Below are 72,089 nucleotides of genomic sequence, written 5' to 3' on the forward strand. Positions count from 1 at the left end.
ATTCCAAAAAGAGACCTTCAGTACTTTTAATGCAGAGCATAAAACCAAGAAAACCAGTTTTCCTTCTTGACGTATGCAATGGAATTTTACATGGGGTTTGAAGTTTACTTATGTATTGAAAACATTTGGAGAGAAATGGTTTCCATAAATGTTGGTAGGTGATTCGTAAAGCAGATTTGTATCCTTTTGCAATTGGGTTGCGAGAATTTAAAATATCGAAGAGTCGGTCAAACAACCTTAAAAATGTGACTGTGGCCTCAGACCCTGTAAACTGTTTAAGACCAAGTTCCATTCGGCAATACTCAATAGCATCAGCCACATTGGAACTTAGAGCTTGAGCCGCAAGATTTACTTTCATTTTTTGTTGTTTCCACTGCACATGTGCTAACTTAAGCTTGTTGCCAAGTCTTAAACCTTCTTTTTTCTGCAATTTCTCTAGTTCTACAATGTAACTCCAACTAATCTTTTTACCACTGGCATCATATAAAATTCCCCAATCACCAAGGGTGTTTCTGACCAGCTTTAGCATGTGACAAACATCAAGCATAACAAAAATATTTTCTCCTTCCAAAGATGGGTGTGGAAAATATGGTCTGATTGCTGTAGGGTCTAAACATACACCCAACTCAGTAAGCATTGTCAGATGACATGAAGGGCCATCACAAGTTAAAGACATTATTCTGGCACCAGTGTCTGCTACTCTCTGAATGCACAACTTCACAATATTTGCTCGCTCTGCTCCACTCAAGCCATCAATGAAAAAATATGCACATGGTACCTTCCATGACCCATTTACACAAACTGCCATTAAAACCAAGGCATCCTTGGCATATGGCAAAGAATCATCATCTGTAATATTATTTCCCAAGTCTACAAATCCACAAAATCTTTTTCCATTCCAAGCAACATGCTTTTTTATTGCCATTTCATCTAACATTAATGAGCATACAACCACATCTCCTTTATCTTCTGCTCTATTGACCATCTCCTTTATGGCTAAAAAGGAAGCTTCTGTAAAACCCGGTTCAGCTGGAACCTTACTATACCACCTTCTTGTCTGTGATTGATGTGGTAAAGCAAGTTTAAATGTTTTACGAACAAATTCATAGGCCTTGGCTGAATAAAACTGCAATGTCAGTGCAAAAGATTTTAATGCTGGAGAATATGCTAAACCTTTTCCAGAACGTTGACCAGCCAACTTTACTCGTTTCAATAAATCTAATGAAACTCCATTGTAACTACTTTTAAGTATCTCTTCACACTGGGAAGAAATCATGTTCCTTTTCTTTAAAAATGCTATAATTGCCTTCAAAGATGAAACTTTTTTTTGCATTCTTTTTTCTTTGCCAATTTTAATCTTTTTGACAAAATGTCAATTTTTTTGTTTTTAACACTTTTCGCTTTTTTAGGTGAAGCAGTTAAGCTGTAACAATGCTCTGTAATAACATTGGATTGGAATTATGTATTAATATCCCTGTCTTGCCTTCTGTCTTCTCCGCTTATCTTTGTTGGTGCATTTTGAACTTTAGTTTGCTAAAATACAAAACCACATTTTTACACTTTTGAATGCTGTATTTCGATCTGATGCTATTGTTGTTTCTTACAACTACTAACTGCACAAACAAACTTCATAAAACTTAAACTTTTTAAATATTGAGGAAATACTTCAAATCTTGTTGGAATTGCACCTCTTTTAAGCCTCACAAATTTTCCATTTCTGTTAATTTGTTCCTCAGAGAAATGGTCTGAACAAATTACAGATGTTTTTGTTGGTTTCCAGTTTTGTCGGGAAATATTTTTCAGCCAATTTTCTTTTTGTTGTTCATTTGTTGGAAACCTAAAAACAGGGATTTATTTAAATGATACAGATCATTATGGAACACTTGTGACTGGTGACTGCCATGCATATATAACTTGCATTATAAAATCCTAACCCACAAGTTAGAAAAAGTTTAGAGACTACATGATATATATAAACCGCAAGAAACGCAACTAGTCCATAGATAGTACTTATGAAATGTTCTTGGAAACTTTTTTTTCTGTTCTGTTTCTTCATCTCCACTACCATCACTATCACTTCTCTTTTGGGACGATTTTGCTGCACGTCTTTTTAGGCATCCATATGCACAACACTGGGTACCTCTTGTGTCACTCATCTTCTAAATTCTGTACTTTTTTATAACTTTTATTATGCAATATCATGCAAAATAAAATGCTGCAATATATACTAATGGTGTTAATTAAAAATCTATTTAGTACAACTAAATTTTACAGCTTTACAATTACACTCTCTTGTCAGAAGAAAAGAGTCATTCTTGTTGGGTATTTGAGTAAAATATGGAGAAACATTAGGAAACTATTCATATACGGCACAAAAAGCATTTATTACGTTAGTCTAACGCTAAAGTCAAAATTATTTTAGTACTGCACCTGTACCCTACTACACAATAGTAATTTTACAGAATCCACGCAAATCTGTTGGTTATTACTTATTGGAATACATGCCTCCTTTTAAACTACTGATCATATCAGTGTCGTGAAGCTTGAGGGTGTGAGAAGAGACTAAAACATTTCCAGTGGACTTTACCTAAGACATTTAATGTTGCTTATTGGAGAAACATACACCCTATTGTGTCTGAAATGTTTAGAAACAACTTCATGAGAATTGTAAAATTTTATAATAACACCAATTTTATAATAGATAATAAACACCCAAATCAAATGCACTCAATCAAGAAAAAAAGTCAAATACTGTTAAAAATATTTTGAGCAAAATAGTTAAAATATTGTATTATTATTTTGTGGTTTTAATTAAAACGTTCAAACCACTTGTTCCTCAGAATTTCCAGGAGTTTGATGACAGTCAAAAACAGCAATTTGGATAAGCAAGGTAATGTCACACAAAGTATCACATCACCTTGTGTGAAAAAATAGCCATCTTGTTGGAATCAAGTCTTAAATACTTAAAAAAGCATGGAAATTACTTATATTGCACAAAAACATTGATTACCACTCATTAAAGATTTAGTTCAACACTAACTTAAAAAAGTTTTATAATCAATCTACGCATATTTATTGGTTATTACACACTGGAAGACATGCGTCCTATTAATCTACAAATCATATCTGAAAAAATCGCTATAAAAATGCCTAAAACAAAATTTATCGACATTTTTCCACTCTCTCCCCATTGCCCGCAATGCATTTTTGGGGCTTCCTTTTCAGCCGCCATTACGCTTCAATTTGCTTCAAAAACCACCCAACCGTTCAACGGAGTAGCGCAATCCAGGGTTTATAGAGATCAGTGCAGATAATACGTTGCCTCGAAACCTTTGCAGCAAGTGCAAGGAGGAAAAAAGAAAACAGATTTTAAGTTTTAACATTTTTGTGTATTGTAAACAAACAACAAAATAACAAACGAAAAAATCTATGACACATAATCAGTTTTGTTGTCAAACATGTCCAAACACGTTTCGACGAATTTCCGAAACAGTAACAAACTCTTTAGTGATTTCTTCAACCGGTACTTGATCGAGTAAATCTGAATGCACGTGACAAACAGCTAGATGATTTAAGCGAACCTGGGTAGTCGTGCTTCTCAGCCAAGTGTTTAGACGCCGAAGTGTTGAAAAACTTCGCTCGCATTCACAAGAGCTGACAGGGCACACCAAAAGCAGTTTGAGCAAAATAAATACCTGCGTGAATAACCGGCGTAGCTCGGAACTCATAGCGCGATAAGCTAACTTCGCTTCATTTACAGAACTTGCCCCCGTGTGCTGCTTAAACATCGGCAACTGTACAGATAGTTGAGTTACATTCAATTCGGGATATTTTGAAATTAAATCTAAATTTGTTGCTGTGCCCTTCATTATCATATTTTCGATTTCCAAATATGTTTGGAAGCTTGAGTTGCGGACATCATACCGTTTCTGCAAACACCCAAGTAAACAGTTAATAAACTGAACGTACAACAATCTGTAATGGTCTTTGGCACATTTGGCGTGGAAGTGCGGTGAGGATCCAGCGAAACGCGGTGTCGGCTGCCGACGGCGTGGCACAGAAATTTCATCAAGCCCCAAATTCGCTGATATCTTTGTTGTTTCATCAAAAAGGTTCGTGTACATTATAGGGTCACGAAATACTTGTATCTGCTTCGCTGTTGTCGCTACAGCCTCTATTGAACCTGCATAACATACAAACCTAAGCATTCTGTGTCTAAAAATTGGTACAATTTACTACCTGATAAATTTGAAGAAGATGCCTGCATCGAGCTGTTTAGTTGTTCCAGCAGAGCTATTGGTTTTTAACAAGGTATAAAGCTAAAATGTTTCGGTTTTCTCGAAACGATTCAAAAGAGCATTGGCTTTGGTGGCAGAATCTGTACTCCCCTCCGACATGCTGCGAAGACTTTCAGTTACAGCAGAATAATTTTCCAATACCGATAAAATTGCCGACAATCGACAAAGCCAACGAGTTGGACAAAGTGGCCGAATCGATGCTTTTGTATTGATGAGCTCCGTACTACAAGCAACAACGCTTTCAAACACAACCTGCAAACATTAATCATGATTTAATAATCACACAAAAAAAACACATAAAATAGTTACGTCGCATTACCTTAAACTTTCCAATCTCTTAAATAACACGCCGAGTTCATGGACCCATTGGACGGCGTCCCTGAAAAACGGACAACTTGCAATTGATTCTTGCATAACCAAGTTTGAAGTGTGACTGGCAATGGAAATATGTAGCGAGTGGGTACTGACTGCTAATAACGGCTTGACACCCATTGTACTTCCCACTCATATTTGAGGCTCCGTCGTACGTTTGTGCACGTATTTGACCAGCAGATAGGGAAAATCGAGTCAGAACGTCTAAAATCATCCTTGCAATTGCATCTCCAGTTGTCTGCTGCATTTTGTGCAGACCCAGAAAATCTTCATGTACACACAGCTCCGAATCGACATGGCGGATGCAAACAGACTCCTGCTCACTTCCACAAATATCTTGTGTGCCGTCGACCATCACTGCGAACATACCATTGGCTTTAATTTTAGACGCTAAAATTCGTAAAATAAAGTGACTGAACATTTGTGTCATTTCTTGCTGACCACGAAATGAGGTGAAGTTGGTTTTTCGCTGGAGGAACTCTTTTAACTCGGCACTATCTTCAGCACGAAGTTTTAGGAGTTGGTGGTAATTTCCTTCTCCCTCGTCGTGGCCTCGGATAGCACGACCTTGTCGCAACAAATATCGCAAAGACGTGAACAATTTTATCAGCGATCGCCTGGCGGCAGCTTGTTGTTCGTTAAAGCCTGTGTTTATTTGAAGTGCAACAGACTTCCGCTTTATGGCATCTAGTTGCATGGTGGCAAAGGTATGTGTTTCTGTTAGTTGGTCCAAATCAAATGAACTCTTTCCCTTTTTCCAGTTTCGAAAACCGTCTGATATAAACGCAGGCTCTTTTTTTTTGAACTGCGTGCAACAAACCCAGTTTGTCTGCTTTTGAACAAATAAAACAGAGCACCCCATTAACACCTGGTACGCAATGGATCCACGGGAATAAAACATACCACTTGGTCTGAAATTTTAAAAATCTACCGCCGCAGTTCTTTGCTGGCAAATGGCTTACATCTTCTGGTTGGTTCGGGCAGGATTGTGACAAAAGATCCGCAGAATTTATTTCTGTTAAACAGGAGTTGCTTCCCCCATCTGTTGTTGTGGAACTGGTTTTACCTTTGAGTATTTTCATTTCCTTCTCTAGTAAAACACTTTCAGGCACTGTAGAATTGACCTTATCTACTTTCCTCAAGTTTGTTTTTCCACTCGCTGCGTTGGAAACGAAATACTGTTCTATCTTGCTAACTTTAAGCCGTTTAACGTTTTGAGACATTATTCTTGTAGTGCCGCAAATATTCCATCAACCAAATGCACTGTCAAGCTTTTTGCACAGACATCAAACAATTCGATTGAGTTCCATTGTTGACAACAATGTGGATTATGAAGTAGTATTATGTCGTTAGATTTGTGTGATATTGAACAATGGCCTTATATCTTATTTTTAGCTCAAGGGTATTAAAAATATTGGGGGGGGGGGGGGAGATGAATGGAAGTCCCCCCCCCCCAACCAAATTTTTTTCCCCGTCCCCCCCGGGATTTGCGCCCGTGCTTACTATCACTACGTTTCTGGCACAACGAAATGATAAAACTTACTTATCGACTTTACACTCATGTTAAAGTGCGGAAATTTCCGATAAGAACCATGATACTGCCAACCATATGTGGGTGACAGAATTGGGATGAAAACGATGCGTACCGTATTTGCCTCACTAACAGCAAAACGTGTTTACCATTCATTACGATAACGCTCGAGTCACGATTACGGGACTTTGACCACCACCAGGCACGGTGTTTCGAAACAAAAGTGGAGCGCCAGCCGGGCAATGTGCGAGGTGAAAACCAAAGTGAAATTAAATACATGTGCCCATAAAAAACAAAACAAATTGATGTGGTGACTTATCTGGCCAACACACACTACGAATTGTGTTGTGAAATTGTACTCTGGCAAATTTCTATGAACATCAAGCAATAGTTTATTGTAACTATAATGTATTGTAGTAGGCTGTAACATGTGAAAAGTTGTTGTGACCACTACGATGGCTAGTCGCAAAACGAGTATTTTTGGGTGACGATCGGTTGATGTTTGATAATGGTTCTGCTTTCAACATTTAAAAAAACTGATTTTAATTGATGATAGAACATTTAGCTATGTCCTATCAGTTTAATAAATATTAATTAAAAATATGCGTACTAATAACCTGGAAAGGAAGTTTGGTACTCTAAAACAATGTGTCAGAAGAAGGCACTTACTCGTAACTAAAAAGAAAAAAAGGCAGTCGTGTTCTCATCTATTGTTAAAAGTACCCGTTTCCTTATGTAGACAATTTGCGCCGTAGCCATTTGCTTGACAGATTAGTCCGTAGTTTATGCCACAGATCATCATCTGAGCAGCGTAGTACAATTTACTAAAAGTTGTTTTCGAGATCCATCTTGTGTAGTTAGGTTTTCAGGTTTAGTTCAACTATACCGATGTTACAGCCATGTAATTTGTGTGACATAAACGCGGCAAAAAGAAAAAAAAAAGCAATGCAACGATTGCTGCAGGTCTGTAAGATTTAGGCATAGGCACTTACTTGAACTATTGGACGCTTAAGAACTTGGTTTGTTTTTGTTTTAATAATTCGAATCTGAGCAACCCACAACAGCAGTAAAACATAACGCAACGGAGATTACAATGTGCAATACTACCATCGTGCTAACTATGTAAAATTCGTATGTATCGCTAATATAGGCATTCTCAGTCTCTGAAACTAACGAAGGTTAAATAGAGGAGACCAGTTTGTAAAAAAACAAAAGGAAAAAAAAACTTTTTCCATAACAATGGGAATGAATCCCAACACACCTCACTTTGGCTAGCTTGGTCACAGCGTACAAAAAACAAAAAAATTTTGCACAGTGGAGTTGCGCTGATTTTGCTCGGCTAAACTGACAATTTGATCAACAACAAACACAAAGTACTAACTTTGGTTAACTTATAGATGTGCACTTAAATTTCAAAGTTTTGTACCTAGCTTTCCGTAGCACCAGGAAAGCCGCTGGGAGTTTATAAATTGCGACAACTTGTGGGCACAAATGGCAGATAAACGCGCTGCAGAACAGTGTACGTTACTACTAGTTTCATGGGCGGAGCCTCGCATTGCGGGATAAGGTTGTGAAAAGTTAACAGGTAAGCGGGTATGTGCCTATTGCTATATAGCTCACATTACTAACGCAAAAATATACACAAGCAGGTCATTTTCACATATGCCAGGATGCGGAGCCTTTTGTATTTTATAAAAACAAAACAGTGACCAAGTAACACTGACCGCAGCTGTATTCTCTTCTAATGTCAGCATTCAGTTGTATACCCTAGTTTTGAAGCGGTAAACTCGGCATACACGCCTATTGATGTAGGCACCTTGTTTTGATTTACAGCATTTGTTAGACGTTGATAATAATATTTGATTACCCATCTTTAAGTGGTATGAAAACCCAGGGTTCGGACTCTGAGCAACCATCTTCGTCTGCATACTTCCAACAACAAACCCAAAAGAACAAACGTTGTTACAAATGTGACGTTTGTGAGAGAATTTTCGCATTTATGAATACTTTCAAAAGCCATGTTCGTATACACAGTCGGGAAAAAAGAACTAAGGGTGATGTTCGAAAACGGAGAGATTTCAAATATGGACATTCAAAACATCACAAGTCAACTCATATTAATGAGAAACCTCATCGATGTGATGTTTGTGAAAAAAAATTCAGCCGACGTGGACATTTGAGAAAACACATATTGACTCACACCAATGAAAAGTCCCATCGATGTGATGTTTGTGAAAAAAAAACAGTTTAGGCAAAGTAGCCATTTAAAAACACACATGTTGATACACACCAAGGAGAAACCGCATCGATGTGATGTTTGTGACAAAAGGTTTATCGAGGAGGAAGTTTGAAAACACACATGATGACACACACCATGGATTTATTAATGTAAAAAAAATCTTTCGTAGTTACTTAGTAAGTGGAAATGTCTACTAAACAGTGCTGCACATTATCAAACTAATGTATGTTGGAAATACCTAATTGGTAAATTAATTAAATTCTTAGTCTGGATGCAGCAAATTTACGTAACTTGCAGCACGTACGTACCATACACAAAGAACGCCTTAAACCAAAATTAAAACCATTGTACTAAACGGAGGGTTGGCAACTATTTCAACACAAGGTGCAAGTTGCGCGCGCACATACAGTACACTACGTACACATTGCTAGTCGCTAAGATCGACGAAAATTTTCCTAATTGTAAGCAATATGCTAATTTCTTTATGCGATTTGATTGACAATTACAACTTATTTAGTCATTAGTTTTATTGCCGTAATTGTCTCATCATTTTAGTCATGAGTTTTATGGTCAACCATCACCTAATTCTTACAACATTAAAACGTTGCAAATGTTTACATTTTTCATCAAGTAGTCAGTGGAAACTTTTTAATCTCCCCAATCAATAGCATCTGCTTCGTTAACGTAAACATTTGAATTGTGACGACAAACATTGTAGTTGTTACGTAATAATTTCGTGCCAAAATCACTATTGTTACGCAACAAAGAAGATGACTTTTACAAAATTATTGTTTTATTACACATTTATGCGTCGTGTCAAAATGTCAGAAGTGCTGTTTTATATCATTTAATTTGTTTATTTTATTTATAAGTTCTTGATTAGTGGTGGAGACTTTTGTGCGATCGACCAGTCAAAAGCAGACGATCGACATGTTAGCCACACCTGCTTCGTGGTGGTAGTGACCACAACAACTTTCAGTTCACGAAGCCCATTCTGCAACCAATCTTTTTTAAATCGACATACGCTAATACCTTCACACGTCCTGTGCGCATGTTGTAATTTAAAGAGCAGTTAAAGGGTAACAATGTTTTGTGGATACAACCTTTCATTTAGTTTATCAGACTTTATCGTGCATAGCAGATTTTCCTTTTGGGTAGGATGCTAACTCTCACTGCGTAGTCAATCAGTATTTGTTTTGCATTTGGTTTCAGAATAAAATTTATGCCAGCAATTTAACAGCCTTGTCGTTCAGGAAGGTTTTAGCGGTGGACGCGATCCGTGTTTGCCGAAAAGGATAAGTTGCTGCAAAATAACCGGTTATAACCAGGGCGTCGAACCGGAACTGAACGTAAATCCGCGAACCGGTTTGAGCGGTTAATTTCATTAAACCCGAACCGAACCCCAATCGTTAATTACAATTTCCTAAAAATCCGAACCGGAGTTGAACCCCATATTTTTTTGGCGGCGGACCCGAACCGGAACCAAACCAGTAAAAAATGCAGTCTGTTTTGTATTTAATGTTTTTTTTTTAACAGCGCGCGGAAGAATACGCAAGATAACACCTATAGGGCGTGTCGAAAATAACAGCGCACGGTTTAATTATTTTGGAGTTTAAAAAAGCCAGGAAGATGATGGGCAAAATTGAAACAAAATGAAAATTCGAACCGGTTCAGACCGGAAAATTTGCCTGAACCAGAACCCGAAAATATGCATTTTTAAAAACCTGAACCGAACCCGGACTCGTAAAAACAAAACGAAGTGAACCCGAACCGAACCTGAACCCATATGACAAGCGGTTCTACTCCCTGGTTATAAGAGCATTTTTTTTCGGTTTTGAAACTAAAATAAATATTCTAAAGTTTTGCAATTGTGTTTGGTATCATAGTGATAGATCGTGTTTTCACTGTTTAAACATTGTCTTGAAGCTGACCAACGCGTGATATACGTTTATCGCACGACATATGCACGTGCCAAATCATGGCGTGTGCGTATTGCATGATACAAACCAGGTCTGGGCGGTGTTGACCAGCTGGTGTAAATAATGCAGAAATGTTCTGTGCGCATTTTATAATCATAACAAATCATCACAAGGATGCAATGTGGTACTTTTAATTATGCAATGCGTTGGCCACCCCTGAGCTAAATGGTTTTGCCTAAATGCTTTAAATAATGCAAATGAACTTTACAAATTTTAACTAATAATGCAAATAGACTTTACAAATTTTAACTAATACTACAAATAGGCGTTACCCTTTTAACTAGCGAGAGCAGTGCAGCAACTATAAACCGTAGCACTTGTTTTTATGCATGCATTTAATGGAGAGAAAAATCGTATTTAACGTCAAAGTGAATTACCACGTGCAACCGGCAGCTGAAACTGCTCTCTATAATCATAACTCAGTTAAACGCGTCAAGCCCTGAGGAACAAATCTTTCACACGAAAACATTTGACTCACATTGTCCACAGGCCAGACTCTTTTTTTTTTCTTTCGGTCACGGCTCAGTACATCTGTGTTTGCCATGCGGCGGCGTGGCCTGGTTTAACAGACTTCGCGTGGAAAAGTGTTACAGCTTTGAACTGTCACACGAAAGTGGCAAGGCAGTTACCGCGTTTTTAGCAGTGGAAGGTAACACAAAAAGTGGTTGCAACTTGCAGCAACACATTTCTAACAAGGCGAAAACAGTTTACAAGGTGTTCTATTATCAACGGCGTGAGCAATTGGTTTCAACAACATTTGCTAACTTTTGAACAAAGAGGACCGGTAGCTGACTTACAGATAAAAGGACATTTTGCCAGTCTTTCTGAGTCGTTACGTTACGGATTAGTATTCTTGTTTTTCTCGCACTTTGTATATGTTTTGGATTAAACATGACAGATTGTTCGACAAACAGACAGTCAAAAGCGTTGACCTCAACTGCCTGTAAAACCGAAAGGTTACTGCAGGTTTAATATAATGCACCAGTGCTACAAGTGGCTTCAATGCATGCTCCTAAGTGCTGACCTTAAAAAAGAGAAAGCAAATTGAAATTCAAATAAAACGTAAATAGAAAATCATAATCCGCCAGGGCCATTAAAGGCGATATGCCGAACCAGCCGGTCAATAAGCATTCCTATATGGCAAGGCGTAGGCTTTTTTCTAATCTGCGGTTATTTAAAACCACGACACGGGCCTTTCCAGGACGAGCGCTATATCAGTTCGGTGATGTATTTGCTGGAAAATCATTCAATGTTAAGAGGCAATACTTCAACTGTTTAACCACGAATAAAAAACAATAGAAGGAGTTAAACGACTTTACCGAAGTGATTTGCTTTGGTGTTGGTTTCGATGAAGTTTATTACAATATGTTGGTTGTGAGGAGCAAACTAACTTAGAATTTGGTAAGGGGCACAACTTTTTTAAATAGAGGACGCATCACAGATGCTTATCATGGTCGCCAAGTGTCTCCATTTTGTGTTTATTTTCAAAGACCTGATGTAAAAATAAGATTTATCTTTTGATTTTCCCCCATTTACTTGTGGCTGAAAGTTTAGATTAAATTCTTGCTTCATTCTCTGATTCAGCTGGACGATTTGGTTAATCGTAACTGTTCGACTTTGTTGTGACATTGATCGTTGCTTTGCGCATAGGGGGAGTACAAAAGTCTGACGCGCGTGGTTACACAGCCCAACTAAATGCATTGAGATAAGTTTATCAAGCCAAATGTCTAGCAAAAGAATTTAATTAACTCTCAGCCGTCATTCAAAATAAAGATATAAACATAAAACAGAGAAATGTTACTTATCGATGTTTATTTTGCAGATGAATACATTTGACAGGTGGCAATGGCGACACTAGAATTTGACATTTTAAAAAAAATGTTGTTTTAAGTTCGACAAAGTAATCTATTTTTTTCTATAAGTTTCCAGCAACATGCTTGCATGAAAATCGAATACACCAGAAGACGGGAAGTTAAAAAAGACACACGTTTGATCCCACCCAAGTGAAATCTGGTTACCGTATTGTTTCTGTGGAACGATTTGGGAAGAAGGGACATTTAATAGCACACATGTTGACTCACACTAAAGAAAAACCCCATCGATGCAATGTTTGTGAGAAACAGTTTCAACGAAAAAACACTTCAAAAACCCACATGCTGACCCATACCAACGAGAAACCTCATCGATGCAATATTTGTGAGAAAACGTTTGGCCAAGGTAGACATTTAAAATCGCACATGGTGACTCATACTGAAAAAAAATCCATCAGTGCATCGTTTGTGAGAAACGATTTAGTCGTAGGGGGAACTTAAATATACACATATTCACCCAAACTAAAGAAAAACTACATCGATGTCATGTTTGTGAGAAACAATTTGCCCAGCATAGCCATTTAAAAACACACATATCAACTCACACCAACGAGAAACCGTTTGGATGCCCTGCTTGCGAAAAAAGATATCGACGATAGAGTCATTTGGATTGCCACATTTTGACTCACACTAGAGAACCCAGCAACTAACGTTATCTGTGCTTTTGATTGTGGAGCGCAAATAAGCCGTAATTATAAAATACCACCAAAGTTCTGTTACGTAAATATGATATATGCTGTTTTATCTTAATTTAGTATTTTTAGTGACTTCTTGTAAGATGACAATTGCAATAAATTGTGTTCAGGCCAAGGGCGTCCGCAGGTTTTCGCTTAGGGGGGGGGGGGGGGGGGGGGGGGTTCAAGGTGGGTTCACTCTGCCCTTTCGGCCGGATGCAAATTTTTTTTGAAAATTTGACCATTACACCATCCAATTTATCATTTTTAATTTCACCGAAAATCACAGGGAGCTGGAGAATTTAGCGCAGCACGAATCGAATGCAAAGGGACGGCAGACCGCACACCAGCTGCGGACCGCTTCTGGAACCGCTTCTTTTGTAGTAACGCTATATCATCGCCAAGTATTCATCAATTTTGGAGCCTGTCACCCAAGCCCTTCAGGCAGTCCAACTGAACATGTTAGGTGTCAAGAAGCACATTGACAAACTCGTATCAATGTTTTGTGATCATCGGCAAAATGCAGAAACACTTTTTGCAGAAAACATTTATACAGCGGCATTGAAGTCAGCCGAAGAAATCGGTGTCACCATATCTGTCCCACGGCAATGTGTCCATCAAGTATTCAGAGCAAATACTGGTGGCACCAGTGAGGAATACTATCGCCGTACCATTTACGTTCCTTACATGGACTCTTTAATCCAGTCTCTGACAAGCCGCTTCTCAGAGACGAACATGCCGGCATTCATGTTATACCGACTGCATCCAGCGCAGATGGAGAAAATTGACCGCACAGACTACAAAACTATACACCAATCCTACAACTTTGACAATTTTCAGCAGGACGCCATGCGTGGTATGACATAAACATAAAAGGATAATTTCCTCAGTCCGAAGACCAGGAAGAATTGGAATTTGTGGACTTGGTGAAAAATATGGAACTTTTTCCAGCTGTACGTCAAGCGATGATAACATTACTGACCCTCCCCCGCCACTACTTGTACGGTAGAAAGATCATTCAGCACAATGAGTCGGGTCAAAACATGGCTCAGATCAACCATGTCTGACGACAGGCTATCCGGGCTGTGTATAATGAGTGTCCACAGAAGCTGAATAAACTCGGACAACAATTCGTTCATCCAAAAAGTTATCGAAAAATTCGGCAAAGACCCACGTCGACTTAACTTTTTATTCAAGAACTGATTAACTAAACTGGTAGCTGATTGTTCTTTTCTGTGTGATTTAATGTTACGAACAGCTTCATTGAATTCATGAAATACGAGATGATTTTATCTGAAACTTTGAATTATCCTTCTTCAGATTCATGTGAGATAAAGCCAGTGCCCGCACTAGTAATGTGGTTCTGAGAGTACAGGAGCTCAAGTTGTCGAATTTTGCGATTACGGGTAGCTTGTAGGTATCTTCGTAAATTAATAGAGGAAGTGGGATATTGCCGAAGAAGGGTGATGATCACAATCGGAGAGCTTGACCAACCAGTCATCACTCGTATCACCTTCACCCCTCCCCCCTTTCAGAAAATTGCCTATTTAGGCATGCTCCCGCTTTTCATTTTTCATCCAACAATTTTCCAGGGGGGGTCAGCTGACCCCATTTGCCCCTATGTGCGGACGCCCTTGGTTCAGGCCATGCGTATTTTGCCTCCTAGTTGTATCCACTCCACATGTCATTTTTCACACAACACAAATTTAAAATACGTATAATATTCGTTGTTGGTTTCATAAATACACCAACTTTCAGTTCGTTGAGACCATCCCCACAATATAAATACAGTACCTTTTCGCAGTTTCTCATTAGTCCACACCTAGAAATTTACTATCGGAACATTTGCTACGGTTTTACATGAAATCGGACACAGTCCGTTCTTAGCTACACCAAGAATTGTCCTATTGCAACTTTTGTTGCGGTATAACATCACAAAATACATTTACTGTTCCTAAAATTGTTTCAGAAATGCAACCGCCGGTTAAAATTTACATTTGAACAAAACCTTTAAAAAATTTGCGGAGTTTGACAGCTATATGGACAAAAAAGGACAACACTTCAATATGCCGCTGTAAACGTCATTATTGGCATACAACTACTGATAGTGTTTTACATGTAGCTACTAAATAGATACCGAGCAATGCACGGAGGAGCCTAATGTGTTAGATCGCAGGTTGATTGCCGAAATCAATAAATGAAACACTGGGTTGGGAAATCCCTGAGTCAAAGTGTTGTGAACCTGCCCCCTTTTACAATTTCTGGATACTCCCCTTTCAATTTCCAAATTTTTCGGATTAGATAAAAATGATGTACCGTTCCGTTAAATTTAGAGCAATCTACATCTTTATATCTCCAACATTCTCTGTACAGCAACTGTAAACACGTTGCAAAGCAAAATCTAACATAAACTCTTAAATCTCTAAAAATTATCTGCCATCACAAAATGCACGAAAATATACAAGTATAAGTGTGTACAGTTATCGACAATGTGTAGAGGTCAGAATGTGCTCACGATTCAAATAATTAGTTGCCTTTAGGCGCTCTTTTACCTTGGTTTAATATTTGAGTTTTGTCGGGTAGGATGACTGGAAAAAATGCAATGATAACACTAAACTTCAAGTTAAACCGTTGTTGTTTCACAAGCGAAAGTATTAAGTTTAGCATCATATATTTCTGATATTGCCTAATGCTTAGTTAGTTGTAGGAAACTTGTGTTTCCAACCATGTGCCTGTCAATGTGATTTTGTGTTCCCAATTACAGGCACAGGAAAAAGGTTACCGATAAAACACGTGGTTAGTATGGTTTTATTTGTTTGGAAGCAATACCATTTTTATCAGAACTTCAAGAGTGTTTTGCTTTCTAGAGTCTAGACCAATAACACTATTCTGTTTCAAAAGTTAAAGTTAGCTATTTCAAATGGTGAGCAATATTATTTTATTCAGAAAAATACTGATTTCAAGCACTTGAGTTGAGTCTATTTTGCCGGGCAAAATCCTAAAGCACAAAATATATTCACCAGGCCGGAAATAGCTGCGCAACGTTCAGACGTTAAACAGCACGACGAAGTTGACAGTTGGTGGAGGGATGGTAGACGCGCTGCAGCTACACTTGTACCAAACTGCAGGTTTTGGGTTCTATAAAACATGAGTATAAATATGCAGTGGGAATGATACACGACATACATTGAACAATTTTAGCACGTCAATGTATTCTCAAAGGAAAGCCCCGAGAAAAACATATTTTACACCTTGGGCAGTGAAACTGTCTCTTTTTGGTCATATCTCCTTTGCAGTGAAGATTACACAATTTGCATTTTTCCAATCCCTAAAGCCCTTCTTTGGTTTACGGCAACTAAACCAATAAAACATTTATGTCAGTAAATCAACATTTACTACATCTGAAAGTTAAACCTGACTTTCATCGCCAATTTTATTTCGCCATCATTGGAACGACACACAAACGAAAAATAGAGAGAGAAAGGTGACAGCCAAACTACAATAAATCGTTGTTATTCTTGTTCTTTAATTTTAGAAATGAAGGAATATCACATTTTTGAAACATTCCTGCAACATGAGATCAGATGAGTTTATTTCGCTTGGTGAACATAGCGACACCAAGCGGGAAATAGCTGCGCAACGTTAAAACGTTATAGAGCGCAAATCGATAAAGGGCACAATTGGTGGATCATGGTTGAATGTGCTGCAGCTACACCGTATTGAAAGGCGTTGGGTGACCGGGGCTCACAAGAAATTGGGGTTGCCGCATTGTGGGTAAGCACGGGCAACGTTGGCGGGACCAGTCGAGGTGGCCCTAGGAAAGAGGGTGGGGTTCGACAAACGGATAGTTCAAGCGCCGGAAGAAAGGTCACACAAAACATTGCGTTAACCCAGAGGGATTTAATTTTTAAACACAACAATGAGGATAAAATTAGAACAAAGAAACATTTTAATAGATGAATTTCTCACTTAAAAAGAAACAGGACATTTCAGTTGATTTTGTCGATTCTGCTTCATTTGTTTTGTCAACATTTCCGTATTGATGATTGTTGTGGTTCATTTCCAATGTTATCTACTTTGGTTTACTTTTAAGCTACGACTGCATGGCCACCAACAGGTTTTTCCAAGTCAAACAAATGTGTCCAAGAATCCTGAAAAGGGTCGTAAACTTCAACTGAACTTAAATCCTTCCCGCTGTGTAACAAAACATGCGGGTAGAATCTTTTTTTGAGAGCTGCTACTAAAAAGTTTTTATTGGTGACAAAACTGGTCGCAAACATAAATTTGTTTTTGTAAACAAACAAGTGTGTTGCGAGTAGCATACAAAAAATACCCATGTGCAGCAAACAGCCAAGAAATACGAAAGAAGATGTGTTTTGGTACATTGCACAATCCGTGTGCAAATCGTGGTACTGGGATAGTATCACTACGTTTGTTGGCGTGCCAGGTATTAAAAAACGACCTACTTAAGATTACATCGCGAACCATTAGAGCAGCAACCCCCTTGTTTGGGTACTCGTCAAAACAGGAATTTCGACCCTTGCCGTGTTAGTGTTACCATATAAATACTACCAAGCTAGATTTTTTGCTTTTAATGTAGATTGCACCTATCAAACTACACCACCCACCCAATCTGGCAGTTTATAACAGCTGCTTGTACTCCATGGCCAAACACAGAAGAACACCACAATGGCGTGTTTCATAAATAGTGTAAATTCTAACCAACTTAGACATTGTGTTGATCGATTGGGGAAACTACTGCTTGAGCTAAGGGAGGGAGTTTGTGACATAAGATATACAACTCCAAATCTCATACTACAATAACACTTACCGAGGACCAAACCCACCAACAACATAAATCTTTCCATTTATCACACATGCTCCATGATGTGATCTTTCAGTGTTCACTGATTTAAGTGATCTCCATTTCCCTGCATTTGGATCATAACATTCATGATGTGATGATGAACATGGAAGTAATCCACCTGTATAAATAAATCTTTCATATTTTATGCAAATTGTAAAAAAAACTGTTTTGGCCCTAAGTATTTGCACATGATTACCTGTGACATAAATGTTTCCATTTAATGCAATACAAGATAAACACAATGTTGCTTCATGATTCATTGGTGGAATCAAATTCCACTTCTTGCTTCTCACATCAAACTGTTCACAGGTGTTGTCCTTCAGTGCTCCACCAACACAATAAAGTGAATCTACAAACAGGGTGGTGTCAAATATGTCACAGATATTGATACATAGTCCTAACCCTGGGGTAAACTGCCTTTAGGTGGTTTAACTTGGGTCTGTTTCCATGCCCAATTAACTCATATATTATAAGTACAAACTTGAGAATAACATGAACAAATGTCAGTTCACATGGCGATGCATACATTTTTGATTTTTAATGGGGTTTGTGGTGTTAATGTGAATATCAAGGACCATTTACTTGTTCATACATTCAATAAATGTTATTTGAAAGTCTAGATTTTTGCTGTTTGTAGCCCATTCAATCATTATACCCAAATAATTAGACACATAAACTTATATTGTGCATATAATTATTTTGAATGCATTTTAAAGCACAAAATCATCAAGTAATTAGATGTTGGTTGCAAATAGGGAAATAAGCACAACTTTAACATGTAAATTGTGGTAGAAAGTACAGGTTGGTAATGTAGTAGATCTCTACTTTTGTTTGAATTGGGGACATTTGTGCCTATTTGTTGTAAAGAACATTTACTTTTCAACAAATTGTCAATTTAAGAAATTTATTTAATAATTGTTTACAACTGTAAACAGGCTATATATACAAGCTACAAGTTGATTTGCTAATAAAGCTATTGTTTGTTTGGTTAAAAAACAGCAGATTTACCCGCAAGTGAACACATTCCATGTTGTGATTTTCCTCTTATCATATCATGAATCTGTGTCCACTCATCCTTGTTCACATTATAAACTTCACATGATGAAGGTTTTCCACCAGTGCTCCCACCAGTGACATAAATGTTGTCTAAAACATATTTTCTATTTTGCAACTGGTGGACACTAATTAAATATTTTTATCCTGTCCTGCTATTTGTATCGATTTAATAGAAAACTTTATGAGTGCACTAAATTAAGTAAGTTTGAACATTGAGTTTGTTGTGCTGGCATAAATTCACTTACTTGCAATAACTGCTGAATTGTGCACAATTTCCCATTGTCCACTTGTTGCCAAATTCAATGTTTCACAACTTTTTCTTGCAGCTTCATCGCTTCCACCAAATGCATACATTTTTTGGCCCACTTTGACCGAGGTTAAACCTGATCTTCCTTTGTTCAGTTTCTGCAAAGTTTTAATTAAATCTATTTAAATATTAGGCACAAAAGTTTAATAGCGGCCAATACATATAATTTTCATGCACTCTTCAGACACTTTTTTTGTTTGGTAGTGAGATGTTGTTTCCAAACGATACCGAGGAACAATCAATATTTGACTATTCAAAACTTGCCCTTAAATTACATGGGGCAATAATTCACATGAAAAAAAATACAGGTTACTTTAACCCAGTACATATTCCACTAATGTGAATATTGGCATACAAGTCTCAAACTTTCCAAACTTACTGGTAAATGTTGACAGTGTTTTGTTGTGACCTCATACTTCACACAATCTCTCTTTGAACCATTTCCACCAACAACATTAAATTCGTCTGAAAGACACTTGCATATTTGATTTATTAGCATAGTCACAGAATTTACACCAACACATCTGCTTTTCATTGCTATAATATGTATGTTGGTTTCATTAGGCAACATAGTTAATATGTTTATATTGTTTAATATCATTTTATTTTTAGGTTGTTTTTCACAAATCATGAATACACATTTCTTATTGTGTTCTTTTTTTTTGTACAGAGATATAATATATATATTTATGTTAAGTGAAGCAATGGTTAGTTAGCCCTCATGTCAAATCACAAAAAGTGCCAACAGTTACCACCACCAAGCTTAGTGAAAGATCAAAATAAATTACCATGAAATCTTGTACCTTTTTTCTCTGTGACTGGAAGCTAGCTCTTCAGTTTTTGGCACAAACATGTTTGACTGGATGATAGCTGGTTTAGGCAAGGAACTACCCCCTGTATACGTTAACAGGTTAGTGTGGAATTGTGTTTTTTTTCATATTATTTTATTCCATTACAATTTGTGTTCAACTTAATTCAACACCAAAACTAGAATGTCCAGAAATCAACAATCGCCACAATGACTGCACACCAGTAAAACATTTCATTGTTACGGTTAGTGTTGACTTAAACTTTTGAGTGTTTATTCAATATAATAAACCACTGGATACAACTCTTCCAGATTGAATTTCATCCAATAGCTGCCAAATAATATATTGTAGCGACCCTGTAATTCCCTACATGTATAGGACGCAAAGCGAACCTTTATCTTTATTGTCTCGTGTTACCTTTTTATGTGCGGTGTTGTGGCTCTCGCGTCATTCTATCAACTTGTTCAAATAAAGTGCATGTCGCCTCATTGGTGACCACCGACGTGATAACATGAGCACAGAATCTCAAAACGCAGTTGCCATAAAGTTACCAACCTTTTGGCCAGCTCAGCCTAAACTCTAAAGTATGGTTTCAACAAGCAGGGGCACAATTTGCTTTAAGAAATATCACCGCGGACATCACGAAATACTATTACGTTCTGTCGGCGTTGGATCAGGACACGGCAGGTCGGTTAATTGACCTTTTTGACAATCCGCCGGAAGACAACAAGTATGTAGGTCTTAAAGAAAGTTTGCTCTCCATGTTTACTTTGACAAAGTCGCAACGAGCACAACGCCTACTTCAGATGCCTCCTTTAGGCGACAAAATGCCTTGCTGCCCAGAAATTTTCCGACTATCGAGCTATGGCTCAGACAGCTGATGTTTTGTTGCGTGCCGGACGCTATGATTCTGAGAACGCTGTTGGTTTTAATTTTAAGCCACGAATGCGACAAAACAAACCTAAAAAGCCAGATGGAAGCGGAATGTGTTTTTACCATGATCGATTTGGTATGAAAGCTAGAACTTGCCGCCCTCCATGTTCTTGGCAAGCGGGAAACGAGGAAGCCGACCGGCGCTAGCTGCTGCGTTGGCCGGTACAGCAAGCAGCCTTTTCCACGTGTTTGACCGCACTTCTGGTCACAGTTTTCTTGTCGATACTGGCGCTGAGGTCAGTGTTTTTCCTCCCTCGGGACGCGAACGCCGCATGAACCCTTCAGGCAAAACTTTACTTGCTGCAAACGGAAGCGAGATCCGCACCTATGGAACGCGCTGTGTTTCATTGGATCTGCCTTTGGGAAAATTTAAATAGCCGTTTATTCTCGCTGATGTCTCGAAGCCTTTGCTGGGAGCGGATTTCCTGCGGGCACACGCGTTGTTGGTAGACATCAAAAACAGACGACTTGTCAACGACCAGACGTTTTTTAGCAATGCTATGGGCAAGATGGAACAATCAGCACCACAGTTAAACGCACTAGCCAGCAGTGTCTCTGAATACACTCGTCTATTGGGCGAATTTCCGCAAATTACAACTCCTCATTTCTGTGAAGCATTTCCCACACACGGTGTGGAGCACTTCATCATCACCATTGGCCCACCTGTACATTCCAAGGCCAGGAGATTGCCTCCTGAGAAACTGGCGATTGCTAAGAAGGAGTTTGACCATATGTTAAAACTTGGAATTATACGGCGATCCTCCAGCCCGTGGTCATCTCCACTGCACATGGTCCCGAAAGTTTCGGGAGACTGGAGACCATGTGGTGATTATCGACGCTTGAACGCAGCTACACTGCCCGATCGATACGCGATTCCTCATGTTCAGGATGTTTCCGCTCGTTTAGCAGGGCGCAACGTTTTTTCAAAGATCGACCTTGTGCGTGGGTATCACCAAGTTCCCATGGCACCAGCAGACATTGCAAAAACGGCGGTTGTAACTCCGTTTGGACTGTTTGAATTTCTCCGTATGCCATTCGGCCTCAAAAATTCGGCTCAAGCTTTCCAGCGACTAATGGACACTGTCTGTCAACCTTTGGATTTCGTTTTCGTTTATTTGGATGATATCCTCGTGGCCAGCACATCGGTTGCTGAGCACCTTACGCACCTGAGGCAACTTTTTGAACAGCTTACCATCCATGGTTTGGTTATTAACGTTGGCAAATGCAAATTCGACGTATCAGAAATTGATTTTTTGGGACATAGGGTATCAAAACAGGGGGTAAAACCACTTCCGGATAAAGTAAAAGCTATCCAAGAGTTCCCACGCCCAACAACCATCAAAGGTCTGCAGCAGTTCGCGGGTATGATTAATTTTTACCACCGCTTTATTCATGAATCAGCAAAAATCATGTCCCCTATATACTCAGCATTTGCAGGAAAACCAAAAAAGCTCTTGTGGAATACCTCTTTGAATTCAGCTTTTGAAGACGCCAAGCAGGCTTTAGCTGAAGCAACTATGCTGCACCACCCGTTACCTCAGGCTCCAACTGCCCTCATTACAGACGCATCGGAACATTCTGCTGGCGCTGTTTTGCAGCAACTCATTGAGGGCAAGTGGCGTCCACTGGCATTTTTTAGTAAGCGGTTTCGTCTACCGGAAACAAAATACAGTGCATTTGACAGAGAGCTGCTTGCGTTATATCTATCGGTACGTCATTTTCGGTATTTTCTAGAAGGTCGTCCGTTTGTGGTTTATACCGATCACAAGCCACTGACATTTGCGTTTTCTAAAGTATCCTCTCCATGGTCTGCTCGTCAGCAGCGTCATCTGACCTCCATTTCGGAATTTACCACGGATGTGCGCCATGTAGCCGGCAATCGAAATTGTGTGGAGACACTCTTTCACGTGGAGAAGTTAATGCAGTTCATTTTCCCTTAGATATGGATTACGTTGCTCTCGCGAAGGCTCAACTTGTCCCAGAGGTTCAAGCCTATCGCACAGCGATAACTAACCTCAAGCTTAAAGACATTGAAGTCCGACGATCTGGCACAAAGCTCTTATGTGACACTTCTCAAGGCACGCCCCGTCCAATAGTGCCGGCGTCATGGCAGCGGAAAGTTTTCGACGTGGTACACGGACTGTCCCATCCATCCATTAGAATCACTAAGAAACTAATGGCCTCAAAATTCGTCTGGTACGGCCTGCGAAGGCAAGTGGGTTTGTGGGCCAAACAATGTGTGCGTTGCCAACGTTCAAAGATTCAGAGACATGTCCGTGCGCCTTTATCAAACTATCCAATGTGCAGCGGCCGGTTCACCCATGTCAACATTGACATAGTGGGACCAATGCCACCCTCGCAGGGGAACATCTACCTACTTACGATGGTCGACCCATTCACACGTTGGCCAGAGGCAATACCAATGCCTGATGCAACCGCTGTGACATGTGCACGCGCTTTTATTTCCAACTGGATTTCACGCTTTGGGTTGCCGCAGGACATTTCTTCAGACCGAGGCCCTCAATTCACCTCAGGTCTATGGACAGCATTTAACGAACTACTTGGCATTAGGGTGCACAGAACTACCAGTTTCCACCCTCAAGCGAACGGCCTTGTGGAGCGTTTCCATCGGCATCTTAAAGCTTATCTAAAGGCTCGCTTACAAAGTTCCAACTGGGTTGACGAATTGCCATGGGTAATGCTCGGTATTCGCACTTGCCCGAAGGAAGATCTACAAACCTCCTCCGCTGAATTGGTTTATGGTTCAACTCTGTCCGTTCCTGGTGATTTTTTTGTAAACAAACCGACGTGTCCACAGCAAATACTTCCAGCGCTGCACGAATCATTCCGACATCTAGTCCCGCCGCCGATGTCACGACATCATGAAGTAAAGACACATGTTCCTACAACACTTCGCACGAGTGATTATGTTTTTGTCCGAGTTGACAAGCATCGCTCACCTCTATCGCCGCCATACAACGGTCCGTTTAAGCTGTAAGGTGATGCGTCGCAGTGACAAGACGTTCACATTGGATATAGCTGGACGTAACCAGACAATTTCAATCGATCGCCTGAAGCCAGCGTACCTTGACGAGACACAGCCTGTTCACATGCCTGAGGTACCCCGCCGTGGAAGACCACCTGTGCATACGACTTCGCCACCAGCACCACCCAGCAACTTGGAGCGGGAAATCGTCCAAACGCGCACTGGTCGAACTATTCGTCCGCCTGTACGTTTTCGTTAAGTTCGCTTCTGGAGGGGGTAATGTAGCGACCCTGTAATTCTCTACATGCATAGGACGCGAAGCGAACCTTTTTCTTTATTGTCTCGTGTTGTCTTTTTATGTGCGGTGTTGTGGCTCTCGCGTCATTCGATTAACTTGTTCAAATAAAGTGTACGTCGCCTCAACATCTCCATAATTGTAGGTGCTTCCGAGTGTTTCAGGGTGATTTTGTACATCCTCGATTTTGTTCTCGATATTTTCCAACCCTAAACCTTTTGCTGATTTACCGTTCCATATCTGCTGTACAGATAATATGTCTGCACAGAAACCAGGGTCTCAATAAAAATGATATTTTTATGCATTAATTAGTTCTAATTCAAATAAATGCCTGATCCTTAGTATAAATTACAAGTTTACTCAAAGAATAAGTTAAATACCCTATTGCAAACAGCTTTTCAAAATAATAGGTAACGAGAAACGGTATCTACTTTTTTCCGCATGCGGCCCGCTTGCCTTTTTAATGTGGCCCGCGTCACAATTTTTTGTTGTTGTTTATTTTTGTTTTTAAGTACTGCATAAAGCATAGCATCAAAAAAACAACAACAATAAAATGTTTATGTACAAATATTTACTTGAAAAGACTTTTCCACATTTGACGCAAACTTATTAAAACTGCCACACATTCAACCACTTGCTGTATTTGTGACGTAACAGTCACTCGATTGCCTCTCCTTGCAGTAACAACTCATTTGCCATGTGGTGTTAGTTTTAAATTGATTTTAGAGCTATTATCGTGGATCCTTATATTGTTACATAAAATATATTCGGTATAATGGAGCTAGGGTGTTCCAGAAAGAATGGACAGATTTTAGTCGAATTAAGTGATAAACATGTATGCCTTGTTTGTTGCAAACAAGTAACAGCAAAGAAAAAATCAAATTTTCGGAGCGATAAAATCACTTGTGTGCTTAGGGCAGGGGTGGGGAACCTTTTTGTATGTAAAGGCCACCAAACAGTTTATCAACACTCGTTAGGCCGCATAGACTATTTCCCAGGCCATTGACAGTGCTGTTTAACCTTTTGACTTGCAGAATGGTCGTTTTGTTATTCCCTCGTAGTGTTGTAGGACTTACTGTCGAAGCTAAATAAAATTCCTGACTGCATTTTCACCTTCACTACAACATTATGGATTTATTTATACTAGAAACTCGCTTGTTTACAAATATCAATGATCTAAGAACACCTTGTGACATCACAGACGAGTTTAAGACATTCGATTATGCGCAAACAATTGTTCTTTTGCAACTCAATTAAGATTGTAGAACCTTGGCCTTTCGGTAGTCCTACGGAAATCGCTGCGTGTAGCACTATGGGACTATTGGCTCTAGTTTTTCTGCGCCTGTTGCAGTCAGTAGTCCCAACATCCTAAAAATGTATTTTGACTTGGAAGGCCGCACTTTGTGCCCCAATAGGCCGCAGGTTCCCCACCCCTGGCTTAGGGTATTGCACGGAATTTGAAAACAAAAAAAATATTTGGCCCGCCCGAAAATGTTGTGCAATTCATGCGGCCTGCAGTACTAAGTAGGTTCCCCACCCCTGATGTAAAGTATTCACAACCGCCAGTGCATACGTTGCAAAAATGTTCACGGCCGCATAAACTCGTTGTGCACCCCTGATTTAGATTGTCTTTAAAAACCATGTACAAGAACCATGTCTGCCGACAATCTCTAAGATGAAAGTACCAAATTACATTTACAACAACTTACAATTCGGAGATGAACATGTAAAATTATTGTCGAGGTATTTGGCTACGTTAGGACATGGATCAAAAAAGTTGTATTTGTGTGGAATGTAGCAAGTAGATTTGTTTTGACACCAACTCATGATCTTGGCCACACCGTCCGAACCATTGCAAGGTGCTCGAAACTTTTGAAGTGTTCAACATACCCTTAAGCAAGGAAACTATTATGGTAAAATTCAAATATTATGGTAATGCATTCTGTAAAGCTTTAAAATACAAATAATCAATTATTCGCCAGCTAAGCGTATAAACCTAGGGAGATAGGAGATTTTTTTTGTAAGTGGAACACGAACATTGTGCAAACATCTGAAAGTTTAGGAATTACTGATCTATCGCAATTACTGATCTATGAATATGGGCATATTTAACCACATTTTAAATAAGTATTTATTCAATTCATTATGTGTACTATAATTAACACGAAAAAAAATGTAGTTCAAATTAACTATTCAAGATACAATATTCTTACTCTAAGTAGGGTTGTATTCGTCCATAAAGAGCAGATATTATTTGAATTCGTTTTCCGTCGTAACAACCGATCCCGTAGTTTCGAGGGTAACAAACTAATCAAATAATATTGGAGGTTAGTCTTTGAAATCCTATACCAAAGTCATGCAGTTCAGTATTTTACTTATGGAGTTACCGATACACCGTATATGCTTCGTTTCTTGCTGACACCCCGTGCCAAGAAAAAGGGAACAAGCTGAAAAGAAAAATATCAATTTTTGCTAATGTATAAACAAAATGCGCTGCTTAAAGTTTCTTCTCTATGTTTGGGATAGTTGCAGAACATTTGGCAGTTTACAACAAAACATGTTCTGCTACAAAACGAACTTTGGTTATGACGTTTTTCTATCAAACGAACAGACCAGGAGTTGATCTTCTGAACAAAAGTAGTAACGATGTGTTTAAAGTCACTTACCTTGGAAGGATAAAAACAGCAAAATTGCTCTCCCCATCTGCACAAATAAATATCGACAGCGATATATATCTAACCTTTTATGTGAAGCAAGCCGTACTGTGAAGCAGGAAAGCAAACTAACTTTTTTTTTTTTTTAAACAAACTAACTTAGCACTTAATATGTTCAAGAGCTTTCAACAGAACATCTAGTGTACAACTAATCACGTGCATTTACGCAATGCAAAAGTTTGAAAAATATAAACACAAAACATTTATGCCCTTTATTTGCTTTTCACGGAACAACATGCGGGTGGTACGTATAAAGGTAATTACAAAAATTACGGAAATTGATTGATGGCATGTTGCGGTCAACAAGTGGTGACATTCGTTTCTGTGTAATGTAGGGTTATAACGTACACCTCATTTTTGAACATTTTGCACTTTTACATAGACACGTGAAAGCATATTACTTTGATATGCTCCATTGCAACACCTATATTATGAAATAGAAAAATAATAACAATAACAATTCTATAATTTTGCAGTGGAGATCGTGACAGTTCTGGTGACTTCCAAACCCTTATTAAAATGGCAAAAATGTAGTTCTCACTGTTAACTGAAACTTTGCATATTACTATGATATGCTCCATTGCAACGCCTTTATTATGTACATACTGTACGTTTACGTCCAACCATTTTTACATTTTTAGAATTAAAATTGATGATTTAAGCACAAGAAAACCTCCTGTGCGAAGCGGCACTGAACAACAGAAGGTTAGTTTTAATCTTTTATTCCCGGAATCCCGGACAATTTTAGCAAAAAAGTCTATCCCGGGATTTCTCTTTGTCCCGGGATATCCCTTGCTTTTTAAGTTGCACTCTTCAACCAGAGGTGCGACACCCACAGGGTTTCCGTGAATTAAAAGGTTCCCCGAGGTTTCTAGCAAGAATTCAAACAGGATTGATAAATAGTTCTGTGCAACAGTGTTAGAACCCCGCGTTACAGCTCTCCAGTTTATCAAACTCGCGTTATAGCTCTCCAGTTGGTAAAAATCTGGCAATTCGAGTGGTTATAGCGCCACCGCCTTAACTCACTAGGTTGTGTGTTCTAATCCTATCTCGGTAGCTTTGTTTCCCTGAGCAAGAAACTTTAGCGGCATTGCCCCAACCCAGTGAAACCTGATGGGTTGAACTAAATTGAACTCACCAATCGCCCAAATCGAAAACTGATTTCAATTTAAAAAAGATTTAACAAAAAAAGATTCAATCAACTTGGAATATAACAGGCAGCTCGACGGCGGCCTCGTAAACATAATGCACTAAAATGAAACAAACAAACAAATGATAAAAATCCCAGGATTGAGGTTATTTTTGCCCCGGAATCCCGGGATAAGCCAATATGGCAAATTCGAGAAACCCTAGTTAGTTCTTACAATACAGGTTGTGTTGTAATTAAGAGCTATGGGAAACGTTTTTTTTTGCCCAGTACAGCTTTTCTGGATATCGCAGGTCATCTGTCAACTGCACGTCAGCATGCATCACCTTTTTGTCCGGTATCATTTCTAATAGCGTTTGGACACAATGGTAGAAACGAAGAAATTATGCAAAACAGCCAGGATTGCTCATTGTTCAACGAACTTGAAACTGTTTGTCATGATTATTTTGCCCACTTCTAGGGTGAACTTGCAGTTGTTGTGCGCATGGTACGGTAGGGCGTACATGATTTTTGAATAATATTTTTTTAATTAGTTTAGTATCTGACAATATTGTCTTGCGGACAATTACTTGCATTGTGGTGGTTTCGTAAATGGCAGTATTTCAGGCAGGGATTCAGTTGGTGCGAGTGACACATAAGAACAAACAAAGAATGTAACAAAGACATAACAATCTTACAAAATTTACACAAAATCAGTACTTTGATCAATAAAAACAAACTATTGTCCAATTGTGACAAGAGAACAGGACATCTTCTGTTTGCTTTCATAGCAAAACATTTATACTATGCCTTACGAAAGCGCTCGAGTCACGATTAAGGGACTTTGACCGCCACCAGGTACGGTGTTTCGAAACAAAAGTGGTGTTCTAGTCAGACAATGGGCGGAAACCTAAGGTGACATTAAACACATGTGACCCATAAAACATTAAATTGATATGGTGACTTATCTGGCCACTTCCCACTACAAATAGTATAGCGGAACTGGACTCTGCCCGATTTCCTTGAACATCAAGCAATGATTTTGTAACGATATGATAGGAGACTGTAACTTGTGAAAAATTGTTGCGATCACTATTATGGCTAGCGCTCATTATTTTTCCTTCCTCATCTCCCCCTCTTTTTACCCCCTTTTCCGCCGTGGGACGAGAAGAACGCTTCCCAGCTTTTGGGGTAACTGTCGGCTGATGTTCGATATTGGTTCTGATTTCAACAATTATAAAAATAGTTATTTTAATTGATGACGGAACATTTAGCTATCCCCTTTCAATTCAACAAATATTAGTTAAAAATATGCGGACTAATAACTGGAAAATATGTTTGGTGCGATAAAACATTGTGTCAGAAAAACGTTGTGACTGCAGTGCACTGACTCTAAAAAAGAAAAAAGGGCAGTCGAGCACTCCGCCGGCGCATTTATTGTTACAAGTACAAGCGCCTACTCACGCTTCGTTATGTGGGAAACTTGCGCGTCAAGGCGTTAAGCCATTTGCTTGTCAGAATAGTCCATGCAAGCAGCAAACATCGTATCATCGCCAAAGCAGCGTAGATATAATTTACTTTTTAGAAATCCAGGTTGTTTTAAGAATCTAGGTTCGTATGTAGGGTTTTGAGGTTTAGTTCAAGACAATTATGCTGGTGTGTAATTGTAGCATTTAAAACTAATGTTTGTTATATTACGTGAAACCCGGTTAATTTGCGTGCCATATAAGGCATGTGTTATGATAGTGTAACGAGGCAATGAAAAAGTAAGCGATGGGATGATTGCTACAAGTCTGTAAGATTTAGAGGCCTTCGCCTTTGCGTGTTCGTGACTTGATTTAATAAACGCTGCCCAACTTGGTTGTTTTTGTGGATTGATTTTAATCTAAGCAAACCACAAAGGCATAGAACAGAACGCAGATAAGAAAACTCGGTACTAACAACTTGCTAACTATACAGCACCACCAAACATTCCAGTTTTACCTTTCGCATACGAGGTTGGAAATATAATGTATCCCACAGCGGATATGACTGAATAACCACAGAATGGCCTTTTTAAATCCATAGCTAGACAAAGGTAGTGATGTTCACAGTACCTAACTGTTGGAACCAAACAGGCTATTAAGCACACGAGTGTTCACTAAAAAAGAACGACAAACAGTAGGACTTTTACTACGTTCAAGTAGGTCATTCTACCAGGAGCATAGATTAAATGTTGGATGGTGGAAAATTACTTTACCGGAATATTTTACAATAAAAGTCCGTGAGTTTTTGATGACGGACAAAAACAATTTTGTACAAATGTACTCTGAAAAATTCAACCGTGCACAATCGCCAACACCCACAACCGATTCAAAAATTTGCAATGACGCAATAACTCCTCAAACACTACGTTATGACAGGAAAAAAAGTGTATTGTATCAAATACGCTGACATTTTACAAATAGTGGGCTTCAAATGGTGTACGTTACTACAAACGTCATGAGCGGAGGCTCACATTCCAGAATAAGGACGTAAAAAAATATTAGTAATTTCGTATGACTGAACACTGTTTATCGTCAAAATGCCAAAATGACACCAGAAACGTAAGTAAGGCGCCTTCGCTTAATTCGATTGTTATTGACCATTTTTCATTGAATAGTTTTTGGCAGAATATGTTGTCTTTTAAGTAGTTATTTGATTGCTTGAAGCTTCTATACTATACAGAACTTTCCTCGCATGGCAGTAAAGTTGACGAACCAACGTCCAATTTCATGCCGCGATTTTGTATGCCAAAAAACTCGCGCTTCTGAAATTAAAATATATTTTTTGTAACCCATGATTAAATGTTAATACGAGTTTAAAAAATAAAGCATGTTTCCACGATCATAAACGGTACTGACCCATTCGAAGTTGACCTTGCAAAGAGCCGTTTCTCCTACGGGCGTAATTCCACAGTTTTTTACGTTGTAAACTTCTATCTTGCGTAAAGTTTGTGCCAAAGCGTTGGCGCCTTGATCCCCAATGTTGTTGTCCGCCAAGCTCAGAGTCGACATCTTCGTACAAAAAGATTCTGTTTAGAGCTGTTTTAAAATCCAAATATCTAGCATTAGAGTTTCGTTTACGTCACGCCCGCTCATAAATGTAGTTTAGTTGACGTTGAGAATCTCTGGCTTGTACGTAACTATATACTTACTGGTTCAAGGCGCAGCTTTATGTCATGGCACAGAACTTCGATGCCCTCAGCATTTATATTGCAGCTGTCAATCGCAAGTTGATGGGTAGTGTGAACACACTTGGCGAGTATTGCGAAGTTCTCTGGGTCCACTTTGTTTCCACTTATGCTTAAGCATCTCATCTTAAAACAAATTAAAATTAGCAGTGTTAAAAGATAATGTAACGCTATTGTAGTAACATTACACTCATTTCTTGAACTAAAAGGTGGACACCGTCACCGTTTGTTAGTATCTGCACTATGGGTTTGTTGTATGTTGGTCAAATATCAAGTCAGTGCAAAAATGGTTTCTTTGTTTCAACTTACACAGCGACCAAGTGTTGAAACAGCAGTGAGAAGAATTCTCAGTTGAGTTTTGTCCATGTTACAATTCCGCATCCACAGTTGATTAATATTGTGTACACATGTTGACAAAAGAGCAACACCAGTCAAACCAATACTGTTGCCTCCCAGACTGAACACCTCGAGCTGTAGAGAAATGTATTGTTTAATTATTGACAACTAAAATTACAAAACATTTGCGCATATATGCCTGGGAAAATAAGGTTATGGGTAACTGTGGTGGTTATTACCACAACATATCTGCATTGGCGGTTTACTGCATTTCTCCTTGTCTTTCTTTCTTTACCGGTTTGTGTCGTTCTTGAATTTCGTTGCAGAGAGTCTTAAGGTTTGGACCATCAATCCAACATTTATACAAGACCATGCCATCAATGTCGTGGACGCTTAGCGCCAAGTTGTCCAAAGCACTTTTTGACATTACGTTTCTGCTCAAGTTCAGCCACCGCATCTAAAGGCAACACCAGTTTAACCATAATCAGTCATCCACCAACTTCGTCTACAAACTCTAAACTTGTAGCTACCATTCTGTTCCTTTTGTATTCATTTTTCCAAAACAAGTCAGTGTCTTGCAAGTTGCAGCCAGGAAGCCGTAGGATATCGACCATGTTAAAGCATTTAGCCAAGTGCTTACCAAAGCCTTTGAGGTCATTATTGGACAAGCCGAGAAAAGACAGCTGCACAATAAACATTATGACGTGTTTTTTTATCTACATGACAGATTTGTCGGACAAATCTAGCAAAAAAATAAATGTTACACAGCAACGAGGATTGCAGAAAAGCAATTACACAAAGACATGGAGTAAAATGTACGTCATTGCCAGAGAAAGTAGTGAATGTAATTGATAAAATATTTTTCTCTTAGTTTTTAGGTGCGCAAAGACGTATGATAAAACTTTTCGACTGTGTGAAATAGTTGCTATGATATCTCACGTGAATCTTCTGATGTGAGATCACATCTGCCAATTCTGAGGCGTTAGCAATTGTCATGTCACAATCACATAATGCCATCTCGATCATATCAGGAAGAATATTCAAGATAACATTCAAGTTTTTTGACAAATCGGCTTGGTCAACATGTAACTTTTTGATCTGCAAAATATGGAAGTGTAGATTCAGCTTCTGTTTATTTACTGAATTACCCATAACACGCTATCAAAATCGAATTTACTGTGTATTTTAAAGAGCACAAATTCACCACTTTCACAAGCATAACGGAAATAAGATGTGTTATAATGTTTTAGTCCGTGGTGGCATTGTTTAATTTGTTTTAAATGGTAAGGTTTAAGTTCATAGATAGGTTTAATATTACTTGCTATCAAAATAGTTTTTGTGTTGTTAATACAGAGCTAGGATAAGCAAAAAAATTAATGGATGTATTTGTGCTCTACAAAAAGATGAAGAAAATTACTCCGTGTTTCGAATGTTGAACGGTGTCCAGCAATGTATGTAGACCTGTTCCAGGAAATGTAGCCGACTCCAACCAGTCTCCAACATTCAAGACGCGTTTCTTTTCAGCATGTGTCAATATGTGACAAAAGCACATAACTTCGTGTGGTAAAATTTCTCTTGACAGTAACAGTGGATTTGGTAATGAGTTGGCAAGCCCAGTAATTAAATCCAAATCCGCGGCCTCACATGCCCAAATACACATGTTGAAAAGTTTAGAATCACTTTTTCTAGAGTTAAATTCATTTCCAATTAACATCGCCTTAACGTTGAACCAATCAGCTGGTGGTATTGGAAAATCCTTTGGCAAATTGCTAAAAAATTGTAATGATTTTTGGAATGTATTTTTTAAAATCGCCACTTTCTCTTCAGGAGCTACACTTTCAGGAAATATCTTATTTAAAGACCCCTTAATTTGAGGACTGCAAAAACCAAACAGAAATTGAACGACGAGCCACCAAAGATTTTCTCGAAATATTGTTGACAGAATTACAGCAAAATCCTCGCAAGGCATGTAGATCATTAAATAGAGTGCTGCTAAAAACTCCTGCCAAGTAGTGTGGATGAAAAAATACATTTTTTCTCCATCCAAAATCGTTAGGCCCGGTTGTTGTGGATTGTTTGCATGGACAAACATAAACGGCTCTACGGTTTCAAACGTTACTTGCTTACTGCTAAACGTAAATTGACCATGCTTGATCCCATCAAACGCCAGTTCTGTTAGGTTTCTTAAATGTTCAGAATCAGTTTTGAATTTTGGACTTCTTTGCCAGTTTTCTAGGTTTTTAACGAAAATATCTGTAACGGAAATAATTCGTCTGTTTGATTGAACGTTGTCACACAGGTACTGAACAATCATTCCTGCAAACATCGGTATGAAACACAACGCTGATATGGTGGGTTGTTTTTCTAATTCCGTTAGGACAAGTTTTTTCTGTGTCTCTATTTTACAAACACTTTTGATGAAAAGAGATTGGGAATCTTTATTAAATCCCAAAACTTGCGTCATAAATGGCGGTTTGCAATCTGGGTTAAAGTTTTGCAAAGCATTGGGACGGGAGGCCACTAACTTTTTAGCATTGGGAAGTAAGCGACAGTTCAGAAGATTCATAAGTATGTTGAAAGCGCTTTTACATTCAAACAGTGTCATCCCACTTGGATTGTTGAAAAAATCAATCGATTTCCCAGCTTCATCAAGACCATCAATCACAATTAATGTATCTGCGGTAGAATTAATAGAATCTAACAAAATATTGTCCGATAACTGATTGTACACATAACTATGAACATTTGATGACAGAAGTAATTGCAAGACATTGTATTTCTCTGTGAAGTCAATGTCTTTTACGCAAACATAAAACGCATACGAGTGTGGATGCGTTTCGATCCAACGGTTTAAGACAAGTTTGCAGAACGTTGTTTTGCCAATTCCGGCCGTACCTGCGAGTCCTACAACGTTCCATCGCTGCATACTAACTGGTTCATGTGATATTTCGTTTGTTTCTTTACATACGGTTGTCGCCTCGTTAAAAATATTGTCAGGTGTTATTTTGATTTTGTCAGTTTGTCTTTTAAACGACCAGCTACATGCATTACCAAATTCTTCCACGCTCAAATTGTCTTGTTTTATGACATGCAATGGAACTTCCATTCGTTGTTCACATTTCTGTTTTGTTGAAAAATTCCAGGATTCTCTTAGCGAACGTATTTTGTGCCCTACAGAAGCTGGAAGTATTAAAGGTTAGTTTTTTAGTTTATTCAGTCTTTTTGAAGCGAGATTTATTTTATTTTTAAGGTAAAAAGCAACAAGTAACATACAACCTTGCAGTTCTGTTGGCAACGTCTGCTCCCAGTCTGTTTTTTTGTTCGAACCGAAATCTGAAAAAAACACAACATAAGGTATATTTCGTATGGAGCAACAACATAAGGTATATTTCGCATAGGGGAATATGTGACTTTACGTTCCGTATTGAACTTCTTGCGACTGAACCTGTTTTATGGTGATAATCTTTGCAAACTTTAAAATAGGTAGCGTTTTGTTGAAGTTTTGGAATTGCTTTGTTTCTTAACGGCCTAGACCGAAACTATTAATTTGTCAAGTGCATGCTAAATTAAAGCAAGCCCTGGAGAAAGATAGACCATAAACAGGCAAGTTTGGACCTATACAGTCCCACGATCTAAAAGAAAATATTAAGAACATTTAAACAACATTTAGCACTTAGCCGTCTGACAAAATTAATCCTATTTTTGGAACCGCTGGTGTAGAAACTTAAAATTACAACACAAAATTGCACATCGCGATTTCTGATCCGGATCTCGACAATTTTGAAAAAAATACCCAGACATACATAATCCGGACGAAAAGGCACAGTCCATGTATAAAAATACTGGTTTTACGATAATATTTTGAATCGTTTGAATAGGATTCATTAATGTATGTTATAGAAAGTGACTACTTTTTGTCTGAGAATTTTGACTCCATTGTGTAAAATCAATTTTTACATCAATAAAGTTAAAACGTATCTAATCTCTGCGTCGCGTTGTTGTTATAGGATGCCTGTTTTGTATACATACTCTCGGCAAAGCATATATTTTCGACTTGGTATGATAATTGTCAATGAAAGCGCGGCGGGCCGGACTCAAAACTTTGGCGGGCCGCATCCAGCTTGTAACATAATGATGTAATATTCGCATTGACGTCATGGGTAGAGCTGCCATGACTTGTAACTTTTCCATTACGTAACTTTCATGTGCTACGTGACTTATAACGTGGGAACCACAAGTGGCTATGTCATGTAATTGTTCGTTATTGCGTGGGACAGGATGAGAACGTTGTGGGCATCCGTACCAGTGACGGGATGTTGTTCACGTATGCCTAATTATGTTGTTTTGATCTGTGTATATATTCTGTGGCTTTGAAGTGACTTTATTCGATTCGACTTCGGTTGGGCGTATGAATCACATTACGTCAAGCCACGTTTAAATTGCATTACTGTTGGTGGCTGAATAAACAAACTAACCCAAGTCTGGCCTATTGCTGCAAGTAGAATCAGAAAGCGCAAGTCGCAGAACACGTAATACACATACCTACCTATTTCCTCCAATTTGGTGACCCCGACGTGATAGCTTCCAGCAGCAAAATAACGACTAAGAAGAAGACGAAATACATCAAAGAAGAACAACTGTGACCGTGAGTACCAAAACAATTGTACTTTTGGTCGGAAGATCTTTCATCATCTAAACCAGTGGTTCTTAACCTTTTTTCCTTGCTGCACCCCTTTCAAATCACTAACCAATTTTCGCTCCCCCTTCTGTAATTGCTTAAATAGAATAGACCTAACCAACCTTAATGATTCAGCATCCCCGCACCCCCTAGGAACAGTTCTCGCACCCCTTGGGGGTGCGTGCACCCCAGGTTAAGAACCCCTGATCTAAACGAAGATAATCTTTCTTAAACCATTCAACAAATAACCTTCTGATCCATTCAAGTGTCAAGCAACAATCAAGCAAGCGGTACAATTTAACCCCGCAACAATCAAGCATCGCTTAGACTACGACGGGTCGACGAACAAGCACTAAGCCTTGCCAAGTGCTAGAAGGTTACTATCAATCAATCAATCCATCCACAAGGATTCAAGAGCACGAGCTTTCAATTTCTTGACGAATCAATCGAGCTCGAGCCACTGAGGAGGACACTATCCATTCGCGTACGTTCGGAGACGGATCGGGTTTGGAGGTCGCACATCATTCGTGGTACGGACATCGGATCGTGTACGGGATTCACATTATTCGAGGTACGAAGATCGGAACACGAACTGTCTATTACAATTGGATTACGGAACAACAGGAGTGGAATCACAGGAGTGGAACCGCATCATCTGGTGGAAATAACGAATCGACGACGTCATCGGTAATGTGTGCATGCAAATTTTCTTATTTTTTTTTGTGTAATGTCATTGTAAGCCAATAACTTTTCTTTACTACGAGTCACTGCAACCAATCTTAAACATTATATTACGTGAAATAGTTTTGTCACTCATTAAGTATTAGTATTATTGTACTGTGGTAACGTTCAACCAAAGCATCTAGTGTATGGAGAAATTTTTACCATTCGCTGGTAAGAAAAAGAGTAAAACGTCAACCCCTAAGTCTACGGTAAAATTCTCTCCATTTAATACGGTTATCCCATCAACTCTCGAAATGACCGATAACGAACTAACCCCTGGCCCAAGTTCGTCAACCACAAAACCAGGGTCTACGCTTATGGCAGACACGGAGTTTGTGAATGTTAGTTCCAATACATTAAAGATGCCACGTCCTATGTTTAATGATGATAATGATTTTGATAGAGATAGTTCTAACCGTTATTTTGCAAGTAACCGTACAGGAAAAAGGACTTTAGCAGAGCAAGCGCCCAAAATGCGTTTGCCTGAATTTTGGCCTAAATTGCCCAAAGCGTGGTTTAGAAGTTTCGAGGCGATTTTGTCTAATTGTAATATAACCAGTGAGTTTGAAATGTTTAACTACGCTGTGTCTTGTCTTAATCAGGAACAGATTGCTAAGGTTGGGAACGCAGTTTTGCAAATTGAAATTGACCAATTTCCTTATTCCACTCTTAAGCAAGCGTTGTTGCGTTATTATGAACAAAGTGATATTACTCGGTTGAATAAGCTTCTTAATGAGACTAGTCTTCAAGGTAGACGTCCCACTGATTTGCTTAATGAGATGATTTCGTTGTTAAATCACGCTGGTCCGTTGGACGCTACGACTGAAAGGTTGTTGAAACGGTTTTTCATTGATAAATTACCTGCTAATGTGCGCCTAATTTTGTCGACTGATTATGACGATTCTTTGGAGAATTTAGCAGCGAAGGCTGATACGATGATGTCTCTTAGTTCGCCTAAGATTGATGTTCCAGATTTGGGTAGATCCGTGGCTGTAACGCCTGTTGTTTCTTCTCAAACAATACTTAATGATAACATGGAGAGACGTATGAATAAGTTGGTGGAACAGATTAACGCATTGTCAAACCAGTTGTGCTCGAGTCCGCGAGACAACGGTTTTATGTCTGGTAGTCGTAACTTTCGACCACGGGTACCTCAATTTCGCCAGCAAATGAGACCCGCTGTTCCGCGTAACAATTGGCAAAGTTCGGGCCAAAGGCCTTGGATTAATCAGCGTCGTTTTGGGCGCCCTAATACTGGTTTTCAGCAGAATAATCGCTTTGAACAACGTTGGTCTAGAGGTCCTGGTATCTTTGTTATTATCATGCACTTTTTGGTGATAATGCTAAGCGCTGTGATCCTCCTTGTCGTTTGAATTATCAGTTCAAGAATAAAAAAAACTAGTAAGCGCCTTTCCGCCGGATTTTGGTAGGAAAGGCTTATTTCAGAAACGGACTTTTTGTGTGTTTGATAAGCACTTTAATCTTTCTTTTTTAGTTGATTCTGGTTCTGATGTAAGTTTGCTTCCTCGTTGGTTTGTCAAAAATAAGTTCTTTCGTCAGCATAAGATTTTACATGGTATTGGTGGTAATTTTATTCATGCTGATGGGTTAAAACGTCTTGATGTCGATATTGGTTTAGGTCGTACTTTTTCATGGACTTTTGTTGTTTGTGATGTTGACCAAGCTCTGATTGGCAGTGATTTTTTGTATGCCTTTTCTCTCTTAGTTGATGTACCCAACAGACGACTTGTAACAAGACCACAGTTTTACAGTGATCCGAGTTGCTGTTGCTCCAGGCGATGTTCTGGTGTTCGAAGTGTGCGTGGCAATTATATGACGTCACCACGTTTTGCGCATCATGAACGTGACGTGCGTAAGTCACGTCAGTCGCAGCCAAGTTGTTGTAGGGAATTTTCCCACAGGGACTTTCCCTGGCCTAGTCATGATGGTTTGAGAATGAAGCAAAGCCGTAGATATGGCAATCGTAAGTATGTTAGAGGTTTAGGAAGTGAAGTAAACAGTGCAGCTAAGACAGCTGGTAGTGAGCATAAGACAACAGTGGAACAGAAAAGTAAGAATTTTGTAAGTAAAGATGAAAGCAATGAATTTAAGAGAATACTGCTTGAATTTCCCTCTGTCCTTCAGCCTATGTCGTTGGAAAAACCAATTAAGCACGACATTACACATCAGATTATCACAACAGGTCATCCAGTGAGTTGCAGACCTAGACGATTGTCGCCTGAAATGTTGAAGATGGTGAATGAACACTTTGATGAATTGGAACGACAAGGTGTTGTTAGAGATAGCGAAAGCCAGTGGGCTTCACCCCTGCATGTTGTTCCTAAAAAAGGGGGTGGTTTCCGCGCGTGCGGGGATTTCCGCTCGTTAAATGCAATAACCCAAAGTATGAATAGGCCAATTGCAAATCTTGCAGATTTTGTGAATGGGTTACATGGAAGAAAGATTTTTACCAAAATTGACTTAAAAAATGCGTTTTTTCACATTCCCCTTGCACCCGATTCTATATCTAAGACGACTATTGTAATTCCCGGACGGGCAGTTGAATATCTTAGACTTCCTTTTGGGCTTAGAAATGCGCCGAATAGTTTTCAGGCTTTTATGGATAAGGTATTAAAAGGATTGCCATTTGTCTATTGTTATAGAGATGATTTGTTGATAGCTTCCAATTCTGCTGAAGAACACAAAGCCCATCTGCGAGCTGTCTTGGCAAGACTTGATGAATATGGACTTGAGGTCAATGTTGCCAAAAGTGATTTTGGAAAAACTGTTCTAGATTTTTTAGGACACAGGATATCAACTGAAGGTTACAGTCCTTTAGAAGAAAAGGTTGAGGCAATTAGAAAGTTTCCCAGACCTACTACAGCGAAAGAATTACGTAGATACTTAGGTATGCTAACTTTTTACCGCAAGTTTATACCTCAGTGTGCAGCTCATGTAAGGTTGTTGAATGCAATGCTACGGAAAGATCAGGTAAAGAGAAAAGCTCTTCAGTGGTCCCCTGAGGCAATTACGGCTTTTGAAAAGTCAAAAGAGTTGCTAAGCGAGAAAGCACTACTGCAATACCCTCAGATGAATGGAAAGTTTAGTCTTCTTTGTGATAGCTCCAACTTTGCTATGGGAGCTGTTTTGATGATAAATGGTGTCCACTTGCTTTCTTTTCCAAAGGTCTAAACCAAGCTCAAAGGAAATACACTACTTTTGATCGTGAGCTTCTTGCCATCTATGAAGCCATTAAACATTTTAAACCTTTATTACGTGGCAGAGATTTTAACGTCATAACTGACCACAAACCATTGATCAAGGCTTTCTTGGCTAAATCTGATGATTTGTCTCCTAGACAAGAACGTCATTTTGATTACATTTCACAGTTTACCAACCGCATTGAACATATTGCAGGATGGCATAATCAAGTGGCGGATTGTTTGTCTAGAATCGAAATCAATGCTCTTAAACTTTCTAATGATGTCTTAGATTTAGAGGAACTTGCTAAAGGTCAGCAGACTGCAGAATTCCAAGAGATGTTGTCAGATCAGTGTGTAAGCTTAAAGTTAGTTAGCAGACGTCTTCCTGGAAGTCCAACTTCTTTGATTGGTGATATATCTACTGGAGTGTTTCGTGCTGTTGTACCTACTGAGTTTAGAAAACGTGTTTTTGATGTCTTACACAATCTTAGTCATCATGGAATCAGAATCAGTCGGAAGCTGATTTGTGAACGTTATGTCTGGCCGAGTATGAACGCAGACATACAAAACTGGTGCGAGACATGTATACCTTGTCAAGTAAACAAGGTCTACCGTCACAACATTGCACCTTTATCTCATTATGTTGAACCTACTGATAAGTATTGTGATCTTAACATAGACATTGTTGGTCCACTTCCAAACTCATGTGGATACTCTTATCTATTAACAATCATTGACAGATTTAAACGTTTTATTGACGCTATTCCTCTGGTTGACTACACTGCCCAAAGCTGTGCTGATGCATTTCTTCTCCACTGGGTGGCGCGTTTTGGTTGTCCTTTGAGAATTTCTAGCGATCGCGGCGCCAACTTCTTGTCAGGTGTATTCCAAGATTTATGCAAAATGTTGGGCACTAAATTTTGCTCAACTACAGCTTATCATCCCCAAAGCAACGGTTTGGCAGAACGATTGCATAGACGTCTAAAAGCGGCTCTAAAATCTTATGAAAATCCCACTGATTGGTATTCTAATCTTGGTTTGGTTCTTCTTGGAATCCGCGCTAGTCATAATGTTGATTTAGATGCTTCTCCAGCAGAAATGGTATCAGGAAAGAAGTTGAGATTGCCAGGCGAGTTTTTCGAGGAAGTAGAGAGTAGTGAAACCAAATCTGACTATGCTAAACGATTAACTTCTTTCATGTCGGGTTTACGTTTTTCTCCCAGGCGTGAGCAGCCAGCTAGAAGATCCTATATTGATAAAAATCTACAAACTAGCTCACATGTTTTTGTCAAGGTTTCTGGGCACAAACCGCCTTTGCATCCCTCTTACACTGGGCCGTTTAAAGTTCTTGAAAGACATAACAAATATTTTGTTTTGGCAATGTTGACAGAATTAAGGTTGCACGTTTACCAAATGTTGTTAACAACGATGATAACTCTGAGGACACTGATGCTGTGGTTGAAACTGTACCCTCTTTCGTAGTTGACACTGACATAGACACTGACCTAACGACAGATCCTTTACTTACAGGAGAGACCAGTTCGGCTCTTCCTGAGATACCGATTGAACCGATTAGACAGACGAGAAGAGGACGTGAAATTAGGAAACCTTTGAGATACAGAGACTGAAGTCATGCTGCGTTTACAGTGCTTTCTTATTGTTATGTTTCTTGGTTGTTTTATGTGTGAACAGACATTTCAGGTTTGCCACGAAACAGTGTCGGATGGTGAATACGTAATAAGCAAACCTCCGCCATGCAAGCGCCCTGAACCTGAAAACGTAACATCTTGCAAGGCAAAAGTATATCATCCTTCTACTGATTTTATTAAAGTCAAAGTGTATGTGCCAAGTTATGATAGAAAAGTATACAAGTGTTTCATATTTTTTTGGTGGTGGTGCTCCTCTTGCTAGTGTTTGTGAACAATGGTCCAGAACTCATAAGACATCATCTATGGGTGATTTAGTTCCTTTAACTAAGTCCTCATGGTCTACTAGAAATAAGCTTGAAATTAAATATCATTGGCCAACTTCGGCACAAGGTAGTGTCAGAAATGCGATTCTTACTGAGTCTGTTGTTTTGTATGACCATATAAACAAGGTTATGAAAAGCGCTCTCGGAATTTTATCGAATTGCAATATTCATAGAGGCGCGTGCACTGTGGGGACACGTTCGTATGTGTGGTCTGTACCTGATCGTATTGATTGTCCTGTTACTACACCTTTGGGTACTCATGAATTACTTATCCATTTCGAAAAAGGATTGTCGACACCTTATAGAATGGAAATACGTGATCTTGGTATGAGTATTCATCATAGTGTACAATGTTCGTCAAATGTTGGAGATTGTTATGGTGATATTCCGTTTTGTGCACCTGGAGGATTAATTTTAGTTCCAGAAAATTGTAGTGCTCTAAGAACCCCTTTCGCAGCAAGGCATCCTCCTCCCGATGTTAATGACTCTATTGCTAGCTCGAATCCTTTGGGCCTATTTTTAACCGAGTTAAGTGATACTGTGAACGAAGGATTCGTAAATGTAACCGCTGATATTCATTATTTGGAGTGTCAATTAACTTCTTTGCTTACCACGATATATTCCTTATTGGCTCGCCAATATCCAGGAGAAACCTTAAGTCAACTCCTTGCGATACCCAAAGCTGCCATTACTATTGGTGATGTCGTTACCGCAATAACATGTGAACCAGTTTCCGGAACTGTTATACGTGATTTACGTCATGGTAATTTATTTGCTACTAGACCTCTTATTCAATTTAAAGACCCAAACGGAAATCACTCTATCACGGGTCAATATTATAGAGATGGCTATGTTTATAAAAATATTAAGTTCCTTGAGAATTATGTTCCAGGACGCATTATGTCTTTTAAAGTGGGAGATGTTTACTATACTTATGAAAATTACACCTTAGCCCATGTTAACTCGAAAGTACATTATCTTACTCCCCAACTAGCTCCTGTTCATTATACCCCACATACTGTCGATTATCAATCCATTATGAACAAATTTCCTAGACCTTCCACTGGTCTAGATGACATGACGAGCATTTTAATGGCTTTGTCACAGGCTCGACTTACGCATGATAAGCTATATCATTACATAAACTCTAACCTAAAGAGTAATGTCGATGCCGATATGGATTTTGTTGCACAGACGGCAGAAAATGTGGTAACAAATGTCTTTATTGCCGCAATAAGTAATATTACAAGCCCTTTTATAGGCGGTATTATGGTAGTATTTTTCTTTTTGGCTCTTATATGGGGCGGAATCCTAACATTCTGGGCTCTTAAACACTATCTGCCAATAGCCATTCAAATAACCCGGGGAAAAATTGAGGCATATCGTAAAAACGATAAGGTTAACGAACCTAAGCCTGATAATGGTGAGGAAGTAGGATTTATCCCTACTACCAATGTTCATAATGTTAACCAAATTTATCCAAATTTGGATTAAGAGTTGAGGAATGATTGTGTTAAGTGGTGCTAAAAACCCCATAAAAATGAATACAAATAAAACCCAATAAAAAAAATAAATAAATAAATAAATAAAGCAAATACAAAATAGCTGTAGAATATACTGGCATCGACTTATCATTTTACTTATATGATCAAATATTATCGTCACGTTATTATCGTTGTGTACTATTGTCTTTTTGTCAAAATGTTTTCTCAAGTGTTTACCTAAAGACGCAACTCAGTGTGTGTATTGTCTTTCTTATTGTTTGTTTTCGAATCGTTGTTCGTTTTCGCTTATTGTATCGTTTACTGTCTCGCAAAACATCAGTCTAAAACACTTCTTGGGGGAAGACTAATGTAACATAATGATGTAATATTCGCATTGACGTCATGGGTAGAGCTGCCATGACTTGTAACTTTTCCATTACGTAACTTTCATATGCTACGTGACTTATAACGTGGGAACCACAAGTGGCTATGTCATGTAATTGTTCGTTATTGCGTGGGACAGGATGAGAACGTTGTGGGCATCCGTACCAGTGACGGGATGTTGTTCACGTATGCCTAATTATGTTGTTTTGATCTGTGTATATATTCTGTGGTTTTGAAGTGACTTTATTCTATTCGATTCGACTTCGGTTGGGCGTATATTAAATTGCATTACTGTTGGTGGCTGAATAAACAAACTAACCCAAGTCTGGCCTATTGCTGCAAGTAGAATCAGAAAGCGCAAGTCGCAGAACACGTAATACACATACCTACCTATTTCCTACAAACTCATCACCCGCACTTTGGAGACCCCGGTCATAGGTAATTTGGTAAATACACTAACGCCAAATAAAACTGGCTGTCGTACTGTTCAGTTGTGTTGATTTTTGTGCAGGCAGTGACTTTGCCAATATTGCAGAGCTTGTTTTATATAGTGTTTTAAATAAAGACAGCAGTGCTCGAACGCGTCTAAACTAGGTTTTTCCGTGGCTAGACGTTAGTGCAGTGTTCGAAGGCTTTTGGCAACCATTAAATTGGGCGCCACACTAATATCGGTTTTAAACAGGCCGAATAGAGTAAACAAGAATCCGTAATCGTGAAAAACCTCCATATAGACAAATAGTGTGTGAAATATTTGATTAAATTAGGAAATAAGGTAAAAAAATGATTTTTAGTGGGTGTTTCTGGTGAATCTATACCCGTGGCCCCCCGGAACATAGCTCGTGGTCCCTGGTTGAGAACCATTGTAGTAGAGGATCGCCAGTTGACCAGTATCAGTTAAGATGAACATAAATTCATAACTGGGATCAGCCCTGAAGCGTCTATGCCAACCAGCGATAACGGCAAACTCATGTATAAATCACAGTACGACAGGCCCATTGAAGGCGCCATACCGAATCAGTCGGTCACCAAGCATTCACCACCATTTGGCAAGGCGTAGGCTAGAAAAATCTAGACTGCGATGGGATTAGAAACCACGACAGGAGTCTTTCCGGGACTCGCGCTCGACCAACTGAGCTGTGCAGGCTCAGTGGAGAATCCATCGAAAGTCGAATCACAAGCACCGTCGCATGCCTCGTATGCCTGGCGTACTGTGATTTATATATGAGTGTGCCGTGATCGCTGGTCAGCATAGACGCTTCAGGGCTGATCCCAGTTATGAATTTATGTTCATCTTAACTATTGCAGAAAAATGTTTTATTTCAAATTTACACTAGCAACAAAAACATGCATTTCCTTACTCAAGGTGATGTTTTCAGCCACATTGAAAACCGGGTTCTCCAAACTACACTGTTCTAAATCTGTGAAAAATAAATACAAAAGCGTCAAATTCATACATTTTTGTGCAGCACATATATTTTATTTTATTCACAAGATAAAATGTACTTTGTTACACTTTTTTTTCAAAAAACCCTACTCATTTGTGTGGTTGTTTTGTCTTCGTCTTCTTTTTTCGAAAATCCTGTACAAGAAAACAAGAGGGTTATAAACATCAGCTATTTTGGGCAAAACATTTAAAGTTCAAAGCGTCATTTGTTACGTCAAAAATTCAAAACTGTAAATCAAAGACAAAGTTAACACGGATACCAATGCGAAAACATACCTCTTGGTGAACTTTCAGCTTTTCGGTTCGTTTGATCGTTATCCGAAGTTAATATTAGGTCATCCATTTCTGGTTGGTTAAACCAAAACTAGACGTGTAAACAAGTACGGTTTGCAAATCTTAAAAACCAAAAGGAACAGGACGCATTGTTATTAGTTGATACAAATCGGGTACAAAAAATACAAAAAAGTAAAATTTCTAAACCCTATCTCCGCAAAGTTGCCTATACAGTAAAGGCCATCCAAATGATTTGTTACATCACAAATCTGTTCTAAGATATTTGCTGTTATCGAAGTTGTATGGGTTCTGTACCTAACATATGAATCAAATTATATTAAATATATATGATTCAAGAATAACTAGCGATCATATATTATTTTTTAGTTCTTATGATTATTACCGTTTTCGTAACATCTCAAATTTCTAACGTTTGGAACGCTATATAGAGTTTATGATGAAAATTACGGCCCTAACGTTTTTCGTAAAATAACTAACAAATGCACTTCTGTGATTAATCGTCCACAGCCCAAAATATCAAAACTCATCAGCCAGACTTTTGCAGATCAACCGTCACAGATATTATACCATTCATATCAAAAACGCAACATAAAGACGGACTGACTTTAGTAACACGGAAATGACCCAATCTGAGCTGGTAAAAGAAGCATAGATTGTTGGGTTCGAATAATTGAATTATAATGAATTAATAATTGTGAAGGTTTGTCGCTTAGGTTTGGCGCGCCGCGCTCTATTGAACTCGTTGGATAAAGTTACGACGCAAGTGGGTCTTTCAAAATAGTATTAAACAACAGTACTTAACAGTATTTTAAAAACCTGTGGTCTCAAATCAGTATTGGACAAGGAAAGACATTAACCATTTGCAACATGTTAGTTTATTCTACATAGTCGTGTTTAGTAGGACTCTAGCGATTTCCGACACCTGAGCGATCCGACTAAACTTGGTTAGGAAATACGCTGTTGCCTGTGAACTGCATTTCTTTCGCTGCGTGCTCTTGAAAAGCTACTAGACTGTAACCATTTTTTTTTCTATCGCCCGGGCAGTTTCCACAGCACAAATATTTTTTGCACACATGCACAAATTGCCTACTAGTTATCGAACGTTAAGAGCTGTTGGTCATATATTTTCGGCTCACTTACTTACTTACTTACTCATGTTTTGAACTACATATAAAACAAAATAAATCAACGCGCGGGCGCTGTTACAAGACATACAAAAACTAAGCAAACGAACTAACCAGCACCTTTGTACCAACAACCTGTGTTGTATCAGTATAACAGCGGAATTACACCATAAAATTTTCCACACAGTTCATTGAACCAAACACACTGTAACAATTCACGCAATTAAAACAATATTCCAAGTTGCTTAAACCCTGGCGACTTGGGGTGAGTGAAGCTTGCAATATCGCATCTATCTGTCAACTGAACGAGACGCCATACTAACACCACGGTCACAATGCGCGCCGTCGCTCCGTTATTTGATCTGATCGAGTGCGAGAACTTATTTTGACGTTAATTCAACCGTGTCAGACAAAAACAGGCTTGTCCCATTGACGGGGCTCGCTGCTTAATTACGTCGGAGCGGAAGCGCTGTGAATGAAATGAAAATTGAATTAAAGTTATGAAATACAAACTCTGACGGTACAACGAATCCTTCAAAATTTGATGAGTTTAGCGTATGCGCAACACGGAATGGGAAACGTTTCTCAATGTCAGTTTTCTGACATCTGTGTTGATATTTCTATGATATATCACGTCATGGTTCAATCCACTTTACAAGCGCTTCCGTATACTTTTACGCTAAGCTGTTTCTGATTTATGATCGCGCACCGAACTTACTGCATCAATGCATGTGCTACCTACGCAATTTACCTGTAAAACATTGGCTAATAACATGCAGAGGAGCTAGAAAAGTCATCACGACATGCTGGTAAATTTCCACGCATTGCGTCTGAGCTGATTTGTTTGGAAACTATTCAACATAATTTGTTTTGTATCTAGTGTAGGTTCTACTCTTAGCTTCATTCGTTATGAATATGTCCCCTGCCACGAATCGCTGTGCTATCCGCAACGTTTGCTGGCAATCAGGTACTTCTGATTTAATTTTTTGTAACTGATACACACAACAATGGTTTAAAACAGTGTTTCCCAACTTTTCCTTCTGCGCCGCCCCTTTCAGATCTATACAATCTAATATCGCCCCCCTGAAAACTGACAAAAAAACGTACAATATCAATGCGATAATTGAAAGCTCAATCTTTAACAAGCTAAATTTTTAACGCCCATGACCGTATTTCAGCTATGTAAAGGCACCTTCTGCTTAACATGTAAGGCAAGCCAACGCTAGGTGAAACACCAACGATTGCGACGCTCGGTGCCGAGTACTGAGTTTCTGGTTCGGTTCCGCCGATCACAAATCAATTATTACCTGCAAATTTTGCTATTAAAGCGCAGACATGCCCCGAGAAAGGAAGCATTGTGATTTGCAAATACATTGTTACATCATCATCGAAAACACTGTGCAAAACAAAGCACCCAAAACAGAGAATACTTAGTCAAATTTACCTACACTAGATGTGAAAAATGAGTTCGAGGTTTTCTTTCGTTTTGCTTGCTTTATCTTCTCCCAGCTCACGCGCCATTTCTAATCGCAGCACGGGACAAAACATAGATGAAAAATTCGCATCTATATTCTAACTAACTGCAACAGGAAATAGTGTAAAGTTTATGGCAAAATTTTACAATACACTAGAATTAACTTGCCACACAATTTAATTTCCTTGCAAGCTGTGAGCTAGCGATTTAAAGTGAGCTGGCTTGGTGAACAACTATTGCAGAATTTGCACCAATTTATATTGCAATCGCTAGGCTGCTAGAGTAATGCCACAATTTTTGCGATTTCGGGAAAATATAGTCTGTTTGCGCCATTTACTCCACAAGATTACGGGTAAACCTATGGTTATTCAATTAAGCTAAACTACTAATCTTCATACAAATAAAACCAAAAACTAAACAAGGTATTCGACAAAGGGTACAAGTCTATTTTAATCCTTGTACAAGCAAATCAAACTTTTATTTGGGTATGTAGGATAATTTTTGAACCGCTAATAACTTGGGACAAATGATACGCGGTGTTCATGATGGAAAATATTACAATAAAAAAAGTTCGTGTCTTTTCTGGAAATTTCCCTCTATCTAGGTCACTGATCTCTATAAACCCTGGATTGCGCTACTCCGTTGAACGGTTGGGTGGTTTTTGAAGCAAATTGAAGCGTAATGGCGGCTGAAAAGGAAGCCCCAAAAATGCATTGCGGGCAATGGGGAGAGAGTGGAAAAATGTCGATAAATTTTGTTTTAGGCATTTTTATAGCGATTTTTTCAGATATGATTTGTAGATTAATAGGACGCATGTCTTCCAGTGTGTAATAACCAATAAATATGCGTAGATTGATTGTGAGGTGTATGTATGTGTACTGGAAATTAAAACTTTTTTAAGTTAGTGTTGAACTAAATCTTTAATGAGTGGTAATCAATGTTTTTGTGCAATATAAGTAATTTCCGTGCTTTTTTAAGTATTTAAGACTTGATTCCAACAAGATGGCTATTTTTTCACACAAGGTGATGTGATACTTTGTGTGACATTACCTTGCTTATCCAAATTGCTGTTTTTGACTGTCATCAAACTCCTGGAAATTCTGAGGAACAAGTGGTTTGAACGTTTTAATTAAAACCACAAAATAATAATACAATATTTTAACTATTTTGCTCAAAATATTTTTAACAGTATTTGACTTTTTTTCGTGATTGAGTGCATTTGATTTGGGTGTTTATTATCTATTATAAAATTGGTGTTATTATAAAATTTTACAATTCTCATGAAGTTGTTTCTAAACATTTCAGACACAATAGGGTGTATGTTTCTCCAATAAGCAACATTAAATGTCTTAGGTAAAGTCCACTGGAAATGTTTTAGTCTCTTCCCACACCCTCAAGCTTCACGACACTGATATGATCAGTAGTTTAAAAGGAGGCATGTATTCCAATAAGTAATAACCAACAAATTTGCGTGGATTCTGTAAAATTACTATTGTGTAGTAGGGTACAGGTGCAGTACTAAAATAATTTTGACTTTAGCGTTAGACTAAATTATTTGGGAGTCGTAATAAATGCTTTTTGTGCCGTATATGAATAGTTTCCTAATGTTTCTCCATATTTTACTCAAATACCCAACAAGAATGACTCTTTTCTTCTGACAAGAGAGTGTAATTGTAAAGCTGTAAAATTTAGTTGTACTAAATAGATTTTTAATTAACACCATTAGTATATATTGCAGCATTTTATTTTGCAAGATATTGCATAATAAAAGTTATAAAAAAGTACAGAATTTAGAAGATGAGTGACACAAGAGGTACCCAGTGTTGTGCATATGGATGCCTAAAAAGACGTGCAGCAAAATCGTCCCAAAAGAGAAGTGATAGTGATGGTAGTGGAGATGAAGAAACAGAACAGAAAAAAAAGTTTCCAAGAACATTTCATAAGTACTATCTATGGACTAGTTGCGTTTCTTGCGGTTTATATCATGTAGTCTCTAAACTTTTTCTAACTTGTGGGTTAGGATTTTATAATGCAAGTTATATATGCATGGCAGTCACCAGTCACAAGTGTTCCATAATGATCTGTATCAGTTAAATAAATCCCTGTTTTTAGGTTTCCAACAAATGAACAACAAAAAGAAAATTGGCTGAAAAATATTTCCCGACAAAACTGGAAACCAACAAAAACATCTGTAATTTGTTCAGACCATTTCTCTGAGGAACAAATTAACAGAAATGGAAAATTTGTGAGGCTTAAAAGAGGTGCAATTCCAACAAGATTTAAAGTATTTCCTCAATATTTAAAAAGTGTAAGTTTAAGTTTTATGAAGTTTGTTTGTGCAGTTAGTAGTTGTAAGAAACAACAATAGCATCAGATCCAAATACAGCATTCAAAAGTGTAAAAATGTGGTTTTGTATTTTAGCAAACTAAAGTTCGAAATGCACCAACAAAGATAAGCGGAGAAGATAGAAGGCAAGACAGGGATATTAATACAGAATTCCAATCCAATGTTATTACAGAGCTAAAAAAGTGAAAAGTGTTAAAAACAAAAAAATTGACATTTTGTCAAAAAGATTAAAATTGGCAAAGCAAAAAGAAAAAAGAATGCAAAAAAAAGTTTCATCTATGAAGGCAATTATAGCATTTTTAAAGAAAAGGAACATGATTTCTTCCCAGTGGCGGCTCGTGCCTAAAATTTATGGGGGTGCTGCCCCCACAAATTTTAGCCTTTACTGAACATATATAAGTTGGCAATATATTGAAAAGCTACATTTCTAGTTTTCTAGCCATTTGTTTTGTGTAGAAAAACAAGTAATACAAATCTTAACTAGCAACTCCATTGTGACGTAATTTTTGTTACGCAATAATGTACACGAGTGTAAACAGCAGACGGCATCATTTGTGTATTTTGTTTACTTGCACAGCGACGGGCCAAACACAATAACGTTCAGTAATAATGTGAAAAACAAAAACACACGTGGCACAGCTTCGAAACGAAGTGGTTGTAAATACGGTAAAACACAACAGGAATATAGAAAAAATAGATATAAATGAGTCGAAAAAGGTCGAAGTATTTCAGTTCGACAACAAAAATTGTCATGTTTCATTTAAGTAAATTTAGTCACAGTCAGCGTTTTCAACATATTCTATGACACTTCACAGATTATTGTCACACAAAAAAACTAGCCATACAGCTTTTTATTGGTATAATAACTAACAAATTTAACAACCACATTACATTGGTTTCAGAACTTGTTCATTTAAACATCTTTCTTGAATTTTTGTGTACAGACTATTAATTGTATTTTAGTTTCTTAACTGCTATAATTGCTGCTTGCTGGCAAATAGCTTATAAAACACTTATTATAAAAAGTGCAAAACGCCTTCAAGCTTTAAAATTTACAACACTCTCACTTAAATTTAAACCATATTTTTAAATCTTGTGCTTCCTTTTTCCAACCAAAATGAATTATGAAGTTATAGTTTGGGCATGATAATTGATAGCTTTTTCCTTGATTTCCAAATGACAATTAAGAAACTTTTTTCTATTTAGAGCTAGCACTGCAAGTGCAAGTCTTTTGGAAATATTGGTGTTCCTCAGAAAAATTGGCATCTTTTTCAGTGTTATAAAGAACTGTTTTGCCTTTGAAGGAATCATGGAAAGGGCAAAAAAGGATTTTTCATCCTAGTAATTTAATTTGTCAAAACATCATCTCTAGATTAATTATTTTCAAAGTAATCATAAACATCAGATCTACAGAAACATTTTCATTTGAGTAACTAGCTTTTCTTTGTCAACAATAGGATGTGCTTGGTGTCACTACTATCTTGTCTGTAGAATGTTCATTCTTAAGAAACACTTCCTGTGAAGCAATTTAGCAGCTACTGGTTAGACAAACAGTACATGTCCATTATATCAATACACATGATTGCACTTGATTGCAAATACTGTCCACATGGTGTGTTAAGAAATCCACACTTTAAATTGTCTTCACTCTTTTTTTTGTCTTCATTTCAAAATTCCTGTTGCTTGCAGTTGTTTGTTCTGCATTTGATATTGCCTGAATTTCAGTGAGGCATTTAACTTCACAGTCACAAATTTAATTTTTCTTTGGTAGCATTATAGGAACTAAAACTGAGTATTTCTTGTTGTTGCTTATTCCTGCATGACATTGGAGTAGCAGATGTTTTGTCCCATACTTTCACAAATCTTTTTAATTCAGTTATTTATTATAAAGCTTAATTGTGACTTTTAAAGGTGTTAGATGACTTTTTTTTCTGTTTCAAGGTGTTAGATACACTTTTTTAATTCACTGATAACTGTAAAAACTGAAACTCACTTACAGTCATCTTAAAAAGTCACGACTAACAGTCAAACAATAAATTTAATGATAGCAAAATAATTATTTAACTGCACTCACTGTCGAACTTAAAAACACAGTACACGGGTTTGGCTTTGGAGCTCACTGACGCGAAGCAGACCACACAACTAGCGCTACGTCACGGGAGGGGCTGCGCGAGACACAGCCCCCTCTCGCCTATTACGCCCGGCATGTGGCTTTTTCAAGTGCGCATGCGCACAACTGAAAACGTCATGAAACGTCACGAAACTGGAGCTGCAGCTCCGCCATAGATAACTTATCATTATTTTGATTTTTTTTAAATTGTTTTTTTCAATAATACAAAATTTTTACTAATTTTATTTTAATAAATGCCGATTAATGCCATAAAAGTTATTCTTAGTATACACTGATCAAACATAAAAACTATATGTAAAGATTGTTTTGCATAACAACTTGGAATAGGAATGTCAAGTAAAAATACTGGGGGTGCTGCAGCTCCGCAGCCCCCTCGCACGAGCCGCCCCTGGTGAAGAGATACTTAAAAATAGTTACAGTGGAGTTTCATTAGATTTATTGAAACGAGTAAAGTTGGCTGGTCAACGTTCTGGAAAAGGTTTAGCATATTCTCCAGCATTAAAATCTTTTGCACTGACATTGCAGTTTTATTCAGCCAAGGCCTATGAATTTGTTCGTAAAACATTTAAACTTGCTTTACCACATCAATCACAGATCAGAAGGTGGTATAGTAAGGTTCCAGCTGAACCGGGTTTTACAGAAGCTTCCTTTTTAGCCATAAAGGAGATGGTCAATAGAGCAGAAGATAAAGGAGATGTGGTTGTATGCTCATTAATGTTAGATGAAATGGCAATAAAAAAGCATGTTGCTTGGAATGGAAAAAGATTTTGTGGATTTGTAGACTTGGGAAATAATATTACAGATGATGATTCTTTGCCATATGCCAAGGATGCCTTGGTTTTAATGGCAGTTTGTGTAAATGGGTCATGGAAGGTACCATGTGCATATTTTTTCATTGATGGCTTGAGTGGAGCAGAGCGAGCAAATATTGTGAAGTTGTGCATTCAGAGAGTAGCAGACACTGGTGCCAGAATAATGTCCTTAACTTGTGATGGCCCTTCATGTCATCTGACAATGATTACTGAGTTGGGTGTATGTTTCAACCCTACAGCAATCAGACCATATTTTCCACACCCATCTTTGGAAGGAGAAAATATTTTTGTTATGCTTGATGTTTGTCACATGCTAAAGCTGGTCAGAAACACCCTTGGTGATTGGGGAATTTTATATGATGCCAGTGGTAAAAAGATTAGTTGGAGTTACATTGTAGAACTAGAGAAATTGCAGAAAAAAGAAGGTTTAAGACTTGGCAACAAGCTTAAGTTAGCACATGTGCAGTGGAAACAACAAAAAATGAAAGTAAATCTTGCGGCTCGAGCTCTAAGTTCCAATGTGGCTGATGCTATTGAGTATTGCCGAATGGAACTTGGTCTTAAACAGTTTACAGGGTCTGAGGCCACAGTCACATTTTTAAGGTTGTTTGACCGACTCTTCGATATTTTAAATTCTCGCAACCCAATTGCAAAAGGATACAAATCTGCTTTACGAATCACCAACCAACATTTATGGAAACCATTTCTCTCCAAATGTTTTCAATACATAAGTAAACTTCAAACCCCATGTAAAATTCCATTGCATACGTCAAGAAGGAAAACTGGTTTTCTTGGTTTTATGCTCTGCATTAAAAGTACTGAAGGTCTCTTTTTGGAATGGGTAGAAAAAATAAATGCCCCACGAAAATACCTACTGATGTACAAACTAAGTCAAGACCATTTGGAACTGTTTTTTAGTGCTATTCGATCAGCTGGTGGCTGTAACAATAATCCTACATCACAGCAGTTTACAACAGCATATAAACGTCTCCTGTTGCGAAGCAGCATTAAAGCAAGCAATGGAAACTGCACTGAACAAGACTGCACAGGTATCTTACACTTGATGTCAGATACTTGTATCACTAGCAATGGGGAAGTCACCATCACTGATGCAGCACTGATCAGAAAATATGATCTTAGAGAAAGGCAGCCCAATATGGAAGATCGTGATTACAATGACATTCCCAACATTCAAGTGCTGTCAAGTTTCAAAAAGGCAGCTATATCCTATATTGCAGGTTATGTCTCTAAAATGGTTTTACGACATACCAAGTGCTGGCATTGTACCAAAGCATTAGGTTCCAACCCGACTTATGCATGTTCCAGTTTTTTGTCTTTAAAAAATAGAGGGTTGTTTTTGCCATCTTCCAGTGTAGTAAAGGTTTGTGAAGAGACTGAAAAGCATTTTCAAAGGCTTTTAATCTCAACTGGTCAAAATTTGTCGCAGTGCAAAAACATGAATCTTGTTATTTCCAACTTAGTATTGGAGCGTTTAGGTACAACCACTGTATTTAATGAATTGGATAGCCATGCTTTGGATTGTTCTATCCTTGACAACCACAGGTTATCATTAATTAAATCTGTTTCACAGTCTTACTGTATAATTCGTTTGTATCACCTTGGCAAGGAAACTTCAGCCCAAATCACAGGTGTGAGAATTAGGAAGAAGCTAAATAAAATTGTTCTCTTTAGCCATCAATAGACAAAACCCAAAAATATGACATAATTAGCAATGTAGGGTATTGTGTTGTGCTCACCTCTACATTGTGCAAATAATTATTTATGTCGAATATTGTATTATATGTGTGAAGCCCTGCTCCACATTGTGTACATGATTATTTATGTCATATGATGGTAAAGTTGCTTCAACTAACATTAGCACATAGAAACAAAATGTAATTGTTAAATTTTTATTCAATAAGCATTTTTGCTTGAACTCCCAAGTGTGGTTATAACCATTAAGCATCTTTTGCTTGATGCCTGAGTGTGGTTAACCCTTAAGCATTCAGCTTGAACGCCTGAGTGTGGTTAACCAATAAGCTTTTTGCTTGAACGCCTTACAGGTGTGGTTAACCATTAAGACTTTTGTAGTCTTGAACGCTCAAAAAGGTGTGGTTAACCATTAAGACTTTTGTAGTCTTCAATGCTCAAAAAGGTGTGGTTAACCACTAAGACTTTTGTAGTCTTGAACGCTCAAAAAGGCGTGGTAAACCAAGAGCTTGGGCCAGTTATGAAACCCTAAAAACAGTCTTAAACACTCGACAGGTGTGGTTGTACTTAGAACACCCAGTTTCATATGGCTACTGGCGAGGCGTCTGGGTTAACAAAAATGCCAACGACCACAAGTGAGAGCCTCATGGGTGTGGTTGGAATTCTCATAATATTATATAAGCAATTGCAAAAAAAGGTTTAACAATCCTGCCCTAAACTTTCATCAAATAAGTTTTGCATCCGTGGATCAGGACAATTTCTGTATTAGTACGTCAGTAAGTTTTGTAGTGATAACATTTAAATAAAAATTAAGAGAATTAAACCATAAGCCACTTTCAAACTTTGTGTTTTTTTCTGCAAAGCATAAAATCAGTTCAGTAATGAAAATATTTCTTCTGTATTCATCTGTTCTGTTTTTTAGAAGCAAAGGTTTACAAGAACAAATACATTTACAAGTAAAAAAAATCCACATTGTGTACATAGTTACTTATATAGGGTATATGTAATTATTTAGGTAAATGTCAAGCCCACATAATTGTTTTATGTCTGGTATATCTGTTACAACAGTAATCAACGCCTATTTTAAAAGAAAAATAGTTTAGGATGAATCCACTACAGCCAACTTTTATATTACAAAATTATACTTCAAACTTGGTGAAAGCCAAAAACAGCAATTTGGATCAGCACAAGATGATGTTACACCATACATCACACCCTCTTGTCTGAAGGAAAGAGCCATTCTTGTAGGGAAACTATTTAGACAGCAAACAGAGCATTCATTACGACTCACAAATTATTTATTCCAACGCTAAAGTCAAAATTATTTTATACTGCACCCTACTACTTAAATGTGCAGCATATCATGTTACAGGCTATGTTTCAGAAATGATTACAAAACATACACAGTGCTAGTAAAACAGTAGCCTATACACAAATAAAACATCTAATGTGATTCCAATTCCTTCATAGTGTATTTGTTGCAGAAAAAATTGTATTGTAATCTTGCAGTGTCGTGAAGCTTGTGGGTGTGGAAAGAGACTAAAACATTTCCAGTGGACTTTACCTAAGACATTTAATTTTGCTTATTGGAGAAACATACACCCTATTGTGTCTGAAATGTTTAGAAACAACTTCATGAGAATTGTAAAATTTTATAATAACACCAATTTTATAATAGATAATAAACACCCAAATCTAATGCACTCAATCAAGAAAAAAAGTCAAATACTGTTAAAAATATTTTGAGCAAAATAGTTGAAATATTGTATTATTATTTTGTGTTTTTAATTGAAACGTTCAAACCACTTGTTCCTCAGAATTTCCAGGAGTTTGATGACAGTCAAAAACAAGCAGTTTGGATAAGCAAGGTAATGTCACACAAAGTATCACATCACCTTGTGTAAAAAAAAAATAGCCATCTTGTTGGAATCAAGTCTTAAATACTTAAAAAAGCACGGAAATTACTTATATTGCACAAAAACATTGATTACCACTCATTAAAGATTTAGTTCAACACTAACTTAAAAAAGTTTTAATTTCCAGTACACATACATACACCTCACAGTCAATCTACGCATATTTATTGGTTATTACACACTGGAAGACATGCGTCCTATTAATCTACAAATCATATCTGAAAAAATCGCTATAAAAATGCCTAAAACAAAATTTATCGACATTTTTCCACTCTCTCCCCATTGCCCGCAATGCATTTTTGGGGCTTCCTTTTCAGCCGCCATTACGCTTCAATTTGCTTCAACCGTGACGGCCAGTATCCAGGGTTTATAGAGATCAGTGATCTAGGCTAGGGTATCAATACAGGTTCTTTCCAACCTGGATAAAGACATTTTGCACTATTTTTAAACATATGATTTTGCAACTCTGTCGAATCTATTATTGGTGGAATGCACCTTGCATCTAAATATTTTGTTTGCTGCGAAGTACTGCCACATCATTTGTCATTTTTTCCCGTCCGTAAGTGTCCACGCGTTTCCAGAATGTTCGGTTAAAGTGATTGTACAGGGGCAGGGCAATATCTTGCAAATAAAGCATACCATCTCAAATTTTATAAAATAAGTTATACCTTATGGTTTATTTTTGTGTGTGTGTGTCGAAGGTTTTTCAGGTGGTACGCGAGTAGCTTCCGTTTTGTTCACATAAACCTGGATTTACAACCTTATATTTTGTTCATCTGGTTTTGTTTACAAAAAAACATTTCCCAGGCCTATTGTCATTGTTACGTAACTATTTCTGTTGTTTCGTTACATTACGATCAAAATACAGGTCATGACAATTGCCAACAAAAAGCATAGTTACTATGAGAAGCCGTACCAGACGGTGGGCGTTAATTATGTCAAATGATTTCTCTTGATAGATATCATCTACTGTTTTGTAGCGTTGAAAGAAATATGATTTGAACAAATTAGTTGTTCTGCAAGAAGTGGTACCACAGATCACATTGTTGTGCTCTATGGTGGTACACGTGGCAGTGCAAAGCGTCCAAGTGGTACGAGATCGTAAAAAGGTTGGGAACCCCTGACATACACAAACTTGAAAATAGGCTTAGCACATTTGTTTTTCTCCATTCTGAATATTTCAGTAATGTTCATATTTTCATGTGGTAACTTCTCAGTGGCCAGTGCAAAAGCTTGCTGCTGTAAAATAAATTCGCATATAAGTAGATCAAATACGAAACTGTCAAGTTTGCGTAATCACTTGACTTTTGCTCGAGTTCGGACTTCAATCCCAAGCATGATTGATTCAAAACCTGACGACAAGTTTTGGGTTATGTATTTGTTTTTGCAGTTTAGGTTCATCAATTACGTTGTTATCTTGTCATATCACAAATTTTCCCACAATTTATTTTCTATTTGTCTTTCTACATTAACATGAACCACAACTACCGCACAGTTAAATTGCGGTTTACTAAACAGTTGTAGGCCATAAGTGTTAGAACTTGTAGTGTGGTGTGTTATATTGTGCCAACCACCACTTTTAAACAGCCATGTGCTCTTAAACTAATTTAAGAACGCACGTGTTGAAGCAGCGGTTTTAAAGAAAACATTAAATAACAGCACCAATTGTTAAAATGTTCACAATTTATGCATGCTCTAGAGAAGTGGTTCTCAACAACAAATTGGGCCACAGACCAACCAAATAGAAAGCTTTTAAAAAAAATTACTTTCCTTTGTGTCACTACACTTAATTTTACAAGAATAATGGCTTGGGGAGGAATTGAGAAGGAATGTTTTTGTTTTGAACCTATTTTATAGTTGTTTTCTTTCTATTTTAAAAATTTACTGGGCCACGAAAGAAAAAAGGTTGAGAACCAATGGCCTAGACCAGGGGCGTGCAACATACGGCCCGCGGGCCAGTGTCCGGCCCGCGACACCTATTTTCGTGGCCCGCGCAGACTTCAAAGTACTCTATAATTATGAATACTTTTTACTGCTAGAGCATGGAATGTTGCTATTTGTACACCATCACTGGTATTTTTGACTTTATAAAACGTCACACCGTGATGAGGTTTTATCCACTGTGACGACATATTCCCATTGATGCATCATAGTGTGCATTATGACAGAACTGCCTTTCTAGCAATGATTTATTAACATGATTTATAGGTGCAGTAAATATATTGACATTTATTCTACGAAAAGGTTAGCAGATATCTCCCATTGATCAAACAGTAACTTGATTGTGTGCGCTCTGCTATTAAATAAGCTGTTTAAAAAGATATGTGTTGCTTTATTGTCTGGCCCCCAGCATCATTAAAACTGTAAGTTGTGGCCCACTGCGATAAACAGTTGCACGCCCCTGGCCTAGACAAACCTTTCTATACTATGCGATTCGGCTTTGCGCAGAATCACGCTATACGTCCAGCCACGTTCTATGGAATAAACAAACTAACCAAAAGTCCGGTCTATTGCTGCTTGCCAAGCTCGGGAGCGCAATTCGCAGACGAAACACCTGCACAGTTTTACGGTGGCAATAAACTTTAGAGTTTACTACTAATATCTTTAAAAGTCACAAAAAAAGCTCAAACGGCTTTACTGTCCAGGCTACGATATCAGTAGGCTATAAAATTGTACAGCTTTGCATCTACATAACTTTCACGCTACAATAAAAAAAATAACTAAAATTCCACAAACAACCCTAAATTCTCTCATGGCCTTTTAAAACTAACCTACAATATCTCTTTGTAGTTATGAGAACCGACAAAAATGTTGCCAAACGTCTCATGTTAAACTTAGATCAGCAGCTGCCATCTCCAGACGGATGCTCCTCATTTAGCATCTAAACCAGTGGTTCCCAAACTATGCGCAGATGTCATTAGGTGTGTCACAAAAAATATTGAAATTAAAATTAATCAAGTAGAGTAGTACCAGGTGCCTAGACCACTAGGCCAACATGCTCTACGTCTCTGAGATGTTCAACTATGAGAGTGACCTGTATAGCGGCTTTATGACCTCATAGTTAGTGCCTTTGTCAGCTAATTTGCTGTGCCATTTTGAACTGAAATAAAAAAATCAAATATATTTTTTATTCAAATGTTCGAAGTGCGCCAAATAATTTTTGTTTTTTGTAAAATGCGCCTTAAAAGAAAAAAGTTTGGGAACCACTGATCTAAACTTATTTAACATGTTTATTATCAATGCGTTGGCTACGTCTGTTGTTGTTGTCTACATCAGCTTGCAATACAATGAAAATATCACAGTATGTATGACAATTGGTAGGGGTTGAAGGCAAAACGTTTTCCCGTAAACGAAAAAGTTGCTCAAAACCAAGAACAATTGTTTTTGCGTTAAAACTTGGCCTTGGGTCAAACCGAACAACTTAAATATGAAAAGTGTGGCTTGTGAAACTTCATGTCTGTATGTTGGGCTGTAAGGAAGTTCCTCAATGATAAGTGTAAGCGATGAAATATCCGTTAAACCAATGATGTATAAGGAGCATTTTAAATTGGTCTATGGCGGCACCATTGCACCAACAAACAAAGTAACAGGTTTAATCAAACTAGGATGCGTTAATACTGTAATAGAAATAAGTCCATACTTTACATCTGCGTGTTTGTGGTAAATATTAATAACTTTGGATTGTAGCTAAACATTCCACATAAAGCAAAGAATTCACCGTATATTTGCAAAGCTTATTAGAGTCCGTAGCATTCACCAACTTTGCCAAGTTGGTTTATCAGGCTCTGTTACTTAATGTATTTCAAACATACAAAGCAGCGTTTCCGATATTGTTAGCACAGTTAGCAACGTCAAAAATTTGCAACAGTATCAACAATGATAAGTTAATAAATCGCCAATTGTCGAAGTTGCTTAATGTAAAGTAGACGTGCGGTCTTGCTAATTTATACAAACTTTTATACTAGCCTTTCTGCTATGCGAGATTTTTTTCTAACTCTACTATACTTTGCAACACTAGTTTCTTGCTTTTGTCTATCTTTCACTGACTGATGCAGCCTTCATTTTGTCGGATGCGCACGTCATTGTATCGGTATCTCAATTTAACTGTTTAATACGAAATATTGCGGAGACCTGCTCATTGCTATGTGCTTATGGGTTATTACGTAGTTTCCTGTCAAAATCACTGCATTATAATTACAGTTTGTATTTCTTACGTTAACTGTGCTTATTTTTCGCGGGTCCTTTGCAGTTTACCCGAGTTACCTCTGTCCAAGCTCATTACATATCTTCAAAAACTTTTTATTTGCAACAATTAACTTCTTGCGAGTATTCTGACTTATTATGTTCCCTCATGGGATGTTGCACTGGAAATGGAAAGTTTATGCGCAAGCAAAAATATCCTACTAACAACAAGATGTTGCACAGAACAACAAGAGAAACAATTAAAGGTATTGTTTATTGCAGCGGTTCCCAAACTGGGGTCCGTGAGGCAATTTTGGGGGGACCGCGAAGCGGTTGAAGTAATTCTATAATCTTATTTGGCGTCAGTTTGTGCCACTAAATAAGTTTAAATCAAAGTAGAGTTGAGAATCAACTGTCTCCATTGCTTAACAATAGCCTTTATTGAATGACAACTATCAAAAATGTAATTGTTCGCGCACAATTGTAGTACATTTGTCTTGTCTGTGATGTCACAAGCTGTGTTTGGATGACTTTTATGCGCAATTTTGCATAACTAGCTAAAATCCTGAAATCAACTTTCGTTTTTATGAAATACATGTTTAGGAAAATAATGGCAAAGGGACCGTTTTGAAAAAAATATGAAAAAGTTTGGGAACCGCTGGTTTATTGGAATACCTTGTGTTTACAGAAAGTACAAATTTTATTATTGTACCTTTAATTTAACCTATCGTATAAAATCAATCCATTACAATTCTTGATCTATTGATTCTATCAGTTTATTATGATGTCACACGAATGCACTGTAGGAATGTGATGTCATACATAAATTACACACAAGTAAGTGCAAATTTGAAGAGTTTTTTTACATACACACCACTACATCAAAGTTTAAATTTGTCAAGGTCAACGTTTGATTTCAGGACTGTAAATTGGCTAACAAAATTGCTTTATTCTTACATCAATCGCAAGGAGATATAAAATAGCAAGTTTACAGAGCTCTTCTGGCAAATGAATTTTTATTCCGACGTTTCGACGTTCTATACCACAGGTTATCAACCAGTGGGCCATGGAAGCATTTTGATTGGGCCACACCAAATAGAAAGCTTTTTTAAAAAAAGTACTTTCCTTTGTGTCACTACACTCAATTTTACAAGAATAATGGCTTGGGGAGGAATTGAGAAGGAATGTTTTTGTTTTGTTCTGAACCTATTTTATAGTTGTTTTCTTTCTATCTTAAAAATTTACTGGGCCACAGAATTTTTTTGCAATGAAAGTGGGCCACGAAAGAAAAAAGGTTGAGAACCACTGCTCTAGAGTCTAGACAGTCCTGTTTCGTTCAAGCTTTTTTAGACACTTGAACCGGGTATAGCCGATGTAAGTTGTCAGGAAAAAATAATATCCCGGCGAGAAGCCTTTTCATATGATTCGCAACAAATACACTAAACGTTACCAGGAATGAGTATTTTGGGTATAATATGCAGTACACTAAAAAACACTAAATAGTACACTAAAAATTCAACACACAGCGTGGCGACTGTAGCGATGTTGACTGTTTTAAGATTTATACCAAAAATAATATTTCCTTGTTTCTAATATCATTGGTAACACATATATACCTTTCGTTACTTAAAATTATTGACCTTTCTATCGATTCGTTTTTGTTGTTAGTTTCCTGTTTTGTTGCACTGGTGGATTTGAAAGTCGAAACGTTCCACATACACACTGCAACAAATGACAAAAAAACAGACACACCTGAAGTGAATCGGTAAATCCCTGGTCTATTTATTTCGTTTCTAAGAGTGCACTGTTAGGCGACTGTAGAACATAATACACCCAGAAATGACAGAAAAAGTTTTTGAAGGAAAAAAATTCACACCCACATACATACTTGCATGGGTGAATTACGATGTAATATAATTGTTCACATACAGAGACACAAGTTACATAAAGTACAATTTATTGCGTTGCCAAAAGACTGAAATACTGCAGGATGCAAAAAATCCACACGTACGCGTACATGACGAAGTTATTACTTGTACCATTGTGCCTGATCGCAATACAGTACAGCAAAGGTTAAGAAAACAACACCAGATTTGTGAATAAGGCGATATCGTCAAACCCGCTTGGTCACATTCACTGACTAAATTTCTCAAAAAGTTTTTTTTGACAAAATTTGTTATTACGACTTTTTCAAGTAGGCCTACATCGAAATTCCGAAGAGTGAGCAAGTGATCTTTGCTTCGGCGTAAACAAAAGATTTATTCGCAAAAACACATCTCGAATCGTGAATGGAACTTAGTATACCAACTGTGGTAGCTTATCTTAAAGCTAACTCGGTTACAGTTACCAAAAATATTTTTCACAGCAAAGCTGTCATGTGCTTACCGCAGTACCTGTTCAGCCTAAAGGACAACACTTATGTTGAACCAATCCACCGTTCATAACGATCAGCTATTTGCAACGACTATTTCAACCTCGTTTTTGATAAATATATCTGGTGTTTACAAGGGTACATAAGCTACGTACTGTAATTCGACACCTGCTACGACATTACAAATGTAATTAACCATTACGCTAGCTACTGCGGCATGCACAAACAGTTGATCAACAAAGCAGTGCCATAATGAGCAAACGTCGAACAATAAACAGTTGATCAACAAAGCAGTGCCATAATGACGAAACGTCGAACAATATAAGACGGAAACAACCTGTCGTTATCATGCCCCCGTCGTCTATTAAGGTTGCCAATCAGCCCTGCTGTTACCATGTTAGCGCTTATGATCACATCACAACACTACTTGTTTTAGTAACTATAACGAAATCGAAGACACGAAACAGACTTAACCATGGAGTCGAACCGGAACTGAACCAGTAAAAAATGCAGTCTGTTTTATATTTTGTGATTTTTTTTCAAAACAGCGCACTGAAGAATACGCGAGATAACACTTATATAGGGCGTGTCAAAAATAACAGTGCAGGGGAAAATCTCTTTTGGAGTTTCCAAAAATTTGAACCGATATAAAACCGCAAACCGGTTCGGACCGGATAATTTGTTCGAACCGGAACAAAACCCGAACCGAAATGACATGCGCGACTCCCTGGTCTTAACACTGACAGACTAAATGCTGCATTGCGTGTGAGCTTGTCACCCACTAAACTCCGACTAATCATCAAGCTCAGGCTTTACATCCTAATTTTAGTTCTTTTTCTATTGTGGTTTTGTCACAATTTAACAATGGTTGAGTAATTTGGTCCGAATCGAGGTCTATAACGGGTGATTTGGTTACGTGTTGTTTAGTTGTCCTTGTTGCCAAACGTGTTCTTTTTGCTTAAGTCTCTGTTAGAAACTGGCTAGGTTCATGTTAAAAAACCTACACAGTAAGTGCATTGGAGTGCATTTGTTTCCAGCGACTAGGTCGTTGTTACTTTGCGGTTTAAAAGATGTGTGTAGTTTTTATCAATTATGCTAATTTTGCCTGGACCTTTTGGTAACATGCACAAAATTTCACTGATTGTCTATAAAAGCATTGTTACATTAAAGTCAAATTACGAACTTTATCTGATCTCCAAAAAAGTACTGTCTTGCCGCTAATTTTGTAAAGATTTGGGTCGCAATGACTTGAACTGTTAAACGCTGCGATGTCGATTGTTCGGGTGATTCGTGTAAAGCAATATGATGTAATTTACGTAGCTGGTAGCTGCACTGGGAATGTTGCTAATATACGCAAACCGTTGTTTTAAAAATGAATAACATTTTGGTTAAAGAAGAGTGAAAGATCATTTGTTAATCAATTGAAACATGCTAGTGAAACGATGTAAAGTTACAAGTAATGAAATTACTTTTCCTTTCTCATATGATTTTGTTGGCAAATCATGACGATTTGATCAAGTGCAAACTTGACCATTTAGCATCAAGTTATGTTTTGAAATACTGAGCTGCGATATATACTCCGAAACTGTCTTAACATGGTCAAATTACTTGAATGTGATTTGGCAGTATCATACGCTAAAACCCCATGTTCTTTTTTGGGGTCTCTTCTACGCACTAAATTGATTCAATCCCAAATAGAAGTACAAATCTCATAAGTTTTGAAACTATTCCGAAACGTAAGTAAAATACAAAGAGTTGCTAAACTGGCGGAATCCGGCGCGTTAAAACTCCTATCTCAACTACCACAAGGCAGAAATCAATCCAACATCTAACTGTCTACAATGTCTAATGCTAGACCAAATGCTAATCCGCGTAACCTGGCTCCGCAAAAGGCAGTCAACTGTGCAACAATTGCCTTTTCGAACGTGTCCGATTACAAGCGCAATCATATTGGTCACAAACTTGTCAACAATTGGCAAATTGTGTTTTAAAGTATTGTTTACGATACAGCATTAACACAAAAAGGTATTCGAGGTACTCATGACGGCAAAATTAAATTGATTTTCGCGTTAATATGTTAGTATAATTCGAAAGTTTTTGTGTGCGGTCAAGTCAAAGTTGCAACACATTTATTTTAATAAAGACCTGCCATGGCAAATGTATACACTACTTTTGCACATGCTTTTAGACCCTAAGACACAAAGTATAAACCCCTTCCTTGCGGTATTTGCTCTACCGAAACATAAAACGGTTCTCTAAACATGCAAGAAAAAACAAAAATCCACGCAAAATGCCAGTATTTCTCTTGGGTTTGGTCTAGCATGGCGAAATCCATTGTAACACGACTCTTTTTAACTGTACTTGCCGGATTTTAACATAAATTAGTTATCACCGTCAACGACATTAACTCATTCCAAACCTATAAAATTATGATAGAACATACCAGACAGTACTTTATTGCTACAAAGCTAAAGACTTTGGCGAATTTATTTTGTAACTTGTTAACAAAAACGAATCACATGAAAAACACAGATTCACTTGCCAATCACAACAACTGAGAAGTTATTTAGTGGATGACCTATTGTTTGTGCCACTGATTACACACAACCCTAGATGTACCCCTGTGTATTTTTAATAATATATATCTATATGAACCAGAAATGTCGAATATTACGTTTGGTAAAATCGGCCAATTTTACAAAGATTCAGTTTTGACCGAAAACAATTTGCTGCGATTAAGCCGAAAAAGAATCTTTAGCGGCACCAATTTGAAGCGTGAACAAGTGCCGTTTCTGCTTAAATAAAAACGCGCCAATTATAATTTTGAAAACAATATCGTTTTTCCACTCCAGAAAAAAAGTCAGTAATGGGGCACAGTTTCTTGAATCGTTGTATCACAAGGGGTCGCTGTTCGAAAGGTCTGGTATCTGTTTGTTGAGCGGAAAATTGGTGTTGCTGTCTGCGGACCGTGATATAAGAATAGGGATGCCTGCATATTGCTGCGTGACACAGTGTAAAAACCGTGTGGGTGGACACAAATTTCCGACAAACCAACTGCTACTAAAACGGTGGAGGGTCGCTATAAAACGGGAGGCTTTTTCTGCAAAATCTCTATAGTATCCAAACTTAAGCTACGATGTTGTCTGTTTTGACCATTTTCTACCCTCCGACTATGTGTCAATTAGTTGTGGCCCAAGTGGCAAAATTAAAAGAAGAATACTAAAAAAAGATGCCGTTCCTTCAGTCTTTCCGTTTAGAAAAAGAGCAGTGCAGAGAAAGAGCAGACAGGATTTAGAAAGCCCTGCATTAGATTTTGTAGAAGTTGTAGTAGATACGGATAAATCTGCTCGGTTGGAGAAAACTTCTTTGACAAAAAATGAAACCACCTACTGCACTCAACAAATACAATGCACTCTCTTGAATCTTTGAAAGATGATGCAAATGCCATTCAGTATTACACTGGATTTGATGATTCTTCCCATTTTGACATGTTTTTTAATTTACTTGGTCCATCTGCTTTTCACTTAAACCACCAATGTGATTGTTTGACACCACAAAATCAACTCTTCCTTACAATTCTCAAACTGCGGCAAAATAAAGATCACAAAGATTTGAGCTTTTTGTTTCAAGTTTCAGAATCAACAGTTTCTAAAATCTTTGTCACTTGGATCAATTTCCTATGGTTTCAACTAAAAGAGATTAACATATGACCTTCGTCAGAAGTAGTAAAACAAACAATGCCTGCCAATTTTTACAAACATTTTCCAACAACAAGAGTCATTTTAGATGCCACAGAGATACCAATAGAAAAACCTGAAGCTGTTATTGCACAATCTCAAACTTTTTCCACATATAAAAACAAGAATACAGTCAAAACACTTATTGGAATAACTCCTAAAGGAACAGTTTCCTATGTTAGTGACTGCTATGGTGGCTCTGCTAGTGATCATCAGATTGTTGAAGACTGTGAGCTGTATTTGGAAGCAAGCCAACGATTTAATGCAAAAGAAAGTATAATGGCAGACCGTGGGATAATGGTTCAAGATTTGTTTGCAAATTTTGATGTTTTTGTGAACACTCCTACTATGTTAAAAGGAAAATCTCAGCTGGAACCACACGATGTAATTAAAGACAGGAGAATAGCCTCAAAGCGTATTCATGTGGAACGTTTGATTGGACTTGCAAAAACATACAAAATATTGAAAACCACCATTTCACATCAACTGCTTCCCCTCATTTCCAGAATTGTTTTTGTTTGTTTCATGCTTACCAATTTTCGTAGAAATATTGTCAATGATGCTCAGTAATTTTGTTCTATTATCATACCACTGAATTGTATATGTTATCCTACCACAAAGTGTATGTTCTGTTGGTGGTTATGTACTTTTTTTTTACCATTCTGCAATTTGATCCTTGTATTTCATGGTATAACTTTTATTTTTGCTCTCTTTTAGGTAGTTTGAAAATAATATTTCATAGTGGATTTGTGGATTCACATCAAAAATACAATAATTACCAACAACATTACGTGTTTTTCTTACATAGCACATCTCCCAAAAAAGGTCTCCATTGTGTGTCATAGAAGTCTTTCAACTTAGGCAACATACAGTTCTCAAAATAGTTGACATTAAACATAATTTTTTGCACAAACATATCACAAAATGTATACACAATAAAATAACAATATGGTTTCTTACATATTGCAAGTTGACCCTGAACTTGTTTATAGTATTTGTGGCTTGTTTTGAGCTGAAGGGCACCCAAACTGGCTTCCAAAAATGGAAAGCAACTGTTTGCTTCGATCTTAGAGTTGCGGCCATTATATGGACATTTAATTTCAACAATGCCAGCATAAGCTAAACCATCAGGTGTTGCAGCTAAATAGGGATAAGACACACTGATAAAAAGACCACAGGGAAGAACTGCAATTCCTGAATCTTCAGAAAACTTTGTTAAACCAATTGACTCATATGTCTTTCCATGAATAATGGCACAATGGCATCAGTTATATTAATTATGTCTCCAAATCGTTAAGCTGTTAGCCGCCACTCACGTCGAAGGTGCCATTCCTTGCACTCACTTTGCATGACAGTCCTCCTTTCAATTACCTTTGCCTCAGTTTCAGATACCTGATAAATAAATGATAAGTATGAGATAGACACACAACACAACTATTTTTTGCCATGTATTTTTTATACCTTCAATGACTTTTCAACCCAGTATTCATGGAATGGCAAAACAAAATAGTCATGATCAACAGTAGCAGTCTTTAAGTCAGCACTTCCATAAATATGCCTTATGCTAATGTCTTTGGATGATTTGCTACAGTAATTGATTACTGTACTTCTCACAAAATCTTGGTAACCGGGCATGTTGCGAAACCGCTGTGGCCTTGGGTCATCATGCTCCTTCCAATGGGAAGGAAACAGTTTCGATGTTCTCATTGCATTACCTAATTTACAGAGATTTTTATTGGATATGATTATTGATATTGGATATGATACACTTATTTCGGTGTCCAAAAAGCAGTGTAAAGATTACAAAACCACTTTACCTCTTTGTATCACTCTGGGGTGGTGAAATGATTGTAGTTTTTCAGTACAACTTGGGTTTATCCAAATTTCATGCATTTCAACAAACCTGGCCAGCACCATTGCAATGGCGGCCAAATGTTTGCATGTTCCATTGGGTCCCTTGCCAGCTGGGCACTCACAGGTGGTGTTAACTATAAACCCTTCTAAATTTAAACTTAATTTTACATTATATGACACTTGCTTTTTCATTGAAGCTCGTACTACTCCACTGACATATGTAAGCAGCTTTTCTGAAACTGTGCTGCAAGCTTGGACATGATAAGCTTCCACTAACAATTTCCCTTTTTGTATGGCTTTAATATCATTGTTGCAAATGTTGTCTGCTGCTGATCGAAGCTTGAAATAATTTTGAATGTGAATTGTTGAAATTTCTGATATTTTTGAATCTTTTGTAAGCTGTTGATATCCACATCTAGGCCAGTACACTGTACTAGTACATAACTGAGCAACTTGGACAGATGACACAAAGTTCTGATTTCTGTCATATGCTTCCAACCTGAACAAAAAAATACTTGTGCTTTTTCTCAAACATTCCTCAACTATACGTTTCCTCAACATAAATCGGCTATGTATATTCCTGTACATGCTTATTTGCATTCTGTAAATACCAGTACCACTGAAAAACCAGTGTTATTTTTCTTTATTTTTATCTCTCTAAATCTAAACTATTCTTAATAAATGAATAAATTACCTGTTTATAAATTCAGTCTTTTTACCCGTTGTTTTTGCACCTCTTTTGCACAACTCAAGTTTTAGTTTGGCAACGGTCCATGCTGAATACATGATGCTACGATGTCGATTTGTTAGCAATAGGGTGCGACGCTAGAATCACAACTCCAGTCAAATTTGACCTTTTGCGCAGCGCCACCTTGTGAAAAAATGTGCCCCATTCATGGCCAGGGTGGCAACCAAGGATGGCAGTACGGCACGGTACGATGGTCACCGGAGCGTACCTCCATACCAAAAGCGTACCGTACCAGTACGCGCATAATAATTGTTGATTAAACTGTCATTTTGAATTGTTACTTTTTGCAGATAATAATAAAATTGTCTGGAACTTGAATTTAAATTGTTTATGACAGGATTTCATTCCAATGTCACTGTATCAAAAGAGGACTCGAAATGTTTATGACGTCACTACCTAATATGTTTGTGTCTACGGGCTGACCGCTATGTTAAAGGAGGATTACAAGCACTTTAGGCCTAGTTAAAAAAAGATAGTTAGTGTTTTAGTATCTTTTGCATCTATGGTTGGACTTAAAAAACATGCTGTTGAAAATAACACATAGTCGCATCATTTAAAGATTTAAAACTGAATTTTCAGTCAAGACTTCCATTTCTTGAAGCAACTACAAATGCAGTTTGTTATTGTGCTTGTCAAAAACAGTCGCTAACATCTTATGATGTTTAAAGTGAAACGTTAAGTCTATAGGAAAACCTAAATCCATTTCAATTCCTTAAAAATATATATTTATATATATTTATATAATAGATGTTTGGTACAAACTTATGTCAATGATGCAACTATTCAAGTTTGATGCAACTTGTAATTACACCAGAGACCAAAATATGAAATGCTTTTCTGGTTTGAGTATATCACCCTTGTCTTAATAACTGGACAAACAACATGGTTAACATTTTTTACTATCGTTTTGTTACTTGCTCTGTGTAAAACTGTAAGTCATCCTTAATATATTAAAAATACAACAACTGTTTAACCGTATACTTGCCTAATATTACATAAACCATACTGCTGGCACTATACCTAACAACTAATTCTACTCACCATTTCTTCCTCGTGTAGTGATGGAAACTTCAGCAAACAAGAGCTGACACCTTCGTTTGTTAGCCAATTCCCAATTTTCTGTAATGTGGCAGCCTGATCATTCTACAAAATACAAACTAATTTACCTAGATATTTGCGATATGTGTTTAAATAATAAATGTTTAAATATTATGGTATGTCTGTTAAGTAAAATTCCTACTGCACTTAATCAAAACTAATTGTATGGGCTTAATCTGATTACTTTTGATTTTTTACTAGTTGGGAATAGGTGCTATGTACACTCCAGCTTATACACAACAGGGCTAAATCCCAAAAAATCAAACCAAACATTGTTTGCTTTTTGGGCATGAAAATGTCATCTTGCAGCAATATAGTGTAATACAAATACAAATGTTTTGCTCAGTAAACGTTATTATACCTCTATTTATTACAAATATACAAAATTTTCCTGTCATACTTTTCTTTCACTTTTATAAGCTTTGAATTGTCCAAAAGCCCTCGTCTCATGTCACAGAATCTCTGCTTTAATAACTCAACCCAAGACTCCTGTTACATAAGATACTTTACCAAACTTTCAAGGTAGTGCAAAAAACACATTATATATAGTACAAATAAACCTTACAATTGGATTTGCTGAATTGTTGTCTGCAAGTGAGGGATATCCCTTTACAAGGTCCAAACAAATCGATATGTATTTGAGTGGGGATGGGACATATCTAGAACAGCAAAAAAAACATTTATTGAAATAATTTTTCATTGCTACAACGACAACATGTCAAATACCTACATGTCATTGGCACTTAAGGTATCAAACACGATTTGTACAATCTTGTTTCTCACTGCTTTTGTAAGCGGT

At 37.8% G+C, this 72,089-nt stretch overlaps 4 protein-coding genes, 1 long non-coding RNA gene and 4 pseudogenes across 7 annotated transcripts in view; 3 read left to right on the forward strand and 6 right to left on the reverse strand.

Annotated features, from left to right (window-relative positions):
- Positions 1-3,349: 3,349 nt before the first annotated feature.
- On the reverse strand, positions 3,350-4,299 carry LOC145220584 (uncharacterized). The gene is made up of 2 exons (XM_080087794.1): positions 4,240-4,299; positions 3,350-4,183 (listed from the first exon to the last, which is right to left on the reverse strand). Exons 1-2 carry the CDS (start codon positions 4,265-4,267, stop codon positions 3,453-3,455), a joined length of 759 nt encoding a protein of 252 aa, XP_079943920.1. The 5' UTR covers positions 4,268-4,299; the 3' UTR covers positions 3,350-3,452.
- Positions 4,300-16,395: 12,096 nt separating this feature from the next.
- On the reverse strand, positions 16,396-18,971 carry LOC145220590 (kelch-like protein 23). The gene is made up of 4 exons (XM_080087800.1): positions 18,840-18,971; positions 18,028-18,180; positions 17,796-17,949; positions 16,396-17,158 (listed from the first exon to the last, which is right to left on the reverse strand). The coding sequence occupies exons 1-4, from the start codon at positions 18,880-18,882 to the stop codon at positions 17,053-17,055; spliced, it is 456 nt and encodes a 151-aa protein (XP_079943926.1). The 5' UTR covers positions 18,883-18,971; the 3' UTR covers positions 16,396-17,052.
- A 6,427-nt stretch (positions 18,972-25,398) lies between these two features.
- Positions 25,399-26,975, reverse strand: LOC145220593 (uncharacterized). Of its 2 annotated transcripts, none has more exons than XR_013858225.1 (4): positions 26,884-26,975; positions 26,605-26,664; positions 26,431-26,524; positions 25,399-26,108 (listed from the first exon to the last, which is right to left on the reverse strand). It is a non-coding gene; the product is annotated as an uncharacterized LOC145220593 (long non-coding RNA). The 2 variants fall into 2 exon arrangements; XR_013858224.1 differs by having other exon boundaries at positions 26,593-26,664.
- Positions 26,976-30,755: 3,780 nt separating this feature from the next.
- LOC145219754 (NACHT, LRR and PYD domains-containing protein 3-like) lies at positions 30,756-45,883 on the reverse strand. Its single transcript, XM_080087073.1, has 12 exons — positions 45,769-45,883; positions 45,583-45,627; positions 45,407-45,466; positions 34,881-34,937; positions 33,022-34,784; positions 32,544-32,702; positions 32,135-32,287; positions 31,900-32,061; positions 31,578-31,739; positions 31,233-31,394; positions 30,940-31,092; positions 30,756-30,845 (listed from the first exon to the last, which is right to left on the reverse strand). The coding sequence occupies exons 1-12, from the start codon at positions 45,833-45,835 to the stop codon at positions 30,756-30,758; spliced, it is 3,033 nt and encodes a 1,010-aa protein (XP_079943199.1). The 5' UTR covers positions 45,836-45,883.
- Positions 40,952-41,836, forward strand: LOC145220586 (uncharacterized; annotated as a pseudogene).
- Positions 41,841-43,730, forward strand: LOC145220574 (uncharacterized; annotated as a pseudogene).
- Positions 45,884-67,260: 21,377 nt separating the features above from the next.
- LOC145219755 (uncharacterized) lies at positions 67,261-68,246 on the forward strand (annotated as a pseudogene).
- A 7-nt stretch (positions 68,247-68,253) lies between these two features.
- LOC145220576 (uncharacterized) lies at positions 68,254-70,164 on the reverse strand (annotated as a pseudogene). The gene is made up of 3 exons (XR_013858220.1): positions 69,408-70,164; positions 69,052-69,305; positions 68,254-68,982 (listed from the first exon to the last, which is right to left on the reverse strand). The product of XR_013858220.1 is annotated as an uncharacterized LOC145220576 (transcript).
- A 581-nt stretch (positions 70,165-70,745) lies between these two features.
- Positions 70,746-72,089, reverse strand: part of LOC145219756 (uncharacterized) — a 2,218-nt gene continuing 874 nt past the window's right edge. Inside the window, exons 3-6 of the mRNA XM_080087074.1 lie at positions 72,021-72,089; positions 71,856-71,949; positions 71,234-71,335; positions 70,746-70,796 (exon numbers count right to left, since the gene is read on the reverse strand). The exon at positions 72,021-72,089 is cut by the window's right edge and continues 148 nt beyond it. Of these exons, the coding sequence (XP_079943200.1) occupies positions 70,746-70,796; positions 71,234-71,335; positions 71,856-71,949; positions 72,021-72,089 (316 nt within the window). The remainder of the gene's footprint in view (positions 70,797-71,233; positions 71,336-71,855; positions 71,950-72,020) is intronic.

Source organism: Phallusia mammillata, chromosome 3 (assembly GCF_965637545.1).
Source record: "Phallusia mammillata chromosome 3, kaPhaMamm4.hap1.1, whole genome shotgun sequence".
NCBI lineage: Eukaryota > Metazoa > Chordata > Ascidiacea > Phlebobranchia > Ascidiidae > Phallusia > Phallusia mammillata.

Excerpts from the sequence above, each read along its gene's own strand:
- LOC145220584 (XM_080087794.1), bottom strand. The coding sequence starts at position 4,267 with ATGCAGGCATCTTCTTCAAATTTATCAG. Across the intron at positions 4,184-4,239 it reads ATCTTCTTCAAATTTATCAG|GTTCAATAGAGGCTGTAGCG; the intron begins GTAGTAAATTGT and ends TATGTTATGCAG.
- LOC145219754 (XM_080087073.1), bottom strand. The coding sequence starts at position 45,835 with ATGGATGACCTAATATTAACTTCGGATAACGATCAAACGAACCGAAAA. Across the intron at positions 32,288-32,543 it reads TCTCACATCAGAAGATTCAC|CTGTCTTTTCTCGGCTTGTC; the intron begins GTGAGATATCAT and ends TTTATTGTGCAG. Across the intron at positions 31,093-31,232 it reads TAAAGCTGCGCCTTGAACCA|ATGTCGACTCTGAGCTTGGC; the intron begins GTAAGTATATAG and ends TTTTGTACGAAG.
- LOC145220590 (XM_080087800.1), bottom strand. The coding sequence starts at position 18,882 with ATGATAAGAGGAAAATCACAACATGGAATGTGTTCACTTGCGG. Across the intron at positions 18,181-18,839 it reads TGGAATGTGTTCACTTGCGG|ATTCACTTTATTGTGTTGGT; the intron begins GTAAATCTGCTG and ends CCCTGTTTGTAG. Across the intron at positions 17,950-18,027 it reads TGGAAACATTTATGTCACAG|GTGGATTACTTCCATGTTCA; the intron begins GTAATCATGTGC and ends TTATTTATACAG.